Below are 72,089 nucleotides of genomic sequence, written 5' to 3'. Positions count from 1 at the left end.
GGCAACAACTAAAACAATATGTATTATTGACATTCCTTTCCTACCAAATCTGGAACACAGCAGCCACTGGAAAGAAAATGAAAGTTGTGGTCAAGAGCTCTGTGTCCAAGTGGCGAGCAATGACGCGTGGCTTTCCTTAGGGGTTGGTACTGGGACCGGTGCTGTTAAACATCCTTGTTGGTGACATAGGTGTTGGGATGGAGTGCATTCTCAGCAAGTTTGCCAATGACACCAAGCTGTGTGGAGCAGTCAACATTCTGGAGGGGAGGGATGCCATCCAGAGGGACCTGGACAGGCTGGAGAGGTGGGCCTGCGCAAACCTCATGAAGTTCAACAAGGCCAACTGCAAGGTCCTGCGTGTGGGTCAGGGCAATCCCAAGCACAAATCCAGGCTGGGAAAAGAATGGATTTAGAGCAGCCCTGAGGGGAAGGACTTGGGGGTGTTTGTTAAAGATAAGCCCAACATGTGCTTGCAATGTGGCTTGGCAGCCCCAAAAGCCAACTGCATCCCGGGATGCATCACCAGCAGCGTGGCAAGCGGGGTGAGGGAGGTGATTCTGCCCCTCTACTCACTCTGGTGAGACACCCCGCAGTGCTTCATTCAGCTCTTGGGCCCCAGCATAAAGAGGACATGGATCTGTTGGAGCGGGAAAAGAGGAGGCCACAAAGGTGATCAGAGGGGTAGAGCACCTCTGCTGTGAGGCCAGGCTGAGAGAGGCCAGGGGTTGTTCAGCGTGGAGACTCCAAGGAGACCTTATAGCAGACTGAGTATCAGAAGGGCGCCTAAAGGAAAGCTGGAGAGGGACTTTTTTCAAGTGGTAGTTCTGGAGCCAGAGCTGGTGGACAGGCAGGGTAGGGCAAAGCATCTCAGTGGAGACAACTAACTTCTCTCCCTCAGGAGGAAAGGAAGCCTGGACGGCTGCACCCAAGCACCAAGGACACCCTGGGGTTAGTGCACATTTGGCTATGCAAAATAGCATGTTGTTCACTTTGTCTCTTTGCTTCCCTCTGTGAATGGAGGGAGCTCATGACTTCAGCGTGTGACTCGCTGTGAGCACATATGAACAAACAGACTGTGGGGCAGGGAGTGCTTTGGGGGTTCCTGGGATGTGTGCTTGGCACAAAAATGTGTTTTCCTTTGGTCTAAGGCTGTCCTCTGTGGAGAGTGAACTTCAGAGGAGGTAAGGTGGACTTCATCTACAACAGAGTATTTTATTTTCTGTTGAACCGTGCCTTCCTTTGGTCTCTTTTTTGGCTACGAAGAAAATTCTGTGTCTGGGTGCAGTTCATTCCCCAAGTGAAACAAGTGGAAACTGGTGCCAAAGGGCTGAAACCTGCAACTCCAGACTGTAGCGGAGAAAACTCGGATTTGAGGAAAGGTGCTGTAAGTCCCAGGTGGCTGATGAGAGAAATGCGGGGTTGGATGTGGGGACAAAGCCTGCCCATAGAGTGTCTGACATACAGGGTCTTGACTGCCCTACAGAGGCAGACTCCATTTGGAGAGGTCCAGTTTCAGTGTCATTTGGAAATTGCTGATATCAATGAAGATAAACACACAAATGAAGTAGACAAATAAAGAAACCAAAAGAAAAAGAAATCCTTTCCTCTCATTATTTGCTATTGAAACCTTTTCACTTCTGAAATCTCTCTAATTAACCACAGAAGAATAGTAGAATAAGAAAATTATGCCCAGAGCCTTGGTTTGTTATGGCATTTAGCATGTTAATGAGCCCTCTGGTGCCCAGTTCCTGAACTGCAGGTACTGAGAGTGGATTGAAGTGGTCTCTAGAGCAGTCAAAGTCAGCCTCCAAGGTTCGGAGGGTGTCAGCGGTCCCCACTGAGGGTCATCCCTGGCTGTCCCTGAAGTAGAAAGACAGAGGCACTGCTTACAGTTTGGAAACCAAATGTGAAAGTGTCTGTGAAAGCCCTTGATGTGTGTCATAAAGCAGGATATTCATGCCCTGACCCCACACCCTGGGAATGGGGATCTTTTCCATCAAAGGATGCTCAGGGCTCTTCCTGGGATCAGTGAGATGAGGGCGTGTGTGATGCCAAGGGCAGGACAGTGGTAGGACACCTCTCAGGCTCTCTGGAGGGTGGGGGAGGAGTGTCTGTAATGATCTGGAGTGCTCTCAGGGGCTCCAGTGGAAGAGACTGCAGCCATAGCGGAAAGGACAAAGATTTCAGTTCTGTTGGGCGGTCCCAGCCCCAACAAAGGGGCTATCCCCACCACAGGCTGTCCTACACTTTCCTCTGCCTGTGCCTGTTTCTCTGCAGATTTCAACCACCACCCCTGCTTCCCCACCTCACTCCCACCCCATGCTGGCTCAAGCTTTACTGATGACTCTCTGACTTTGCTATTTCCTCAAACACAAGGCTATGATTTTGTGAGGTTTTGAAAATGGCTGTGAGTTCTCCATAACCTGTGCAGCTTCTTCCAAAGCACTCCTAATGCTTCTCTGTCACCAGAGATGGAGCAACAAGAGACAACATCACCCCTGAGGCTTCCAGCCTGTCTGTTCTGAAAAATATGCGCCCATCCATTGGAGCACCCCACACTTTGTTTTCTTCTACCGCACCTTTGCAGTGACTCCATCGTTGTCAATTGCAGAGGGCAGGGGCATTGCGGATGGGTAGCAGCTCTGCAGGAAAGGCTTTGGTGGTCCGTGGGTTTCATGAGGCAAAAAGGAGCCATCAGCAAAGGCAGCCAACAGCATCCTTTGCTTCTCTTTTTATTCCTGAAATCACGAGTTCTTCTCTTTTATTATCCTTATACCCTCCCAAAAGAACAGCCCACCTGTGCTGGTTTGAGGTGAAAGAGAACCCCTTTTCTGTTCAGCAATTTTACTTTGCAGCCAAGCCTCTTTGAACCAACCAAACTCTCTGAAATTAACAGCATATTGTGGTGAGACTGTTCAGAGTGATAAAACCTGATCAGTTGTACTTTATGCCAAGGAATGGTATGCAGAATTCTCTTTCTTGTACTTATTGCTATAACACCCAAGGCCGGCTAAGTTTTGTCTTTGCCCCATTGGAGGGTCAGAAGGAGAAGAGCATAGAGGGGTTGCACCTGCGGGGAGGAGCAGAAAGGAGAGGTGTCCCCAAACTGACCGTCAGAGTAATCCATCCCATCTGCCTCACGCTCAGTATAAAAGCTGAGGGATAAAAGGGTCAGCACTCTTTCTTCAATGGTTGGTGTCCCAGGAGGACTCTGGCCTTTTGTCTGCCTTTGATCCTGATCTGTGCATTCCTGAATCCAGTTCCCATCCGTCACTGAGTCGAGTCTGGGACTTTCCCCATGTATGCTGGTGATGTGATTGTCCTGGGAGCTTGATCCAGTTTAGTATATATTTCACTGGATACTGGATAGCGAGAAACTCTGATAAAAATATTAAAGACCACTCCCTCACCTCACTTCTTTTTTCCTGGTCAAATTACTCCTTCATTCCCAATTCTTCTACTCCCTCCAGCCCTGAGAGGCACAAGGGGGATGGGAAGTGGAGGGTGACAGTCAGTATATAACAGTTCATCTCTGCCTCTCCTTCCTCCTTACAGTTTTCCCCTTCTCAGCATGGGTCCTCTCCACAGGACTCCAAGGTATTTGTTGTAAAGGTTAGGTGGTGTTCATTTCTTTCTGTCCTACTTTCTCTTTTATACTCATAGCATAGTGGAGGTTGGAAGGAACCTCTGAAGATCATCTAGTCCAACACCCCAACTGAGGCAGGGTCAGCTAGAGCAGGTGGCTCAGGACATTGCCTAGGTGGGTTTGGAGTATCTCCACGCATGGAGACTCCACAACCTCTCTGGGCAAAATGTTCCAGTGTTTCACCACCCTCACAGTCAAAAAGTGTTTGCTTGATTTCAGACAAAATTTCATGTGTTTTATCTCTGTCCACCACCCCTTTTTTTTGTCCTTGGGAAATATTGAGAAGAGTTTGGCTCCCTTATCTTCATTCCCCACCATCGGGCATTTATACCCATTAATTAGATCTCTCATAGCCTTTTCTTTTCCAGACTGAACAGTCCCAGATCTCTCCTTTCCTCTTATGGAAGATGTCGCAGTCCCATAAGGCAGCATTGTGGCCCTTTGCTGGACTGGCTTTAGGAGGTCAACAACTCTCTTGCACTGGACACAGCACCCCAGACGTTGCCTCACCAGTGCCGAGTAGAGGGGAAGGGTCACCTCCCTCCATCTGCCAGCAATGCTGTTCCTGATGCAGCCCAGGAGGCTGCTGGCCTTTGCCACGAGGGTTGTCCTGCTTGTCCTGCAGGACCCCAAGGGCCTTCTCTGCAGACCTGCTATCTAGCCAGTCAGCCCCAGCATGATGTCCACAGTGTGGCTGGATCACAGGCTGTCCTTACCCAAGGGCTTTCTCAGCAGCAGCAGCTTGTCCTTCATGGAGATCGGCTTCACCTCTGTCCCCACAGTGCTGCAGAGTCCCCTGGGACAGCAAAGCCCTCTCCTGCCAGGGCTGTGCAGCCCAGGCCTGTTTCTCTCTGGCCTTGGGGACTGCAGCTTTAGCTCTCATTGTGGGAACCTCAGTCATCATTACGAGGCCACCCGCCAGCCGCTCCAGCGTGCCTCTGCTGTCAAGCACAGCCTTTCCACACAAGGGGTCCCATCTCGGGGTACCGGTTTTCCATGTGACAAGTCTGCCCTTGGCCCTGGTGCCACATCTGAGGTGCTGCAGCCCAAATGTGCACCACATCCCAGAGCCTGGGGCACAGACAACAGGAGCGCCGTGTGCCATCACAGAGCTGTGACATGAGCGCAATAAAAGCCGAGGTGGGGAAGGACATTTCTCACAGCTTTTGTACTAGATGGACGTACAGGGTCTGTAGGAGAGAGCAACAGGAAAGGCGAGGAGCAGGGGATCACCTGTTTGATGTCAGGGCAGCTCAGATAAATGGAGCTCCTCTATGGTACAGGCAACAGGTTGGGTGGGAGCCTGCGTGGGGGTCAAAGGAGAGACCAGAAAGGAGGATACTGTGGTAGGAATTAGCGGTGGTTTGACCCTGGCCAGCAACTAAACACCCAGAATCAATGGCGCATTCACCCCTTCCACGCCTAGCGGGATGGGGGAGAGAATCAGAAGTGGCAAAAGCCATAAAGCTCATAGGTCAAGACAAAGACAGTTGAATAAGTGAAGCAAAAGCTGCACGTGCAAGCGAAGCAAAATGAAGAATGCATTCACCACTTCCCATGGGCAGGCAGGGGTTTAGCCATTTCCAGGAAAGCAGGGCTTCATCGCGTGGATCAGTGACCATGAATGCTCTCTTCTCATCCTCCTTTCCCTCAGCTTTTACTGATGAGCACGGCATCCTGTGGTATGCAATATCCTTTTGGTCATTTTGCGTCAGCTGTCCCCGGTTCTTGCCTGCCCCTGGACTACTTACTGTGGGGGCAGAGTGTGAAAAAGAGAAAGCCTTTGTGCTCATTGATAGATGTTCAGCAGTAGCCAAAACACTGGTGTGTTGTCAGTGGTAGTGTAGTAACAAATGCAAAGCACAGCACCATAAGGGCTCCTATGAAGAAACTCAACTCCATCCCAGCCAGACCCTGGGCAGAGTTACAGGTCATACAGGCAGGGTGAGGAACGAATAAAGTCTTGCTTAAATGACCTGAGGAAATCTGTGCATCGTGGACCCTGGCTTTTTGGGGGGAATCAGTCTCCATGTTATTCACTGGACAGGTAAGCAAAGATGCAAACAGTGCAGGGGCTTGTGCCAACACCATGGCCTTTCAAAAGGGATATTCCAAAGAATCATAGGGTTGGAAGGGACCTCTGGGGATCATCTAGTCCAACTCCCCTGCCAGAGCAGGGCCACCTTAGAGCAGGTTGCACAGGAACGCGTCCAGGTGGGGTTTGAATGTCTCAAGAGATGGAGACTCCACCACATCCCTGAGCAGCCTGTTCCAGTGCTCTGCCACCTTCAAGATAAAGAAATTCCTCCTCATGTTTAGGTGGAACTTCCTATACTCAAGTTTGTGCCTGTTACCTCTTGTCCTGTCAAGAAATATTGATCTTCCCTGTAACATCATTACAACTATTTGGACTCTTTCAAGGATGGGTGAAACTCATCATCAGAGGGCTGGAGCATCTCTCCTATGAAAACAGGCGGAGAAAGTTGGGGTTATTCAGCCTGGAGAAGAGAAGGCTCTGGGAAGATCTTATAGCCCCTTTTAGTACCTAAAGGGGGGCTGTAGAAAAGATGGGGTGGGACTCTTTATTAAGGAGGTGTAGTGATAGGACGAGGGATAATGGTATTAAGCTGGAATAGGGGAGATTTAGATTAGATATTAGGAAGAAATTCTTCAGTCTGAAGGTGGTGAAACACTGGCCCAGGTTGCCCAGAGAGGTGGTGGATGCCCCATCCCTGGAAACATTCAAGATTAGGTTGGACGAGGCTCTGAGCAACCTGATCTAGTTGAAGATGTCCTTGCTCATGGCAGGGGGGGTTGGACTGGGTGACCTTTAGAGGTCCCTTCCAACCCAAACTATTCTATTCTCTTTCACTCCTGCAGGACACCGGAGCCCCTTGGGAGCTGCTAACAGAGGCCAGGCAGAGGGTCCAAAGACACCTGCACTGGCCCTGGCCATCTGTGTCCCTGTAACATAAGATATCTGTGTTCCTGTAGCTACATCCTACCCCAGTTCTGGAAACACTTTTTTCTTTCAAAAGAGTAATTAAAAAAAAAAAAAAAAAAGTTCATGATATCCATGAAAGACTGGTATATGAAAAGAAAACAAAGCTAAAGTAGGAGGAAACAAACACAAAGCATTTAAAAAAAGCTGGAAAATCGCATTACAACTTTTACTTTGCTTTAGGACTTTACTCATTTCTTCTCTGTTTCATTTTTATTGACATTTTCTGAACAGCCTCAGGTTCTCAGTGGTTGATGAGAAGCTCAACATGAGTCGTCAATGTGCATCCACTGCCCTGAAGGCCAACAACGTCCTGGGCTGCATCAAAAGAATCACCGAATCCCAGAATAATAGAGGTTGGAAGGGCCCTCTGGAGATCATCTAGTCCAAGTCCCCTGACAAAGCAGGTATACCTACATCAGGTTGCACAGGAGGACACCCAGGCAGGTTTGGAATGTCCTCAGAGTGGGATACTCCACCACCTCTGTGGGCAGCCAGTGCTCTGCCACCCTCACAGGAGAGAAGTCCCTCCTCATGTTTAGATGGAACATCCCATGCTCAAGTTTGTGCCCATTACAACAACAACTCTTGTCCTGTCACTGGAAACCACTGAAAAAAGACTGTTCCCATCCCTTTCCTCATAAGATGGATGCTCCAGTCCTCCAATCATCTCCGTAGCCCTTTGCTGGACCCTCTCCAGCAGTTCCCTCTCCTTCTTGAACCAGGGAGCCCAGAACTGGACACAATACTACAGACGTGGCCTCACCCAGGCAGAGTAGAGGGGGAGGATGACCTCCCTCGACCTGCTGGCCACTCTTCTTGATGCACCCCAGGATGCCATTGTCCTTCTTGGCCACAATGACACCTTGTTGGCTCATGGCCATCTTATTGTCCACCAGGACTCCCAGGTCCCTTTCCACATAGCTGCTCTCCAGCAGGTCAGCCCCCAAACTGTATTGATGCAGGGCGTTATTCCTCCCCAGGTGCAGTACCCTACACTTGCCCTTGTTAAATTTCATAACGTCCCTCTCTGCCCACCTCTCCAGCCTGTCCAGGTCACACTGGATGGTGGAACAGCCTTCTGGTGTGTCAGACACCCCTCCCAGTTTTGTGTCATCAGCAAACCTGCTGATGGTACTCTCTATGCCTTCATCCAGGTCATTGATGTATATATTGTACAGGACTGGACCCAGTGCTGACCCCTGGGGAACACCACTTGTTACTGACCTCCAACTAGACTCTGCGCCCCTAATGGCACATCTCAGTGATGAGGGCAGGGTATCAGGAGACAGGGAGAAAAGACCATGCTTCAGTTTCCCAAATCCCATGAGAGTGCCCAAACCATGCTTCCCTTGGGCTCTGGTGTCCCATTTCTTGAGATGCAAACCTGGTGGGTCTTCTCTCAATCAGTAATCCTTCAGGGGTTTCTCATTCTATGATTTCCCAAAGAGTGGCAGTATCTATGAAAAAAAAAAAAAGGGGTAAAAAAGCACAAACAAAAAACAAACAAAAAACAAACAAGAGCAGTAGTCTGCTTCTGTTGTAACAACTCTTGGAAATGCCATTTCAGTCAGTGTTTACATATAAGGCATGATATCCCATTGAAATACACATTCCTTGGAGTTCAGGGTGGTCTTGCAGAAGTCACCCTTTGTGTCCCCAGGTGGCGTGCACCCTGCTCATTTGCCTCTCAAGAGAGCGGCAGAGGCTGGATGCCCTTCTCAGGACAGACTCCTTGCCAGAATGACAGCAGGTTCTTACAGCATGTCGTCACTCGGCCTCTGTTTTGAAATATTTGGTGCTTCTCTGTGCCTACCCTTTCTTCACAGATGATCGTAAAAGGAGCACCATTTCATAAGAGAAGGTCACAAAGGCCCTGTTAGGGAGAAGCCAGCTCATCGTGAGCTCTTGGAGAGAACCAGGAAATTTATCATAAGCACCAGGGAGACCCGGGAAGCTCAAGGCTACTTCTGAAGAGTGAGGGGCCCTGAGCAGCAGTGATTGTCTCCATGTAGGTGTGGGTGAGAGGCTTGGGGGATGTCAGGGGGAAAGCAGGTTGTGGGTAATGGCTTTAGCAAATCCTTCACAGCATGTCTGAGACCAGAAATTAAAGGCAGTTGATGCCTGTGGGTGGAGGAGAAAGAAGGAGGGGATTAAGAAGAATCTGCACAGGTTAAGGGGAACTCACAGCCATTAGCAAAATCTCAGAAAATCCTGGCTTTGTGTTTGAGGAAATAGTCAGTAAAGTCAGAGAGTCATCAGTAGAACTTGGGCCAGCATGGGGTGGGAGTGGGGAGGAGAAGCAGGGGTGGTGGTTGAAATCTGCAGAGAAACGGGCAAAGGCATAGGGAAGTGTAGGACAGCCTGTGGGGAGGGTGTGTGTGGAAGGACGGCCCCTTTGTTGGGGCTGGGACCCCCCAACAGAACTGAAATCCTTGTCCTTTCCACTATGGCTGCGGTCTCTTCCACTGAGGCCCCTGAGAGCACTCCAGTTCCTTACATCCACACTGGTTTTGTTGCCTCCTCCTCCACCCTCCAGAGAGCCTGAGAGGTGTCCTACCGCTGTCCTGCCCTTGGCATCGCACACCCCCTCATCTCACTGCTCCCAGGCTCAGCCCTGAGCATCCCGTTAGGGAAAGGATCCCCATTCCCAGGGTGTGAGGGTCAGCGCTTGGACATCCTGCTTGATGAGACACATCAAGGGCTTTCACAGTCACCTGAACATTCCACTTCCAACCTGTAAGCAGTGCCTCTGACTTCCTGCTTCAGGGACAGCCAGGGATGGCCCTCAGTGGGGATTGCTGACACCCTCAGAACCTTGGAGGCTGACTTTGACTGCTCTAGAGATAACTTCAATCCACTCTCAGTACCTGCAGTTCAGGAACTGGGCACCAGAGGGCTCATTAACATGCTAAATGCCATAACAAACCAAGGCTCTGGGCATAATTTTCTAATTCTACAATTCTTCTGCGGTTAATTAGAGAGATTTCAGAAGTGAAAAGGTTTCAATAGCAAATAATGAGAGGAAAGGATTTCTTTTTCTTTTGGTTTCTTTATTTGTCTACTTCATTTGTGTGTTTATCTTCATTGATATCAGCAATTTCCAAATGACACTGAAACTGGACCTCTCCAAACGGAGTCTGACGGTGTAGGGTAGTCAAGACCCTGTATGTCAGATACTCTATGGGCAGGCTTTGTCCCCAACTCCAACCCCGCATTTCTCTCATCAGCCACCTGGGACTTACAGCACCTTTCCTCAAATCTGAGTTTTCTCTGCTACAGTCTGGAGTTGCAGGTTTCAGCCCTTTGGCACCAGTTTCCACTTGTTTCACTTGGGGAATGAACTGCACCCACACACAGCATTTGCTTTGTAGACAAAAAAAGAGACCAAAGGAAGGCACGGTTCAACAGAAAATAAAATACTCTGCTGTAGATTAAGTCCACTTTACCTCCTCTGAAGTCCACTCTCCACAGAGGACAGCCTTAGACCAAAGGAAAACATTTTTGTGCCAAGCACGCATGCCAGGAACCCCCAAAGCAGTCCCTGCCCCACAGTCTGTTCATATACGCTCACAGAGAGTCACACGCTGAAGTCATTAGATCCCTCCATTCACAGAGGGAAGCAAAGAGACAAAGTGAACAACATGTGCTATTTTTCATAGCCAAATGTGCACTAACCCCAAGGTGTCTGGGTTACGGGAGCATCTTCAAGCAGACTCTGCAACATCCAGACCCACTCATTGCTCCTCCTCCTCCAGCGCTGGACAGCTTGTGTGCAGCCGTCCAGGCTTCCTTTTCTCCCTGAGGGAAAGAAATCAGTTGTCACCACTGAGATGCTTTGCCCTACCCTGCCTGTCCACCAGCTGCAGCTCCAGAACTGCTCCCATCAGCCCAGGGTTACATTTCCCAGTCCACATCGGGGCTTCAGTTATGCCTGGGAATCGGGGGGGCAGTGTGCATCTCTGTGTGGGCATCACCCCCTGAATGATGATGTTAGGCAGAAGTTGAAACATATGTAGAAAAGACCTCAGTGTAATAAGTGCATAAGAAGTCTTCATTTTCAAAACTTAGATGCTGTTCTGTAAATTGTCATATTTTTTTGCGTATGTCCTGGACAAGAAGCAGACAGCTAAGGACACTTTGTCTCCCTCTGGCTGTTTTCCTCTGGAGTTATGCCTTGAGGCACAGTGGCTGAGGAGAACTTGTTGGTGAAACATGAGGCAAAGAGGATGTGAAGCGTACATCTGTCTCCACCTACTCTTACTGAGATAAGCAGTGACCACACATTATCTTTATTTCTTCTTCAAATATTACTTAAACAGTGTTGAATTCTTGAATTCTCTTCCAAGTTTCAAGCAAATTTTGATAGACAAGCCTGCTGTGCTTGGAGGATGCTGCCCTTGAAGACCAGGTATACTTAGCTTTGCTGCCCACCAGTGCCGCTGACCATGGGATGCCGGCTACCTCTCCCCAGAATAGGCCAAAGTCTGCTCCACTGATGACCTGCAGTTCTCTACTCTCCTTTCTCCCCCTCCTCAGGAGCTCATGGCCCACCATTTAATGGTCACAGCAGCCAGTCTTCACATCCCTGAGCAGCTTTGCTTACTTCCAAGTATCAGATCTGGGTTTGGATGGCCCTTGGTGGCCCACCAGACAGCTGTGTTATGAAGCTTTCCCAAAACTGCCTGGACTGTTTGCATCCTGCGGCGTTGCCCTTCCAGAGAATGCTGGGTCATTAAAGTCCCCATGGAGGACCAGGCTTCTACATCCAGAGGCTTCCTTGGGGTGCTTAGAAAAGACTACGCCAACTCCCCCACCCTGACAGTGGCTTCCTTATCTCCCACCACAACAGCACCGTTACTGCCAACCTTGCCACACTGTGGTGGTGGCAATCCGTGGCTGGCACAAAGGCACCGAACCTGTCTGCAGGGCTGTCTGGAGTGTCTGTCCCACACTGGCTCGGAACAGGGATGGCTTTCCTGTGCAGTACCTGCCAGCTACATGTAGCTGTGTGTGAGAGCCTTGGCATCTCACGAAAACTACAGGCCTCTGTTGGGACATCAAAGAGAGGAACCGCCTGGAATCTCACGAGGCAACGTGGGGATGAAAACCATCGCTATAGTCGATGGAGATCTAGTCAACCCAGCCAACGGAAAAGAGAGAGAAACTGAGCTCTCCCTGTGCTACAGGACACCATTTGGGTCGATGGCAGCATAGGCTGCAAAGAAAACAGTAAATAGGGACAGGTACAGTTCTCTTCGACTGTCCTTGGACAACCTCTGGCACTCAGATGTCACCAGGTGTTTCATCAGAACAGCCAGCTCCTGCCCTACATCTTCATTAATTACCATGGCAGCTGAGACAAGGAGCTCACATGCAGGTACCTCTTTAATGCCCGCCTGAAGTGAGGCAAGAGGAGTGCCACCTCCTGTGGGTCTGTGCCAGGTATGGGAGGGAGCTGAGTCCCCTTCCAGTGCTAGCAATAGAAACGCAGGATTAGGTGCCTCCATTGACTCAGCTGAATCCTGTCCCCCACCAGGAGTAAAGGAGGTCCCTGCCTGCCATTGTCTGCATGTCTTGCCTAACAATTAGACAAGAAAGTAGTCTGAGTATCCTGGACAGGTCTTCCAGAGCTGGCATATGCCATGGCTGACAGGAGCTGTCATGGTGTCTGTCTTGGCTTCTTGGGTGGAGAAGGAGGACGTGCTCCCAAGCAAGGCTTCCCTGATGCACCGTCAGAGGCAGAGGTCATGATGGCTGCCATCTCCTGGGGGTGGCTTCAGGGGTGGGAAGCTGTGTGTGTAGCCAGGGGTACCTTGGGCTGTCCTTCAGAACAGGGTCCCCGTACTCCAGGGAGCCCCCTGTGTGCCGGGGCAGGGACTTTGCCCCCTGCCAGGATCCCCACTCAGCCTGCCCACAGAGCTGCCCACGCTGCTTTGGGGAGAAGGTGTGAGTGGAAGGAGGGATCCCTGGCAGGGTAGAATCATAGACTCATGGAATGGTTAGAATAGGAAGGGACCTTGAAGATCACTTAGTTCCCACCCCCCTGGTCCTGGGCAAGGGCACCTCCATGTACACCATGTTGCTCAAAGCCCTGTCCAACCTGGCCTTGAACATTTCTGGGGATGGGGCATCAAAAACCTCTCTGGGCAACCTTTTCCAGTAAAGAATTTCTTAATAATATCTAATCTAAATCTATGCACCTTCAATTTAAAATTATTACCCTTTGTCTTATGGCTGCACTCGCTGATAAAGAGTCCTTCCAACTTTCCTGTAGGCCCCCTTTAGGTACTGACAGACTGCTGTAAGGTCCCCACAGAACAAGAGTGGTTGGAAGCGATGTCTGGAGTTCATCGAGTCCAACCCCTTTCCAGAGCAGGTTCAGCTACAGAAGATTGCACAGGACGGTGTCTAGGAGGGTTTTGAATGTCTCCAGAGTCAGAGACTCCCCCACCTCTCTGGGCAGCCTGTGCCAGTGCTCTGACACCCTCAAAACAAAGAAGTTGCTCCTCATGTTTTGGTGGAACTCCCTAGCCTGCAAGACTATGATCTAATCGGCATTGCGGAGACATGGTGAGACTGTAGTGTTAGAATGGATGGGTACAGGCCCTTAAGGAAGGACAAGCAGGGGAGACAAGGAGGGGGTGTCACCCTCTATGTCAAGGACCAGCTGGAGTGCATGGAGCTCTGCCTGGGGAAGGATAAGGAGCCAACCGAGAGCTTATAGGTCAAGATTTAAGGGAGGACACGGAGAGGTGATATTACAGGGGGGTTCTGCAAGAGGCCACCTGAGCCGGAAGACCGAGTGGATAAGGTCCTCTATAGAACATGAGGAGCAGCCTCATGTTCACAAGCCCTGGTCCTCAGAGGGAACTTCAGCCACCCCAATATCTGTTGGAAGGACAGCACACCAGCGCACAGGCAAATCAGGAGGTTCCTGGAACGCATTGACAATAACATCCTTCTCCAAGTGACAGAGGAGCCAAAAAAGAGAGGTTCCATGCTGGACTTTGTTCTCACCAACAGAGAGGGGCCAGTGGGGAATGTCATGGTCAAGGGCAGCCTTGGCTGCAGTGACCTTGAGATGGCAGAGTCTGAGATCTTTAAGGTGGCGAGGAGAGCGCACAGTAAGCACGCTACCCTGGACTTCAGGAGAGCAGACTTTGGCCTCTTCAGGGATCTGCTTGCTGGAGTACAGTGGGACAAAGCCCTGGAAGGAAGAGGGGCTCAAGAAAGTTGGCTAATATCCAAGGGCTACCTCTGCCACGCTCAGGAGCGATGCATGCCACCAAAGAGGAAGCCAGGCAGAGACACCAGTAAACCTGTGCAGATGACCAAGGAGCTCCTGCTCAATCTCAAAGAGAAAAAGGAAGCCTACAGAGGGTGGAAGCAAGGACAGGTAGTGTGGGAGGAAACAGGGAAATTGTCCGTGCAGCCAGGGATCAGGTTAGCAAAGCTAAAGCCCAGGTGGAGGTGAATCTGGCCAGGGGCATCAGGGGCAACAAGAAAGCCTTCTATAGGTATGTCGGTGACAGAAGGAAGACGAGGGAACATGTGGGCCCACTCGGGAAGGAAAGGGGAGACCTGGTCACCTGGGACATGGAGAAGGCTGAGATACTCAACGACGTCTTTGCCTCCGTCTTCCCTGGAAAGGGCTCTAGTACTGGCGTTGTCCTCTCCCAGGCACTTCCCAGCCCTTCCCAGCCCTCCCCAGCTCTGCCCACCACCCCTGCCCTCTCCCCAGGACAGCCCAGACCAGCAGCCCAGTCTGGGCTGGCCCCACAGCACTGCCCGCCACAGGCTGATGCAGAGCTCTGGGCACTCACCGCACAGCCCCAGCTCCTCCCAAGGGCACAGCAGCTCCTGGGGGGTAGACAAGGAGGTCAGCCTGCCCATCAGCCCCAGGGCTCATGCTGGCGCCGAGGGAAGGAGGAAAAAGAGGCTGGTCACTCTCTGCCTCTCCGGAATTCATATTGTGCGTGATCCCCAGCCCTGACTGAATTTGCCCCCTTCTCTCCCCAGGCAGCCCCACGCCCCAGGACAGCACAGCAGTCCTGGCCCTGGAGTTCCCTCAGGCAGCTCCTGCGTCTCCCCAGTCTCCCCTCCCTGTGCCTGCTGAGTCACTCATGACTCCCTCGGCACTGCAGAGTCCTTGTGTGTGGACACAGTGATTCAGGGCTTTATTTTGGTGGACTTCACCTTTGAGGCTGTTTCACCTTCTGAGTCTCCATCCATTCTAGCCCGAGGGCACGTGTTGAGTCCCTAATCCCGCCTCTCCTCCCCCTTCCAATGCATTTCCAGAATGTCTAGTATATGCCATCAGTCCTGTCATGCGTGAAGAAGACTGAGAAGATAATGGGAGCTCATGGACCATCTCCCATGCCATTGGATATGAAGAAGAGCGCTTTCAAATCCAGAACGTTTGGTGCAGTGGAACCCAAGAGTACCATGAGCTTAGCTCCAAAAAATTGAGAAAACAAGGAGAAGACACACCTTGAATTGAACATGTTTTTGGAAGGAACTTTGGAGGAATAGCCCATCCTTCAGGCACTGCACTTGGGAGATGCCCTTTTATTGAAGAGCAATTATCTAACAGGCCACACCTGACACAGTGTTGTGCAAGGATCAGACACAGTAGGATGGAGCCTCAAGACAAGCAGCGTAAACTGAGAAAATTATCTATAAGCAGGATTATCACAAGAGAAAAAAGAAGACTCACGACCTAAGATAAACTGTGGGCAATGTGCAGAGAAGGGGAGGCAGGTTAGTGTCGGTGAAACACTTTCCATTGAGCCTGTTTCTGTAGGGCATCCTTGAGCTCCTGGTTCCTCATGCTGTAGATGAGGGGGTTCACTGCTGGAGGCACCACCGAGTACAAAAAGGACACCAACAGGTCCAGGGATGGGGAGGAGATGGAGTAGGGCTTCAGGTAGGCAAATATGCCAGTGCTGACAAACAGGGAGACCACGGCCAGGTGAGGGAGGCACGTGGAAAAGGCTTTGTGCCGTCCCTGCTCCGAGGGGATCCTCAGCACTGCCCCGAAGATCTGCACATAGGACAGCACAATGAAAACAAAACACCCAAAGACTAAACAGGCACTAATCACAAGAAGCCCAACTTCCCTGAAGTAGTCTGAATGTGAGCAGGAGATTTTGAGGATGTGGGGGATTTCACAGAAGAACTGGTCCAGGGCATTGCCCTGGCAGAGGGGCAGTGAAAATGTATTGGCTGTGTGCAGCACAGCATAAAGAAACCCACTGCCCCAGACAGCTGCTGCCATGCGGACACAAGCTCTGCTGCCCAGGAGGGTCCCGTAGTGCAGTGGATGGCAGATGGCAAAGTAGCGATCATAGGCCATGACTGTGAGGAGGAAATACTCTGCTGATATAAAGACGAGAAAGAAAAAGACCTGCGCAGTACATCCTGCATAGGAGATGGCCCTGGTGTCCCACAGGGAATTGGCCATGGCTTTGGGGAGAGTGGTGGATATGGAGCCCAAGTCTATGAGAGAGAGGTTGAGGAGGAAGAGGTACATGGGGGTGTGGAGGCGGTGGTCGCAGGCGATGGCGGTGATGATGAGGCCGTTTCCCAGGAGGGCAGCCAGGTAGATGCCCAGGAAGAGCCAGAAGGTCAAGAGCTGCAGTTCCCGTGTGTCTGCGAATGCCAGGAGGAGGAAGTAGGTGATGGAGCTGCCATTGGACATTTGCTGCCTCTGAGCATTGGGCACTGTCCAAAAAAGAAAAGGCAGTTCAAAGATAGTGAAGACTTTTCTAAGAAAAAAAACTGCTCTGTATCTCTCTGAAGCTTCAGAGACTGCCTTTCGCTTTTAAAGACGATCTTTGGCACGTCCCTCATTTAAACTCTGCTTTGTGATGGCTGAGGGCGCCCCAGGGATCAGAAAACTCTGCTGTGAGCTCTGGAGGGGTCAGTCATACCCTGCAGAAATAGGCAAATAGGAACATGGCGTGATCTCAGATTAATCAACTCATAATGTCAAAGAGATTTTCACAGAATCATAGAATCATAGAATTGCTGAGGTGTGAAGGGATCTTTAAGATCATCAAATCCAACCATTAACCTTCCCTGACAAAACCACTTCTAAAGCATGTCCCCAAGTACCACAGCTACCCCTTATTAAAAAGTTCCAGAGGTGGTGAATCCACCACCTCCCTGGGAAGCCTATTCCAATGTTTAATAGCACATTCAGTGAAAAAGTGTTTCCTAATATTCAATCTAAACTTCCCCTGACATAACTTAAACCCATTTCCTCTCGTCCTATCACTTGTCACCACGGAGAAGAGGTCAGCCCCCACCTCTCTACAACCTCCTTTCAGGTAGTTGTAGAGGGTGATAAGGTCTCCCCTCAGCCTCCTCTTCTGCAGGCTGAACAACCCCAGTTCCCTCAGTCGTTCCTCATAAGATTTGTCCTCCAGACCCTTCTGTATTTTCAGCATTGTTTCTCCCCGTCCACCTGACTGCAGAGCACAGCTGTGGAGATTTTGTTTTGTTTGTACTGTTCTTGTTTCCCCAATGCTCCCAAGGAGTGTTTTATGGCAGAAATTGTTGGACTTTCTGCCGTACTCCATGTGAAGCCTTGTGGGTTCTGAGAGGCCGAGGGGCTGTCCCTTAGTGTGGGCTGAGGGCAGTCGGTCTGTCCAGCAGCCCTGCTCTCAGCTGCCCTGTGCTGGCACCTCTTGGAGCTGGATGATGATGGACTCAGCTGTTCCCCTGAGAAGGAACTGGCCACTGCTGGGACCAGAGGAATGCAGTTTCCCTGTGCCACACTCCAAACCCCTCAGCCCGTCTCATTGTACCTGAGGAGTATCTCAGCCCTCCCCTCCCAGACAGGGACACAGAGGACTCCCTGCAGCTGCCTGCGCCAAGACGCCCGGCAGCATTGCCATGACCTGAGCACTGAGGGGTGTCCTCCATGGGGCTGCTGGATAACACAGAGATGCCACAGGAACGCTGTGCCCATCTGGAGAGCAGCCTGCAGCCTAGCACGAGCCCCTCCGAGAAGGAGTTGAATGTCCTATGGGTGGGGTGTCTGGAAGGGAGAATTGGGTCATTTGTTTTGCCCTGAGCCCACAGATTATGAGGGGACTGTATGGACGTATCGTCATGGCAGGAGCCAGAGGGTTGGTCTGTTAACTGCAGCTTAGCCCCAGCCCTCATCCCAGCAAGTCAAGTGCTGACAAGAAGGGGAGCAGACAGAGGAGGGGAAAACTGGAGAAACGCCCCAGTGCTGCTGCTGAGGGCGTCAGAAAGGGACAGGCGGTCGGGGATTGAGTCATTTCCCCTCTGCAAGGGTGAGGCCGCTGGGCAGGTGCCCCATGGCCATCAGGGCAGAGGCTGGGCTGGGTAGGAGAGGAGAGCAGGGGGTGGCTCCGGGGAAGGCGTCTGCCCTGAAGGGGCTGGACGGGAGGTGCCGGAATCCCCCCTGCCCGGGCATTTCTCTGTCCCCATGTCTCCTCACTGCCAGTGCTCCCAGAGCCCATCCCACACTGTGTCCAGCTCTGGCCCGCAGACCCCTCCTGTCAGCCGGGAACTGCCCAGGGGCATCTCGGGGTGTGCAGGGGGCTCAGGAGCAGCTCAGACAAGTGCTAACGAGAAATGGGGTCTCCATGCCTGCTCCAGAAATGAGAAATCCATTCCCACCTCTCACTGCCCACCCAGCCAGCCAAGAGGGGGCATTTCCAAGCACAGACTCCTTCCCTTTCAGTGAAATGCAGCCCTGATGTCCTTCTTTAGAAGGACCCTCTGCAAATGTCCTGGGGGTGATGGGGAGCTGGGAACAGCCCTGACCCACACAGGTGCCTCTCCACAGCAGAAGGCATCTGCCTTGCTGGCAGTCACTCCTTCCACCCACAGCTTCTCCCCACAGCGCTGTGGGAGCTCCCCGGGCAGGTGAAGAGCTGACCCTGGCAGGCGGTGGAGTCCCTGCCCTGGCACAAATCCCCCTGTGTGCAGGGACCCTGCTGGCAAGTACAGCCCTCCCACCCCTGCCTGCACACCCCTACGCACACCTCCACAGCCATCCCCGGCAGAAGGCAGCTCTCAGGCTCTGTCCCTCTCACCGGGCAGCAGGGAAGCCCTGCTCTGGAGCACATCCTCCTCCTCTACAGCACAGAACTGAGAGAGTCCTCCTACACAGATCCCAGCCGCTGTCAGATGGAGCAGCTTGATGAGATCCCTCCAGGAATTGGAGCTGCATTGCCCGGCATCCAGAGACTTACCACGCAGAGGGCGTTGAAGATTCCTGCCCCATTGAGCTCTCAGCACCCCCCACTCCTAACTGCCTTTAAGCTCTCTCTGCCTCACAGGTCTCCTCTCCCTGCCTGCAGGCCCTGCTCCTGGACAGAGCTGTCTCTCTGCAGCGCTGCCCGCTTGCCAGGAGCTCCCTCCGCCCCAGCAGCCCGGCCCAGATCAGCAGCAGAGCACCAGCCCACGGTGGCACTGCCTCTGTCCCCTCTGGGCTCCCTGGAGGTGTCCCTGGGTCTCCAGGGGAACCTGCTGGGAAACAGGATAAAGTCATCACTTGTTTTCCTCCCTCAGCTGGGGAGAAACACTTCTGTCCAGGAGTTTCAATTCTCAATCAGAGGCAAGTTGAGGTCCAAGAATACCTTTTTTTCTTTTTTTATTAGACAGGATACCACAACAATGCCAGGGAGCAATCTCCTTTTCCTGTTTAGAGGGAAAAGATTCTGATGAGCCAATGGAGACTTCTCAGCCTGGGTTTGTAATCCCTGGTGAGTCAAGAGGTGTTAGCTCCATCCCATGCCCACCACAAACCCCTAGGAGGTTGCATTCTTCTGGCCTCACTTCACAAGGGCACAAAAGCGGCTCCTGCATGTGAGCTCCTGGTCTCAGCTCTCCTGTGAAGTAATGGAGAGGGAGGGCAGGAGGAAGATGTTCGGACACAGACACCTGGAGACTTCTTTGGTGGCAGGGGTGAACAAGAGGCATGCTGAGAACTGCCAGCTCTGGTGGAGCAATTCAGAGAGAAGGGGCAGCATCTGGGGGCATCTTGGTGGAGGCTGGTGGGAAAACCCTTTGGCCAACTTCAATGACACAAGGTGTCCACGTGGAGGACAAGTGCCCCTGTAACTCTTCCTTCTGCCCAGGGCAGCCCCTAGAGGGATTCAGCTGACCAAATGGAGTCACGTGGCACAGGCAGAGCTCAGTCTCTCTCTTTCTCTTCTCCATCAGCTGTCTTTTCCACATGTCCCTGGAGTATGATGGCATTTGTCTCACGTGCATCCCTTCATTGCCTGACCTAATTCAGGGCAACTGAACCTCAATTTAGTTTACAGATTCCGTCCTGGAATGCTCGAGGAGGTGCCAGGGCTCTCCAGCACAATTGCATGCGCCTGACAGGGACAGCAGAGGTCCTGTACAGGAGCCCCGTCCCCACCCAGACTGGCTGTGTGACAGGCATCACCCAGAGCATCTCAGACAGAGTGGGTGCCTTTGGGCCAGTGACTGAATCTCACCACTGCAGTGGCACAAGCTCTATCCCTTTTTCTCTTCCATAAAAATTGGCCAGCACCTGAACAGCAAGCACATCACACCAGGATCTCCTCTCGTGTTCCTTCACTCTCAAACTATGCTGGTTCTTCTCTCCTGATTTTTTCAGCCATCCCCTTGACAATACAATCATGGATCAGGCCAATGATTTTCACAGTGAGCCTGAATCACAGCATGTCCACACCAAGGACATTTGCAACATCATCTTGTTCATCTTGAGACCAACTTCATCCCCACCGCAGAGCTTGCTCCCTTTGTGTGCACCTCATTTCTTCTTCACACTGCCATCTGCCATCCACTCCAGCATGTCTCTGCTCTGAAGCAAAGCCTTTGCACAGCTGAGGTCTTGGGGCCTTGGAAGCAGGTTTCCCTCTTGTGAGTCTGCGCTCAGCCCAAGTGTGCCAGAGCTGAGGTGCTGCAGCCCAGCCATGCCCCAGGGCCTTCAGCCTGGGCACAGAGAGAAGGGTCTGGAGCTGTGTGTGCCATCTCTTCATTCCACTTGGAGGGAAGAAGAGCTGAGGGGTGTTCGGACATCTGCCACGACGGGGGTGCTGTGATGCGTGGGTACAGGATGATCAGGAGGGCAGAACTTTTTAGAGAGGCTTGCCCTCGTTGTGAAGGACCTGCTTAGATTTGTGGAGCTCCTCTAGGTGATAACTCCTTTGTGTAAGGGTCAGAAAAGAGACTAGCGAGGGTTACATTGTCGTGGGAGACAATGAACCTATTTATATCACCTTGTGAACTTTAATTGCCCTGGCATTCACTGGAAGGGGACCACAACTGCATGCAAACTGTCCTGGAGGCTTCTCGAGAATATTGATCAAGACACAGCTAAGGATCCCAGTTTCTATAGCACAGCTGCCAGATTGGCCAACAACAGTAATACTCATCTGCACCTGTTAATTTCAAAGAAGGTAGAGCTGGACATGGATGTGACAAGAATGTCAGCTTTGGCTATCGTGTCCATGAAATAGTGGGGTCTGCCCTCCCAAAGGGAAGGAGAATAGAAGAGTGTAGGTCTAGACCTCGGAGGAGCTAGTCTTAGTCTTGTGACTTTAGGTGGGGAGCCTATGTGACCAGCACAGAAGGGCAGCAGAGCAGAGCTCAGTATACCTCATCTGCAAGGACAGCATCTGTCAAGTAGGAGAGTGTAGTCATACCAATAGTCAGAAAAAACAAGCCCATCTGTCAGGAGAGGAGCTTGGGGAAACAGGAAATTCATGGGGAAGCTCCATAGAGAAAATGAAGCATGCAAGATGTGGATGCACGTGTTAAAACAAAGGAAGAATTCAGAAATACAGTTGGTTTTAGAAAAGTCACAGGTCCTATAGAGCTGACAGTTGCACGGAAGTTCACGGGCACAAGCATGAGCTGTCACTGCTCCAGGAACTTTTAAAGAAGAACTGAACATAATGTGCGGCCGCTGTTGAATTCAGTAAGAGCATGTGTAAATAGATCTGAGATTTTCTGTGTTCTCTTCTCTCCTCCTTCTTCACCAGCAAGGTCTCCCAGTTCCATGTGCCTAAGAGGCAAAACCCCATGCAAAAGCCAGCAGTGGATGGAGATCAAGTCTGGGGGTACTTAGCTAAGGCCAAGCCTTAGTAGTCCATTGGAGCAGATGGGATGAATCTAAAGATGTTGGGAGAGCAGCCCAATGTCAGAAGAGGGCTGCTGTGATACATTTTGGAAGGTCATCATGACTGAAGAATCCACATGCATTGTAGGGAAGTCACAGGCATTGGCAAAGCCTCAGAAAACCACAGTGCTGGCAGGAAGGAAGCAGGCACAGGCGTAGGAGTGTGTAGCTGGGGTGGGGATGGCCAAGGGCCTTGGTGGGTCTTTGACACCCCAACAGAACTGAGACCCTTGTCTGCTTAGCTATGGCTTCTGTCTCTTTCACTGTGCGCCATTAGAGGACACCAGATTCTGACAGCTCTGGTGCATTTTTTCTCCTCGCCTGCCCTCCACAGAGCCTGGGACGTGCACTGCTGCTGATCTGCACCTGGTGTTACACAGTCCCACATTGCATTGCCCCCAGGAAGTGCCCAGAGTATTTGGACAATTTGGAAGAGGCAAAGGATACGCCTCGACAGGGGATGGGGCTCTGGGCTTGACCACTCTGCTTGGTGAAGCGCATCAAGGGCTTTCACAGGGGTCTTCACCTTTAAATTTCCTCCTGTACCAAGTGCCTTCAACTTCCTGCTTTACCAGTCCCCAGAGACAGATGCTTTGTCTGCTCCTTCCCTCCATGGTCTCTTCAGTGAGGGATGTCAGCAGGGCCTGCTAACACCCTCAGAAACCTGCAGGTTTGCTTCTTTTACTTCTTCAGAAGCTTGGGCACTCTTTCAGGAGCTGCAGTTCAGGAACTCGGCACCAGAGGGCTCATTCCCACACAAAACACCCGAAGGAACCAAGTCTGGACGTAGTTTTCCTTTAGTCTTCAGTTCTGATGTGGCTTATTAGAGAGATTTCAGGCGTGCAGTCACAGTGAAAAGATGTCAAAGCAGAGAGACAAAGGGAATAAAATGTTTGATTTTAACTAGCCAGTTTTGCATTAATGCCAATGCATTTGGCTTAGAGGAATGTCTTCAAGTAGACTCTGCACCATCTAGACCGACATGGATGGACTGGCACAGGCCCTGCAACATCCCTTGCAGGAGGAACCCCCCTCTGCTAGGCTGATGCATGCATCCAAGATGCAAACCTCTGCAGCGCCCACTTGTCACAGGCCTCCAGGCAGAGGGTGACTCATTCCCCATGACCCTCCAAGCCTGCATCAGCTCTTTTTGCTTTTGCTCCCCAGCCCTGAAACTCTCCAGCCCATGGGAGCTTTGGCTTTGGCACCCTCCCTCCATGCAGGGCCAAGGGTTCTCAATTCCTCCTTGGCAGCTGCCCCTGCTTCCACCTCCTGCCGGCTGCCTTTGGGCCCTGGCGCTCACTCACTTTACACCAGCAGCCTCCTCAGAGGGGTGTTTCTCTTCATGGCTATTCAGATAGACCATTCCTGTCCTTGGAGGAGGCTGTCCTGCACGGCCTATCAGATTTCCTGAGCTCCTTCACCCTTCAGAGCTGCTTCCCAGGGCACCGCTTGTATCAGTCTCCCAAGCACGTTAAAGTGTTCTCCTCTGCAGTCCGCCCATCTGTGCTCCGCTGCTGGCCTTCCTCACTCCTCTTTGGCACCTGGGACCCCACTATTTCCAGGTCATGACAGCCAAGGCTCACACTGATGATCACATCCTGACCAGCTCTTCCTTGTTGGCCAGGACCAGGGCCAGGTGAGCATCACCCTTCCTGGCCCACCTGGCAGCTCTATTAAGAAGTCATCCCAAGATCCTCCAGACTGTTGGCACCCTGTTGCTTTGCCTGGCCAGTGAATTCCAGGACACTTACAGGTCCCCATGGGAACCTGCTCATGAACCTGGAGACTTCTCCGGGTTGTTGTGGGAAGAGGTTTTCTTCCTCCTCTCCCTGATCAAGGAGTGGATAACTGCCAAGACAGTGTCACCTGGACTGACTTTTCCTCCCATCCTCTCTCACACCAGCTACCTCAACATGTTGCCCATCTCGTCGAGGCGCTCCATAGATCTGAGCTGCTCCTTCACACAGGGGGCATCCCCCCATCCTCATCCTCCCTGCCCCTCCCTCCAGCAGAGCCTCTACCCTTCCATTGCAGCACCCCAGCTCAGAAAACTGCCCCACCTGATCTCATTTCACCCCAAAACATCACCATGCTGTGACAAGACATGGGGCTCCTCCTGGCAGTGCACATTTGGGCTGCAGCCCCTCAGCTGTGGCACCAAGTTTCAGCGCAGGGAAACCTGAGCGCTGGTGCTGACCCGAAAACGCATTGTGCACCGAGCAGTTGGTGCTGCGCTGCACTCGGCTGCACGTACGGCATGGCCTTCACACCTGCGCTGTGCTGCACAGGGCTTGTGGCCGCAGGACAACCTCAGCAGTGTATTGGCACACAAGAGCCTGCAGGCAGGTCCCACTCTGTACTGGACAAAAAGCCTCCTGCATGGCCTGGCCTGTCTGCAACGCTGCAGCAAGAAGTTCTCATGAAAACATCGTTGCTGTTTAACTGCAGAGATGAGGAATAGTGTTGTTTCCTTGTAGGAAACTCCTACGGTAGCTTGACTGACCAAAACAGGAGACTGTCTTCTATGGAGGGGGTCTGCATGGTTTGCTGCATTCAGTGCAAAGCCCATTCTCTGCGACACCTCCTGGGGTTCGTACCTTCTAAAGGAAACAAGATTGCCTCTGTGATATTGCCCTCACTGACAGCAGCTTGAAAGATCCCCTATGGAATCTGAGTTCCTTTTTTACTGGGATCATCACAGCCCAGAACCTCCTGGAGAAAACCACTGTCTCAGCACCCTTGGATGCAAACCTTCTGGTCCCACGGACTGGTAAGGGTGGAGTTGGCTCAAGAACACCTGGCTTAGTCCCCATCCTCTGCAGATTGTTCTAGGTGAATCTGCTTTGCAAGGGGAGTTGGACTAGATGATCCCCAAAGGTCCCTTCCAAACCCCTACCATTCTGTGCTTCTCCTCAAGAGTCCTGCCTCAAAGCCCAGAGGCTTTGGAGACCTCGCCGGTGGTAACTGAGGCAAAGAGGACATTAAGTACCTCAGATCTAACTGCACCCACTCTTAATGAATTCAGCAGTGGTCCTACTTTAAATTTTTTTCTTCTGTAACTGTTCCTAAAGAACCAAAAGCTCATCTTGCTGCCATGGAATTCCTTTTTCACAGAATCACAGAATCATGGAATGTTCAGAGTTGGAAGGGACCTCTAGAGATCATCTAGTCCAACTCCCCTGCTAAAGCAGGATTGCCTAGAGCACATTACTCAGGACTGCATCCAGGCGGGTCTTGAAAATCTCCAGAGAAGGAGACTCCACAGCCTCCCTGGGCAGCCTGGGCCAGTGCTCTGTCACCCTCACTGTAAATAAGTTTTTCCGTGTATTTGAACGGAACTTCCTGTGTTCTAACTTGTGCCCATTGCCCCTCGTCCTGTCACTGGGAACCATTGAAAAGAGCCTGGCTCCATCCTCCTTCAACCCACCCTTTAGATACTTGTACACCATAATAAGGTCTCCCCTCAGCCTTCTCTTCTCCAGGCTAAAGAGTCCCAGCGCTCTCAGCCTTTCCTCATAAGGCAGATGCTCCAAGCCCTTAATCATCTTAGTTGCCCTTCGCTGGACTCTCTCCAGCAGTTCCCTGTCCCTCTTGAACTGGGGAGCCCAGAACTGGACACAGCACTCCAGTTGTGGCCTCACCAGTGCAGAGTAGAGGGGGAGAATGACCTCCCTCGACCGACTGGCCACACTCTTCCCTATGCAGCCCAGGATTCCATTGGCCTTTCTGGCTACAAGGGCACATTGCTGGGCCATGGATAATTTACTGTCTACCACAACCCCCAGATCCTTCTCCTCTGAGCTACTTCCCAGCAGGTCCACCCCTAACCTATACTGGTGCCTAGCATTCTTCCTCCCCAGGTGCAGGACCTTGCACTTGCTTTTGTTGAACCTCATTAGGTTCTTCTCTGCCCAGCTCTCCAGCCTGTCCAGGTCGCGCTGGATGGCAGCACAGCCCTCTGGGGTGTCACCCACCCCACCCAGTTTGGTATCATCAGCAAACTTGTGGAGGATATACTCTGTCCCCTCATCCAGGTCATTAATGAATATATTAAACAAAATTGCACCGAGTATTGACCCCTGGGGGACACCACTGGTTACAGGTCCCCAACGAGACTCTGTGCCGCTGATCACAACCTTCTGAGTTCTGTCCTGACGAAATAAGGCAAAATCTTCAGATGAAATAATAAGACGAAATCTTCAGATGAAACAATAAGACGAAATCTTGAGATGAAATAATAAGACAAAATCTTCAGATAAAACAATAACACAAAATCTTGAGATGAAATAATAAGATGAAATCTTAAGATGAAACAATAAGACGAAATCTTGAGATGAAACAATAAGACAAAATCTTGAGATGAAATAATAAGACGAAATCTTCAGATAAAACAATAACACAAAATCTTGAGATGAAATAATAAGATGAAATCTTAAGATGAAACAATAAGACGAAATCTTAAGATGAAATAAGATGAAATTTTAAGACGATGAAATAATAAGATGAAATCTTGAGATGAAATAATAAGACGAAATCTTCAGATGAAATAATAAGACGAAATCTTAAGACGAAATAAGACGAAATCTTCAGATGAAATAATAAGATGAAATCTTAAGACGAAATAATAAGACGAAATCTTAAGACGAAATAATAAGACGAAATCTTCAGATGAAATAATAAGATGAAATCTTGAGATGAAATAATAAGACGAAATCTTAAGACGAAATCTTAAGACGAAATAATAAGACGAAATCTTCAGATGAAATAATAAGACGAAATCTTGAGACGAAATAATAAGACGAAATCTTCAGACGAAATAATAAGACGAAATCTTCAGATGAAATAATAAGACGAAATCTTAAGACGAAACAATAAGACGAAATCTTCAGACGAAATAATAAGACGAAATCTTAAGACGAAATAATAAGACGAAATCCTAAGACGAAACAATAAGACGAAATCTTAAGACGAAATAAGACGAAATCTTAAGACGAAACAATAAGACGAAATCTTGAGATGAAACAATAAGATGAAATCTTAAGATGAAACAATAAGATGAAATCTTGAGATGAAATAATAAGATGAAATCTTAAGATGAAATCTTAAGATGAAACAATAAGACGAAATCTTAAGATGATGAAATAATAAGACAAAATCTTAAGATGAAATAATAAGACAAAATCTTCAGATGAAACCATAAGACGAAATCTTAAGATGAAATAAGATGAAATTTTAAGACGATGAAATAATAAGACGAAATCTTAACACGAAATAATAAGAAGAAATCTTCAGATGAAACAATAAGACGAAATCTTAAGGTGAAATAATAAGGCGAAATCTTAAGATTAAATAATAAGATGAAATTTTAAGACGATGAAATAATAAGATGAAATCTTAAGATGAAACAATAAGACAAAATCTTAAGGTGAAACAATAAGACGAAATCTTAAGATGATGAAATAATAAGACGAAATCTTAAGGTGAAACAATAAGACGAAATCTTAAGGTGAAACAATAAGACGAAATCTTAAGATGATGAAATAATAAGACGAAATCTTAAGGTGAAACAATAAGACGAAATCTTAAGATGATGAAATAATAAGACGAAATCTTAAGGTGAAACAATAAGACGAAATCTTAAGGTGAAACAATAAGACGAAATCTTAAGATGATGAAATAATAAGACGAAATCTTAAGGTGAAACAATAAGACGAAATCTTAAGGTGAAACAATAAGACGAAATCTTAAGATGATGAAATAATAAGACGAAATCTTAAGATGATGAAATAATAAGACGAAATCTTAAGATGAAATAATAAGACGAAATCTTAAGGTGAAACAATAAGACGAAATCTGCTCTACGGAGGTTTGACTTTGCCGACCACAGGCAGCGGAACTGAAACCTCTGACTAAGAGGAAGACCGGAGCAGAATGAATCCCAAACCTCAGGATTTAAGGCAGCGGCAAATAACGTAATCCCATTCCTCTTCTTTCTTTCCCTCTTAATCAGGGCGCAAATCTCTGGCTGAGAAAGCAGTGGGTAGAGCTGAACCTTCCCGCAGCCAAAATGGGGCTTCACTTGAGAGGAGGTTACATCTTCCCTTTCCAGCGGCCGGCCACCACCACGGTGGCGAGGTAAATCTCCGCGCGGCACGCCTACGGAACGCGGTTCCAAAACTGAAGTCGAGGGCAGCTGCTTGTTGGGGAAGGAAGGGGGGGGGGGGTGAAAAAAAAAAAAAAAAGTCGAATTATTAATCGTTCTTATCAGCACTACTATTATCAGGCGAATAGTTTTGGTTTTTTTTTGGAATTACGGATTTTCGTTATTAGCGGTGAGGTCCGTAGGAGGTTATCACGTTACAGCAATACCCGATCTGCAGCAGTAGGGGCGTTGTCGGGTAACGTTTCATGTGTGACGGTGGCGCCTCAGGAATTTGGGATGTCAGCACCACGGCCAGCGACGAAAGAGGGCTTTGGGGTTGGTTTGGGGTTTTGGGGTTTGTTTGGGGTTTTTGGGTGGTTTGGGGTTTTTGGTTTGATTGGGGTTTTTGGGTTGTTTGGGGTTTTGGGGTTGTTTGGGGTTTTGGGTTTGTTTGGGGTTTTGGGTTGTTTGGGGTTTTGGGGTTGTTTGGGGTTTTGGGGTTGTTTGGGGTTTTGGGGTTGTTTGGGGTTTTTTTGGTTTGTTTGGGGTTTTTTTTGTTTCTTTTGTTTTGTTTTCTTTGTTTGTTTGTTTGTTTGTTTTTGTTTTGGTTTTTTTTTGTGTTGTTGTGGTTTTTTGTTGGCTTTTTGTTGGCTTTTTGTTGTTTTTTTTTTTTTTTGTTGGTCTTTTGTTGGTCTTTTGTTGGTCTTTTGTTGGTCTTGTCTTGGTCTTGTCTTGGTCTTGTCTTGGTCTTGTGTTGGTCTTGTGTTGGTCTTGTGTTGGTCTTTTGTTGGTCTTTTGTTGGTCTTTTGTTGGTCTTTTGTTGTGTTTTGTTGTTGGTTTGGTTTGGTTTTTCTGGTTTTGTTTGGTTTTTTGTTGTTGTTGTTGTTGTTGTTGTTTTTTGTTGTGTTTTGTTGTGTTTTGTTTTGGTTTGGTTTGGTTTAGTTTTTTCTGGTTTTGTTTGGTTTTTTTGTTTGGTTTTTGTTTTGTTGTTGTGTTTTGTTGTGTTTTGTTGTGTTTTGTTGTGTTTTGTTGTGTTTTGTTGTGTTTTGTTGTGTTTTTTTCTGGTTTTGTTGTGTTTTTTTCTGGTTTTGTTTGTTTTTTGTTTTGTTTTGGTTTGGTTGGTTGGTTTTGTTTTTTTTTTTTTTGTTTTGGTTTGGTTGGTTGGTTTTGTTTTTGTTGTTTTGTTTTGTTTTGGTTTGGTTTCTTTTGATTTGGATTGTTTTGGTTTGTTTTGTTTTTTTTTTTTGTTTTTTGTTTTTTGTTTTTTGGTTTGGTTTGGTTTCTTTCATTTTGGTTTGTTTTGTTTTGTTTTGGTTTTTTTTGGTTTTGTTTGGTTTTTTTTGTTTGTGTTTTTTTTGTTGTTTGGTTTTGTTTTGGTTTGGTTTTGTTTTGTTTTTTTTTTTTTTTTGTTTTGTTTGTTTGTTTTGTTTTTTGTTATTTTTTTCGGTTTTGGTTTGGGTTTTTTTTGTTGTTTTTTGTTTTGTTTTGGTTTCTTTTGTTTTGTTTTGTTTTGTTTCGGTTTGGTTTTGTTTTTGTTTTGTTTTGTTTTGTTTTTTCCTTTTTTTTTTTTTTTTTTTTAAATTTATTTTAATCTCACCGTGGATTTCAGCCCGTCGCACGAAAGGCGTTGAACGTCAAAACCTTGGACAGCCAAGGATTGACGCAAGACAACTCTCAACGCTTTGAAACCCCGTTGGATGCCATACCCTTAACGTGAACATTAAAGACTGCCGAAATATTCATTATACATCTAAAATCACGGGGTTGAGTTTGTTGGTTTTTTTTGGTTTTTTTTTTTTTTTTTTTCCTACAGCCGTAAGAATCCGATGGGACTCATCATTGCGCTGGATGACAACAACGAGGCAGTCGGGGAACTATTCTGGGATGACGGAGAATCGACAGGTGAGCCTGCGTGGGTTGTCGTAGCAAATTACCCACAGCGACCGAAATATTAAAATTTGAAAATTAATTTAAAAATAAAAATAAAAAAAAAAACAATTTTTTTTTTTTTTGGGGGGGGGGGGAAATGAAATGTTTTAAATTTTAAAAAAAGATAAACATTTGAAATGCGTAAGAGGCTATTACTACTTTCCCCACCGTCGAGTGGAACAACAACAAAAAAAAAGGCGGTCGTCCGAATTTTTTTGAATTTTCTTTTTCTTGTTCGGATTTGGCGAAGCGTAAAGCCGCCGCCAAGCGGGAAACCACACTGGCACAACTGACGTTCTTTCTGTTGTGCGCCCCAAAGTGTTTCCACGGGTACAAGAACGCACACAACCCGTAGTTCACGAGAAGGTTCGGTTCAAAGTTCACGAGAAGGTTCGGTTCAAAGTTCACGAGAAGGTTCAGTTCAAAGTTCACGAGAAGGTTCGGTTCAAAGTTCACGAGAAGGTTCGGTTCAAAGTTCACGAGAAGGTTCGGTTCAAGACGAAAAAACTCGTGCGGTTACTGAACGCTTCAGATTTAATTGAATTCTCTGGGAAATCGGCAGAAATGCCGTTAACTCAAAAGTCGGGGTACCGAACCCCAAATTTAAGGCGTTTGGTTACCACAGTGCCTCCGCAAATCCGACGAGATAACACCCCGTTGTCTTTTCCCCCCCTTTCGCTTTTCGTTAATGGCTGTTGGAAAACTTATTATTTTTTTGGGGGGGATATAATAATCAGGCGAAAGCCCCACAACTTCGTGCCGTGAACGGGGATCGGGACTACTCAACTCCCAAGTTTTTTTTTTTTTTTTCTATCAAACATTTTCCCTCCTTTTAATTTTTTTATTATTTTTTAAAGGAAAAAAAAAAAGGTCAGCGCAGGTACTAAGGCCACGAAATGAATTCAACCCAAGTTAATAAAAAAAAAAAAACAAACCCCCAAAAACGTGAATTTTAGGCCAAATTTGTTTTCTTTATGGTGAAAAACGAATGCCTTCGGAATACAGCTGCGCCTGAGAAAAGCAGAGGTAATTCCCGAGCGAGGGGAAAAATTCCCGAGCGAGGGAAAGCAACAAAACACTCCGATTTTTTTTTTTTTTTTTTAATTTGCATTTTGAGGTGAAGGTATTTTTGGGGAATGAAGGACCTCGAGTTTTCTAAAATCTTTTTAAGGCTTCGGGGGAGGCACCCGAATAACTCCTTCAATCCTCCGGCTGCTTTTTGAAGCCTTCGTCCAACGTTCAACGCGTCTTTTCTCGAAAAGGCGGGAAAGAGGTTTAAACGGTTATTCCGAAAGGGTTTTTTTTTTTTTAATTTTTTTTGTGTTTTTTGTTTTTTTTTGTTTTTTTTTGGAAGACGTTGTATAAACCACTCCAACTTGTACTGAAAGCGGAAGATTTTTGCGTTATTATTACTATATTATTAGTAGTATATCGCTACTATATTATCACTCTATTGCCACTATATTATTATGGGATGGCGGCGGTTGTTACTTTCAGCGGATGGAATTTCTCTCTATATTCGCAAACAGCTGTAATACGAAGAGCGAAGGGCTTTGTTTTCTGGGATGTTCCTCTTAATGCTACTGAATTTCAGGCGGACCTGAAATTCTCTAATCCGTATCTTTTTGTCTCCCATTCACGAGAAACTTTTTTTTAAAAAAAAAAAAAATAAAAATAAAGGGGGGGAAATATTTAAGCTTTGTTTAGCTCTACGGCCGTAAAACGTAGGTTAAAGAGGAGAAGTTTCTTAGAGAGCAGCACAAGTCAAAATATTAAAATACAGCAAAAATCTGGACTAAACCGGCCCCTATTTGGCCTGAATATCGATTTTTTTTTTATTATTATTATTCTTATTATATTATAAATCAAAAGAAATTCGCGTAACGAAATGGGCGGGTCAGTCCGCTTTCCGCCACCCCCCAGCCGCAAACAACGTCACGACTCGCTAGGCGACTTGTGAACTTGCCAAAGACTACGCCGCCAAAAATGGGGATTTTTAAGGAAAACAGAGAAATATCGGTCGATTCGGCAAACGATTGGAAGTTTTTTCTTCAAAAAATTATTGGGATTTCGTAAATTGTTGCAGTTTGTCCCGCAGCCGTCCGGGGGAGGGGGTAACTTTCAAAGGTAAGCGTAATGATGATGATGATAATAATAATAATAATAATGATGATGATGATAATAATAATAATAACAATGATGATGAGAATAATGATAATAATAATAATGATAATAATGATAATAATAATAATGATGATAATAATGATAATAATGATAATAATGATGATGATGATGATGATAATAATAATAATTAGCGCTTTTTTTTTTTTTTTTTTTGGTCTTTTCGCTTTCCTTTTCTAATGCTGTCTCACTCCGCCCCGCGACTGAAATGTCTTTCTCCGCATTTTAGGTACTGTTGAGAAGAAAACCTACATTTTCTATAATTTCAAAGTTTCCAATGTAAGTATCCCGGTTTTTAAAGGATCTAATTTTAATTCCAATTTTTAGTCGGTAACACTTCCTATGGATATTCCTCCCCCCACTATTTTCCTAAAACGATTACTGAAATATGAATTATTTGGTCAAGTTTAAGAGGTGCCATTTCAAAGTCTTGTCACTCGACCAAGATGGAAATATGACATTTGTCTTCTCTTCCCCTAATTATTTTTAATAGCTTTTAATTTCCCTCCCCGGCCTTTGGCACAGCTCGAGAGGTCGGACTCACCCGCTGTTAGTAAACGTAACGGAACAGAGCGCGGCTTTTCCGGCTCGAGAAAAGCGCCCGTGTTGAACGCGTACGTGTGTTACCCGCCGAAGGCAGAAACGTATACAACGCGCAGAAAAACGCATATGTTATGCAATGTGCATTATGCGTTATCCAATATAGAATATGGAGTATACAATAGACAATATGCAATATACAACATACAATATATAATATACAACGTATAATATACAATGTATAATATATAATATATAATATATTTTATGATAAAGATATAATATATAATAATAATTGTATATTACTATATGATATTATGCATCATTATATAATATGTATTATGTATTTATAATATATACTTATTTAATATAATTATGTTAAATATAATTTTAATTATATATTTATAATTAGATACAATATATAATATATACTATATATTGTACAATATTGTATATATACTATTGCATATTGTATATTATACATATAGAATGTGTATAATATTATATATGTATAATATTATATATGTATAATATACAATACACAATAGACAATATATAATATATAATATACATTATACATTATAAAATACATAACATATAACACATAACATATAACATATAACATATAATATAATACATAATACATAATACATAACATATAACACATAACGTATAACACATAACGTATAACACATAACGTATAACATATAACATATAATATAATACATAATACATAATACATAACGTATAACACATAACGTATAACACATAACGTATAACACATAACGTATAACATATAACATATAATATAATACATAATACATAATACATAATACATAATACATAATACTACATAATATATAATATATAATATATAATATATAATATATAATATATAATATATAATATACATTATACAATATACAATACATAACATATAACACATAGCATATAACATATAATATAATACATAATACATAATACAACATAATATATAATATATAATATAAAATTTTATATTATATATTATATAATATAAAATATATAATATAAAATATATAATATATAATATAAAATATATAATATAAAATATATAATATAAAATATAAAATATATAATATAAAATATATAATATATAATATAAAATATAAAATATAAAATATATAATATAAAATATATAATATATAATATATAATATATAATATAAAATATATAATATAAAATATAAAATATATAATATATAATATAAAATATATAATATAAAATATAAAATATAAAATATAAAATATAAAATATAAAATATAAAATATAAAATATATAATATATAATATATAATATACATTATACAATATATAATATAAAATATACATTATACAATATACAATACATAACATATAACATATATATAATATAATACATTACATAATACATAATGCATAATACATAATACTATATAGTACACTATATAATATATAATATATAATAATATAGAATATAGAATATATAACATAGAATATATAACATAGAATATATAATATAGAATATAATATTATATGACATATACATAAAATAGAAAAAAATAGAAAAAAAAAAAGTTGCTTGCCACCCGAAATCAGGAGACATTTTGGCCGCTCAATGCAACTCTGTCGTCGTTCCTCAGAACGTTCTGCAAATGAACGTCACGAACAACAACTACACCGACCCGAACAACCTGATGTTTGAAGAAGTCAAAATCTTGGGATTGCCCCAGGAACCGGCGTCCGTCACTGTGTTGCACAACAACGCTGTGCAAAATTCTTCTCTTAACATCACCTATAATCCTGCGGATAAGGTAAATAAAAATCCAAAACCTTTGCCCACGAAACCGAGCTGTGTGGCGAGGTAGACGCGCCGGAGGGGAGGGATGCCACCCAGAGGGACCTGGACAGGCTGGAGAGGTGGGCCCGTGCCAACCTCCTGAAGTTCAACCAGGCCAAGTGCGAGGTCTTCCGTCTGGGGGGGGGGGGACAATCCCAAGCACAACTCCAGGCTGGGCGGGAGAGCAGCCCTGAGGAGAAGGACCTGGGGGTGTTGATCGATGGATGAGAAGCTCAACCTGAGCCGGCAATGTTGGCCAGAAGGTCAACCGTATCCAGAAGAAACGTGGCCGACAGGTCAAAGGGAGTGATTCTGCCCCTCTGCTCCGCTCTCGTGAGACCTCCACCTGGAGTACTGCCTCCAGCTCTGGAGTCTCCAACGTAGGAAAGACATGGACCTGCTGGAGCGGGGCCAGAGGAGAACCACGAGGATGACCAGAGGCCTGGAGCACTTCTCCTATGAGGAGAGGCTGAGAGAGTTGGGGGGGGGGGGGGGGTTCAGCCCGGAGAAGAGAAGGCTCCGGGGAGACCTCAGAGCCCCTTCCAGTGCCTAAAGGGGCTCCAGGAGAACTGGAAAGGGACTTTTTACAAGGGCGTGGGGTGAGAGGATGTGGGGGAACGGCTTCAAACCGGAAGAGGGGAGATGGAGATGAGATGTTAGGAAGGAATTTTTGACTGCGAGGGCGGTCAGCCCCCGGCGCAGGTCGCCCCGAGAAGCTGTGGTTGCCCCATCCCTGGAGGGGTTCAAGGTCGGGTTGGACGGAGCTTGGAGCAACCTGGGCTGTGGGGGAGGGGGCCCTGCCCGGGGCGGGGGGGTGGAACTGGGTGGTCTTCAAGGTCCATTCTGACCTAAACCGTTGTGTGAGGCTGTGAAAAGGGGAAGGTGCCACCTGTGTTTTAGCTATGGTCAAGGAGAGGGTTCCGTAGGATGGTAAATGCCACAGTATGTGCGATGTATTTTACTAAAAACGACCGTTGTGTTATATCCCATCAGAGTAACATTGTCATCATTATTATTAGAATATGTTAAAAATTGTGTGGGTCTCCCGCTTTGCCCTCAGACGTTGCCTGTGGCGCGTTTTAATTTGGCACTGATTTATGCGGTTACCTCCAATTTATGAAGGGAGGAACAGCTTTCGGCTTTCGCAGCTGATATTGTAGGAGGGGAAAGAACGTTCGTAGTATTATTATTACTATTATTACTATTATTATTATTATTATTATTATTATTATCATTATTACTATTATTATTAATATTATTATTATAATATTATTAATATTACTATATTATTATTAATAATATTATTAGTAATATTATTATTGTAATATTATTATTAATATTTATTATTATTAATAATATTATTATATTATTAATACATTATTAATAATATATCATTATAATAATATTATTATTATATTATTATATTATTAATATTATTATATTATTAATATTATTAATATTATTATATTACTATTAATAATATTATTAATAATAATATTATAATATTATTATTAATACATTATTAATAATATATCATTATTATAATATTGTTAATATATTATTAATATTATTAATATTATTATAATATTATTATATTATTATCAATATTATTATAATATCATTATTAATATTATTATATTACTATTAATAACATTATTAATATTATTATAATATTATTATTAATACATTATTATTATTAATACATTATTATTATTATTATTATTATTATTATTATTATTATTATTATTATTATTATTATTATTATTATTATTATTATTATTATTTATTTATTTATTTTTAACCACTTACATTTGAATTTAAAAACAAGGAAAGAGCTGCGCGCTTACCTCCTCCCCACCCCCCGCGGGATTTGCGGCATCAGATCTCCTGCGCCGGAATTACGGAGGCGCGAATTTGTTAAAAAAAAAAAAAAAAAAAAAAAAAAAAAAGGGGGGGGTGGGGGGGGGAGGTTTGGCCCGAGTTGCCAAGTTTTGAATTCTCCGAAAAGCTGAAATTTAATAACGGTTTGTCGCGTGCTATTTGTAGGTTGCTCTCGTGCAAGGGCTCCAGCTGGAACTGGGACAATCGTACTCGTTGAGGTGGACTCTACGAATCAGCACCAACGAAAAATACGATTGTCATCCCGGTCCGAACGCGTCCAAGGAAAAATGCGAATAGCTGGGCTGTGTCTGGGCCGTAAGCAAAAAAAAAACCAAAAAAAACCAAAATTTCCAACCCAAATTGGGAAAAAGCGTGTTAAGAATGCCGACTTTATTTTTTTTGTATTGTGTTTTTTTTTTTTTTTTCCCAACAAAAAGAAACGGTCTCATTTGCCCTTCCGTCCGGAGACCTAAAAGTAGAAGCAGTTTGTTGAAACGAGAATCGTTTTCAACAACTTCCAGTCTTCCGAAGGATGTGAGAAATAGGGGGAAAGAGCTGGTATTTTTTTTTTTTTTTTTTAAAAGGTGGTAACGAATAATATTAGGATTATAAAAAAATCAAATATTGGTGAGGAACGATTAAAAAAAAAAAAAAAAAACAAAACCCACCAAATATCCGTTAGGAATAAAGATGAGGTGTAGGTTCATTTTTACAAACAGAGAGGCAAAAAATCGGTGTCATTCCGAGGTGGGACGATGACGCGGTAACCAACATCAACGCGTCCCACTTCAGAAGAATTGATACGCAATTAGTGAAGAAACGGCAAGTTACTCCCTTTGCCAGCGGGAGATATCCGACAGGGAAACCGCAATTCCCAACGGGAAAGAGAATTTGTAGAAGCGAAGAAACGTCAAAGCTGATGGAGAGCTCTCGCCAGATATCGCTCAGGAATTTTAGGCACATCCTCCTGAAGGTGTCCCAAATAGGCTGAGATCATTGAGACGTCAAGGTCTATTTTTATTTTATTTTATTTTTTTATTTTATTTTATTTTATTTTTTTATTTTATTTTATATTTTATTTTATTTTTTTATTTTATTTTATTTTATTTTATTTTATTTTATTTTTTATTTTATTTTATTTTATTTTATTTTATTTTTTTATTTTATTTTATATTTTATTTTATTTTATTATTTTATTTTATTATTTTATTTTATTTTATTTTATTTTATTTTTTATTTTATTTTTTATTTTATTTTTTTATTTTATTTTATTTTATTTTATTTTTTTATTTTATTTTATTTTATTTTATTTTATTTTATTTTTTATTTTATTTTATATTTTATTTTATTTTATTATTTTATTTTATTATTTTATTTTATTTTATTTTATTTTATTTTTTATTTTATTTTTTATTTTATTTTATTTATTTTATTTTATTTTATTTTATTTTTTTATTTTATTTTATTTTATTTTATTTTATTTTATTTTATTTTATTTTATTTTATTTTATTATTTTATTTATTTTATTTTATTTTTTTATATTATTTTATTTTATTTATTTTATTATTTTATTTTATTTTATTTTATTATTTTATTTTATTTTATTTATTTTATTTTATTATTTTATTTTATTTTATTTTATTTTATTTTATTTTATTATTTTATTTTATTTATTTTATTTATTTTATTTTATTATTTTATTTTATTTTATTTTATTTTATTTTATTTTACTTTATTTTATTTTTTTTTTGGTAGGATCGAGGTGAATGCCACAGATGGAGGGTACGTTAAATCATCGTCACTTTGTCACGAGACAGACAGGACCGAACAACCTCGAAATAAGCAGTTATGTTTAAAATAGCCTCGAGCTTGGTGGGTTCAGCACTGCTTCTTTATTGTTTAATAACAGCATGAAGTTGTGGCCAAAATTCTACAGGGAGGAGTCAGCCGGTTAAAAAAAAAAAAGGAGTTTTGGAATTCTTGCTTCTAAAGAAATTAATAAAAAAAATTAATAAAAAAAAAGGGGGCGATTGAATAATTAATTCCCTCCTCATGTGTCCATCCGTAGGAAGATACCTCCGCTTCCGGCGCTCCGTACTGCTACTACAACACCACCGACAACGGTTATTCCGTTACCGATGTGAAATACACGTCATCGGGTGTGACGGCCAACCTCACCCTCAAGAAGACCAACCTCAGAACCTACGAGAAATCGACGTTACCCATCAGTACCCTTCGCCTGGAGGTGAGATATCACAACCACCATCTGCTGCAATTCAAGGTAAGGTGGAATTGCGGAATTTTTATCGTTGGGCTTGTTCGAAATAACGTTATTTCCCGGAATACCGTTTCTAGATCATTTTGTGTTGGGTGGATCGCTCGTCCAAAATTTTCTCCTCGTAACCAAATAGCTTTTATTACTCTTAGTCTTGAATCAACGCACAGCGATTTATATGATAGAGAAAATCGGAAGAGAAATCTATTAAAGCTGGCTAAAAATTCAACCGAAAACGTGCAATGCGTTTACCGTGCATAAAAACGCACCGAAATCAATATGTTTAAATAATTAAAGGAGTCATTCCCGGTCCTAAATAAAACCTCAGGGCTCTTTATTTCCCAACCCCCAACATTTTGAAGGAATTTGAGAAATACGTCTGGAAAGAAAGCGCTTATCTCAGCAAATTCACTGATGCGTTTCAAGTAATTCAGTAAATCGGTAAAAATCAAACGATTCTCTGCCCCCGACTCGGAGCTGCTATTTTTACCCGGAATGTTTGAAATGTAACTTGCTAATTTATGTGTATTCCACGTACACCGAAATGAATTAATTTTCCATGCATAGATTTATGATTATGCAAATGAAAGATACGAGGTGCCGGTACCGCTAAATCTCCCCAAGTCCCCCGAAAGCACATCCTCGGGTCAACTTTACAACGTGGTGGTTCAAAAGAAACCCTTCGGCATCCAGGTGCGACGCAGAAGCACGGGGACGGTGATGTAAGCCACGCTCATTTCCTCGCGTTTTTTTTGTTTTTTTTATTATTATTTTGTTTTACTGATTCCATTTTTTAATTGAATTTTTCGGTTTGTTTCTTCATCTCAGCTTGTTAATGAATTTTTTCTTTTATCTTTTACACTTAATTTAATTTCTTTTTTTTTCTTTTCATTATTCCCTCCCCTCCCCTTTTTCTTTCTTCTCTTCCACCTTTTCCTTTCCCTTCTTTTCCTCCTGAAACATTTTATCGTCCAGACTGCTCTAAAATTTTCCTCTCCGTCCCATTAAACGACTCCATCTGTCCAATACTAAATTCCTGCGGCGGTCTCTTGACCTTTACATAAATATGAGGATATTAACCCAGAGGAAGGATGACGACGGTCATCCTCGACAAGACCTTATTTTTTATTTTTTGTTTTGTTTTCCCCCAAATTGGCTGGGGTGTTTTCCTGCCGCCTCGTACTTCGATACCGGTTAAAAGTCCTCCGCGGCGTTGTCCTGGTTTGAGTGACACGGGATTAATTATTCTTTCAGTAATTCTACTTTTCGGTAAGGACTGTTCCAGCGCTAGGGAAAATTGCACTTTTCGAGGACTCCAGTGTCCGAATTTTTAAAATACTTACTTTCTGGCCAGCTGTGCTGTGCGGGTCTCAAGGTCTCAGCGTTTTCGAGCTCGCCGGGGGCGGGGATGAGGAGGAGGAGCGAGACCCCAACACTTGACCCAAGTTGGTTAGTTCATACCACCAACGTCACATTGACTATAAATTAGAAAATTTGCTGCCAAGTTCTCTCTCGCCCGTGACGGCCGCCATCCTGAGAACTTCGTGCCCCCCCGTACCGGAGCCCTGAGACCTTCCTTTCCTCCCGAAGCCGAAGCGCTGACAGTGTCCCACATTTGCCGTCCGCTGCTGGGAGCGCACTGCTCCCTACGGATAGAACGGGCCGAGGATAATCTTTGCGTATTCTGTATCGGTGTCGGGATGAATATCGGTTCTTTAGCGCTGTTGACATTAATCATTCTGTTAAATCGGTTTATATTTTCAACCTTCAGGTTTCCTTGCCTTTTCCCCATTTCTTTTCCCGGGTGGGGAGGGGTCATCGGGTGAAAGAATAATTGTCTAAACCACAAGAAACCGTTGTGGGTTCTTCAAACCAAACCGATCACCTTCGAGCGCAAAGCTCTAGACCTTTCCAAACACCGGTTTTGGTGCAGTTCCCGTGTATTTGGGAGGCACAACAATTTTCTACACTTTGGAATATTTTCCTTAGCATTGTTTGTAAGTTTTGTGTGTCTGTCTGCTTGTGTTTTTTTGGGTTTTTTTTGGTTTTTTTTTTTTTTTTTGTCTCGCTCTTTTTGATTGCGGTGTGTTCTGTTTTATTTAGTTTTTTTGTTTGTTTGTTTTTGTTTCCCCCCCCATTCTTTAAAGTAATCCAAATTTCATTGCAAGTTGAGTTCCTTTTTGCCAACCGGAATAAGTTATTCGTTCCATAATTCAGCCTCCCGTGCCTACAGCCGTCATTGGAAGAACGCTATCAGATTCTGACTCAATTTCTAACAGAAAACGAAAAAAACCCGATTTGCACCTAATGTTTCAGCGTAATCTGCAAAAATACCCCCATGTTAAACTCTGAAAAAAAACTCCTGATGTTGTTTAAGTTTTCTTGATAACCGTAACAGCTTTATTCGAAATTTTGTGAGTATTGAGAATTTTGGAGAAAAAAAGAGAAAGGGTTGACCGCCAGCTCTGCCCGGCGCTCCAATTCTTGTCGTTTTGGTTTGTTTTCCTCTGTTTCAGTTGGGATTCTCAGCTACCGACTTTCACCTTCAGCGACCTGTTCATTCAGATTTCTACCCGTTTGCCATCCCAATATTTGTACGGATTTGGGGAAACTGAGCACCTGACGTTTCGACATGACATGAACTGGCACACTTGGGGAATGTTCTCCAGGGATCAGCCTCCTGGAGTAAGTTGGGGGGAGGGGGGGAGGGAAGAAAATCCCGATTTTGCCTTTTTTTTTTTTTTTTTTTTTTTTTTTCCCCTCCTGGAATTTCTGCTTTTTGCTTTCTATCGACCCGTCTTGATTGGCTATGGAGATACCCAATCCTGCGCAGATGGGCTGGGGCAACCCCTGCTACCCGTAAAGGCTGGGTGGAGAAGGGATGGAGAACATCCCCTAGGAGAAGGACCTGGAGGTGTTGGTGGGTGAGAAGCTCACCGTCAGCCGACGATGTGCGCTGGTGGCCCAGAAAGCCACCGCCATCCTGGGCTGCATCAGAAGAATTGTGGCCAGCAGGGCGAGGTGGGGGGAGGGGGGATATTGTGCCCCTCTGCTGCGCTCTGCTCTGGGGAGACCCTCCCCCGAAGTGCCGCCTCCGGCTCAGGAGGTCCCCACAGCAGAAGGACACGGAGCTGTCGGAGCGGGACCAGAGGAGGCCCCGGAGATGCTGGGAGGGCTGGAGCCCCTCTGCTGGGAGGACAGGCTGGGAGAGGTGTGGGGGGGTCAGCCTGGAGAAGAGAAGGCTCCGGGGAGACCTCAGAACCCCTTCCAGTGCCTAAAGGGGCTCCAGGAGAGCTGGGGAGGGACTCTGGATCAGGGAGGGGAGCCGTGGGACGAGGGGGAACGGTTTGACACTGAAAGATGGGAGATTGAGATGAGATATCGGGAAGGAATTCTTGGCTGTGAGGGCGGTGAGACCCTGGAACAGGTTGCCCAGAGAGGTGGTAGATGCTCCATCCCTGGAGGTGGTCAAGGCCAGGTTGGACGGGGCTTGGACCAACCTGGGCTGGGGGGAGGTGGCCCTGCCCGGGGCAGGGGAGTGGCACTGGATGTCCCTACATGACTAGAAGTGTCTCTTCCAACCCAAACTATTCTATGATTCTGTGATCTTTCCTCCTGGGTCAGACCTAGGCAAAGTTCTCCAACTTTGGGATTCCAGAAGGACTTACAGAGTCAAATGAAAAAATTTTACCTTTCAGCACACCCCCGTATCGGGTTGGTTGTTTTTTTTTTTTTTTCCGCAGAACACAAATATTGGCAATTTGCAAAGGATCGGTCACGCAATAGTGGTGCCTTATTATAGCTACAAGTTGAAAACTTGAAACATTTCGAGTAAATGAAAAAGGAGAGAAAGTCACCGACTTGTCCTGATGATAAAGACTACTGGGAAATATTTGAAAAGAAGAGAAAGTCTTCTCCTAGGGAAGCGATGTCATATTCGCAGTTTTGAAACCTAAACCTATGTTTCCTTCCCTCCCTGCCTTACGCAATCGGGAACCGATTGACCAGTTTGAAGCTGAAAATCGTCGCTCCTGGTCAACGTTTACCGTTGGATGTCCAATAGGCAACGTTCTTTGTTGCATAGCGGACAGTTGCGTCTCGGAGCGTTTATGAACCTTCTTGTTTTTAATGGATAATTTATTGGTAGACGCAAATAACCGACTGGTTGCGATGTCTTTCCAATAGAAAGACATCTAACGGGCTGACAGATGGAGCTCAGAGAGTTGTGGTTAGTGGCGCAGAGTCTGGTTGGAGGTCAGTAACGAGGGGTGTCCCTCAGGGGTCAGTACTGGGTCTGAGCCTGTTCAATATATTCATCGATGATGAAGCCATAGAGTGTACCATCAGTGAGTTGGCTGATGACACAACACTGGGAGGGGTGGCTGACACGCCGGAAGGCTGTGCCACCATTCAGCGTGACCTGGCCAGGCTGGAGAGTTGGGCGGAGAGGAACCTCATGAAGTTCAACAAGGGCGAGTGGGGGGTACTGCATCTGGGGAGGAATAACCCCCTCCACCAGTAGAGGTTGGGGGTTGACCTGCTGGAGAGCAGCTCTGTGGAAAGGGACCTGGGAGTCCTGGTGGCCAACAGGATGCCCACGAGCCAGCAGTGTGCCCTGGTGGCCAAGGCGGCCAACGGCCTCCTGGGGGGCATCAAGCAGAGCGTGGCCAGCAGGTGGAGGGAGGTCATCCTCCCCCTCTGCTCTGCCCCGGGGAGGCCACATCTGGAGCGCTGTGTCCAGTTTGGGGCACTCTGGGTCAAGAAGGAGAGGGAACTGCTGGAGAGGGTCCAGCAAAGGGCTACGGAGATGATGAGGGGATTGGAACATCTCTCCTATGAGGAAGGACTGAGGGACGTGGGGGCTTTTTAGTCTGGAGAAGAGAAGATTGAGGGGGGATCTTATCAACGCTGATCAATCCCCAAAGGGCGGGTGCCGGGGAGGTGGGACCAGTCTTTTTCCAGTGGTGCCCAGTGACGGGACAAGAGGGAACGGGCACAAACGCGACCATGGGAAGTTCCATCTCAACCTGAGGAGGGACTTCTCTCCCGTGCGGGCGGCAGAGCACTGGGGGAGTCTCCCACTCCGGAGCCGTTCCAAACCCGCCTGGACGTGTCCTGCGCCACTGCTGGAGGTGCCCCTGCTCTGGCGGGGGGTGGGATTGGGGGAGCTCCAGAGGGCCCTTCCAGCCCTGACCAGTCCGGAATTCTGGGATTCTGTCAAATACTTAATTTCTTTCGCAGTACAAGTTGAATTCCTACGGTTTCCAGCCGTTCTACATGGGTCTGGAAGAAGATGGCAATGCCCACGGAGTTCTCTTGCTTAACAGCAACGCAATGGGTAAAAAAAAAAAAAAAAAAAAGAGAAAATTCACTGTATTTTCTCAACGTGTTTTACTTCAACGGTCGGTTTTTGCCTTCACGCACCGCCTGTGTTTTTCAGATGTGACCTTCCAGCCCACGCCCGCCCTGACCTATCGCACAACTGGGGGAATTCTGGACTTTTACATGGTTTTGGGTCCAACACCGGAGCTCGTCGTGCAGGAATACACCGGGGTACGATTCTCCTATTGCAAATTCAAAGTGTTTGGGTAGCGGTGTTTTTTTTTTGTTTTGTTTTTTTGGTTTTTTTCTTTCTTGGTTGGTTGTTCGGTGTGCTGTGCTTTTTGAAACTTTCAAAATTTGTTTTTGTTTCGTTTCGTTCTGCTTTCATTATTTGCGTTTTCATTTTTAGCTGGTCGGGCGACCAGTCATGCCACCCTACTGGGCGCTGGGATTCCAGTTATGCCGCTACGGATATGAAAATGACACCGAAATCGCCAATTTGGTGGACGACATGCGAGCGGCCATGATACCCTATGTACGTTGAGAGTCATTAAAGCGTGCGACGGCGCTCGGATTTCTGGCTTCGGGGTGTTGCCTAATTTAAAACAGTAAAAGAAACGCTGTGATTAACGCCATCGTTCAACTTTCCCACGCGCTTTACGAGGAAAGAAAGCAACTTTGTGATTTCCATGATTTATTCGCACTATACGTTGCCCTGTGCTGAGAAAGCTATTTTTTGGCGTGGGTTGTTTTTGGAAAAGTTGCAAAAGCTTTAGACCTAAGCAAATTATACCTCGATTAGGCATGGCTTTCGTTTTACAGCTAATTAACCTCAAATTGTTTCCGTACGGAGCGACTGGTTCCGTTGTTGCTGGACGGAGTGCAGTAACGTGTACGCAGACAATGTGTATATCGACATATATTTATACATACGGACATATGGACGATGTCACTCAGGAAATAACTAAAAAAAAAGCACTTTCTTTTCTTTTTATTTATTTTATCTTATTTTATTTTTTTTGGTGTGAACTGTAGGACGTCCAGTATGCAGATATTGATTACATGGAACGGCAACTGGACTTCACCCTGAACCCACGTTTCGCTGGATTACCGGCTCTAATTGATAAAATCCGAAGTGAAGGAATGAGGTTTATCCTCATCTTGGTGAGTGTTGGATTCCGCTTTTAAATTACAGCATCTCATTGCAGAACACGGAATGCATTGAAACGACATTTCTGCATTTATTTGCTTTTTCGACGTGGAAGTAAAATTGCATCCCCTTTAATCTTAGGATCCAGCCATATCTGGTAACGAAACCGATTACCTCGCCTTCACGAGAGGTTTGGAGAAGGATGTCTTCATAAAATGGCCCGACACCAATGACATTATCTATGCAAAGGTACCGTTCTTAAAAAGCCGATTATTTTATCCAAATAAGCATCATGCCAGGTTAGACGTTGGGGAGAAGACTTCAAACAACCCGTCCATTCCCATATTTGGTTGACGCGTTGAGTGCTACAAATGGAAATGTCTTCAGTTTGCGTTGCCGTCGGAATACGCAGCAGCGAAGCTTTATCGCTGTTAATACTTATTTTTTTTTTTTTAAAAAAAAAAAATTCTTTCTGCCAGAACATCTAAAAACTGTAGCGAACCCATGAATTATTTAAGAACCCATTCCAACATTTTAGCAGTGCGTTACTTTCAGTCCGGGGTCTCTTTCTTTCTTTCTTTCTTTTTATTATTATTTAAAAAAAAAAAAAAAATCCGGTTGAATTTGATTCTTTTAAAATCTCCTTCCTCCTACCAGGTCTGGCCGGATCTTCCCAACGTAGAAGTTAATGACACGCTGGACTGGGACACCCAGGTGAAGGTAAATGTTGCTATTTTTGGGGGGATTGACACACGTAGAGAGGAAGCAGCAAATCCGTTACGGATTGTAGCAGTGAACCGGTTGATAAACGTCAACCTGAGAAGTCGCATGCAGAAAGTAACCATTTTTTTTTTTTTTTCCCCACCAGAACATCGAAAAAAAAAAAAAAAAAACAACCCCTAAGTAACATCAGTGTGAGTTGCAGAAAGCGTAGAGCCTTTCTGCCAGAACATCTAAAAACTGTAGCGAACCCATGAATTATTTAAGAACCCATTCCAACATTTTAGCAGTGCGTTACTTTCAGTCCGGGGTCTCTTTCTTTCTTTCTTTCTTTTTATTTTTATTATTATTTCTACCGCTTTTCCAGCTCTACCGAGCGCACGTAGCTTTTCCAGATTTCTTCCGCAATTCCACAACCGAATGGTGGACGAGAGAAATCGCTGAAGTCTACAACAATCCGCACAACACATCGAGAAGCTTGAAGTTTGATGGCCTGTGGATCGTAAGCGTTAAAAAAAAAAAAAAAAAAAAAAAAAAAAGAGATTTTTCTGCAGCTTTGCAGCCTCAGGTTGCTTCTCAGCACCTCAAAACCCACCGATGTTCTGACGCCGCCGAGGGAGGAGGGATGCGGGCGCTTAACGCTAAATATCAGGAACCGTCCGCTGAAATTGAAAAATCCTTCTTGTCAACGTTATTTCTTCTTTTATTTTGCCTGTCGACAAACGTTCCTTTCTCGGATCCTCGGTATTTACTTTTGACCCACCTGATGGCTCTTTTGCAGTGGTGGTGTTCTTCTAAAACTTCCTAAAGTCTTTTTTTTTTTTGTCCTCCCCCCCTTCCCCCTCCACGAGAGACCATTATTTATACCATTCTTACTTCCGTGAGGCAAAACGAGATTTGGCTCGCTTCTTAAATGAAGTGGACTTGCAACGGCTGTAGAATCTCTTAAAAACTAATATATTCCTAGCGAACCCCCCAAAACATCTAGAAACCCAGCAAAATATTTGTTTGGTTTTGGTTTCCCCCCCCCCCCCCTCCCCCGCCCCCGTACGCCAGCTCTGGTGTACTGCTGCAACCAGAAGACCACGGGCACCGAGGACAGGAGCCGCCGTTACGAAATTCAGAGATTTTAGTAATTTGCAGATCTGTAGCTCTGTTGTCTTTATCGGTTTCAATTTTACACAAAGGAAAACAAAAAAAAAACAAAAAAAAAACCCCAAAAAACCAACCCCCCTTCCCTTTGCGGGAAATATGACCGATAAATAAGAAGTTCTTAAACCTGAAGCCTCTGCTTACAGTTAATCTCTCTGAATTTGATGCTTTACCCTCTGGGAAATGAGATAATCCCAACCTCTCTACGAAGGGAATTGCTCACGGGAAAAATTTCTCTGTTGAACCGTTGTTTTATACTGGTTTTAAAAAAAAAAAAAAAAAAAAAAAAAAAAGTCAACGCAACGGGCGGTTCTGAAAAAATCTGAGGATTTTTCCTGTTTGTTCCATTTACTCGGTCAGTGAGGGGCACGAGCTAAAATAGCCGAGAGGAACTAATTTCTCCGAATTTAAGAGAAATTCCTTCACGCGGCATTCTGCTTTGGGCTTTCAGGACATGAACGAACCTTCAAGCTTTGTTCACGGCTCCGTCAGCGGCTGTAGAAACCAAGAGCTGAACTTTCCACCGTACGTACCCCGTAAGTCTGACGGCTGCTGTAAACAATTTCGATATTTTGGGTCGCTCTGGTTCGTATAGAACTTCTTGTACGCTACGTGTGGCGTAACTGCCTGAAATTTGGTAGCCCCAAGAGAAAGTCACCCAACTCTCGGAGACGATCAACGCTCTTAACTTCCGTCTCTGTTGGGGAGAACAATGACCTCGTGGCACTTCTGAAAATTAAGATTTTTTAATTTTTTTTAATTTTTTTTGGGGGGGGCTGGATTTTGGTATCTATTTTCTACAGGGAATTTACTTCGCGCGCGGTCAAGGATGTGGCTTTCAGGGTTTGGCATAATTTTGCCCCATGAAAAATGTAATTAATGACTACACCTCGCAAAAATCTCCTTGTGCCGCCTCTGATTAGACGTAATTATTCGTAAAATTCGGAGGCCTCATTTGAGGAATGGTCTTGAAATACTCCCCTCTTCTTAGCAGGGCTTTACTTGAGTGCTGGTGTAGAGTAGTCCTAATTGGCCGTAACTCACTAATGCTTTATTGGAATACTTCTGCTGCTTCCTCACGTGTTTAAATATCATTTCTCAGAGTATTCAGAAACGGACTTTCGCCCCCAAAGTTTTCTATGTGGCCGATACGGTGGTATTTACGAAGGTTTGCAATATTTTCTGCGTTAGGATGTATTCTTTTACTCTTTGATCCTGGAAGAGCGGCTCTAACTGAGTTACTGCTGCTTTTGAGGACTCGGATACTTACACAGGATGAGGAATTTCAGAACTTCCGGAATTTATCAAATCAAAATTCAGCATTTCCCAAGTCTCCGAGACCCAACCTCAGAAAACCTAAAATGACTTTTTAATGAAAAGGAAAGAAATGAGCCCCCCCCCAAAAAAAAACCCCACTTAAAAGGCAGTGAACACCAATGGAGATTATGCAAATTTGAAACCAAACCAAAAAATAACTCATTAAAATTCTTACAGGACGCGAAGTGTTAAAATCCGCGTGTCTTCACTCCCTTTCCCACAGAGTTAGGGTTCAGATCAGAGGGACTGGCTTTCAAAACGCTGTGCATGGAAGGCCAACAATACCTCCCAGATGGTTCCCCCGTCAGACACTACGATGTCCACAACCTTTACGGATGGTCACAAACAAAACCTACGCTCGAGTAAGTGGCTTTTTTTTTGGTTTTTTTTTTTTTTTTTTTTTTTTTTTTTTTTTACCCCCCCCATTCTTTCCAAAACACATTGCACATTATTAGCCAATGTCTGCGTTCGGGTGCCGAAATGTTTCGGGAGTTTATTCACCCCAAATCATTTTATTTCCTCATGATTCTTCTTTTCACCCGAAGAGCTTCAGTTCTTCGATTCAGAAAAATCTGAGTAATCCCACCCAAAAATCCCACCCCAAAAACGTGCCTTACAAAACACAACAGAGAACAGTTCTGAACGCTTTGATTGATCAATACAAAGCAATCCCAGAATCTCGGACTGGTCAGGGCTGGAAGGGCCCTCTGGAGCTCCCCCAATCCCACCCCCCGCCAGAGCAGGGGCACCTCCAGCAGTGGCACAGGACACGTCCAGGCGGGTTTGGAATGGCTCCAGAGGGGGAGACTCCACAACCTCTCTGGGCAGCTGTGTCAGTGCTGTGCCACCCCCAAAGGAAAGAAGTTCCTCCTCATGTTAAGATGGAACTTCCCATGGTCGCGTTTGTGCCCGTTCCCTCTTGTCCCGTCACTGGGCACCACTGGTCCCACCTCCCCGGCACCCGCCCTTTGGGGATTGATCAGCGTTGATAAGATCCCCCCTCAATCTTCTCTTCTCCAGACTAAAAAGCCCCCACGTCCCTCAGTCCTTCCTCATAGGAGAGATGTTCCAATCCCCTCATCATCTCCGTAGCCCTTTGCTGGACCCTCTCCAGCAGTTCCCTCTCCTTCTTGACCCGGGGAACCCCGAACTGGACACAGCGCTCCAGATGAGGCCTCCCTGGGGCAGAGCAGAGGGGGAGGATGACCTCCCTCCACCTGCTGGCCACGCTCTGCTTGATGCCCCCCAGGAGGCCGTTGGCCGCCTTGGCCACCAGGGTACACTGCTGGCTCGTGGGCATCCTGTTGGCCACCAGGACTCCCAGGTCCCTTTCCACAGAGCTGCTCTCCAGAGCTGCTCTCCATCTCCAGGGATGACCTCCCTCCACCTGCTGGCCACGCTCTGCTTGATGCCCCCCAGGATGCCGTTGGCCGCCTTGGCCACCAGGGCACACTGCTGGCTCGTGGGCATCCTGTTGGCCACCAGGATTCCCAGGTCCCTTTCCACAGAGCTGCTCTCCAGAGCTGCTCTCCATCTCCAGGGATGACCTCCCTCCACCTGCTGGCCATGCTCTACTTGATGGCCCCCAGGATGCTGTTGGCCGCTTTGGCCACCAGGGCACACTGCTGGCTCGTGGGCATCCTGTTGGCCACCAGGACTCCCAGGTCCCTTTCCACAGAGCTGCTCTCCAGCAGGTCAACCCCCAACCTCTACTGGTGGAGGGGGTTATTCCTCCCCAGATGCAGTACCCCCCACTCGCCCTTGTTGAGCCGATTATTAGTCGACGATAATCTCAAGCGCTCAGACTAATTCGAGCACCCGGAAAATTTTTGTTGCCACCCATTTCTCTGCTCCTATGGTTTATTTCTGAGGTCGATCTTCTTTCGGCCTTCCCTCAAGGGAGGGAAAATGAATATAGATTTTAAAACGTAGGTCACAGTACAGACGTTCTTAAGTGAACATCATTAAGATTAATAAAATGGTGCTGAAAAGGGAAAACTGACTTCTGAAACGTCAATCGGCTGCCTAGGTTTTCCTCCCAAGAAATTGTTTTCTCAGTTCCAAGACAAATTTTATGACGTATTTCCTACCGAATCGTATTGTAGCCGATTTTTCATAACTTCTGATGCAACGATAATTAACCAATGGTGCATTTCTGGTTTAACGAGCAAGAAAGGAACTGCTTTCCTTTGTAGATCTCCGCCACATTACCCCCCCCGGTAACATTTCTATTCCATTAAAAGAAGGGTTTATCCGAGGGGATGTTACATTCAGCAGCGTGCCGTTGCGTCACTTGGAGTCGAGACATTCACAGTATTGCTGACAAGACAGGAAGGAAATATTCTTATTCTTATTCTTATTCTTATTCTTATTCTTATTCTTATTCTTATTCTTAATCTTAATCTTAATCTTAATCTTAATCTTAATCTTAATCTTATTCTTAATCTTATTCTTATTCTTATTCTTATTCTTATTCTTAATCTTAATCTTAATCTTAATCTTAATCTTAATCTTAATCTTATTCTTATTCTTATTCTTATTCTTATTCTTATTCTTATTCTTAATCTTAATCTTAATCTTAATCTTAATCTTAATCTTATTCTTAATCTTAATCTTATTCTTAATCTTATTCTTATTCTTATTCTTATTCTTATTCTTATTCTTATTCTTATTCTTAATCTTATTCTTATTCTTATTCTTATTCTTATTCTTATTCTTAATCTTAATCTTAATCTTAATCTTAATCTTAATCTTATTCTTAATCTTAATCTTAATCTTAATCTTAATCTTAATCTTATTCTTAATCTTATTCTTAATCTTAATCTTATTCTTATTCTTAATCTTAATCTTAATCTTATTCTTATTCTTATTCTCATTCTCATTCTCATTATCATTATTTTTCTTCTTCTTCTTATTATTATTATTTTAATTATCATTATTTTAATTATTATTCTAATTATTATTTTTAATTATTATTTTAATTTTATTTTTCTTATTATCATTATTATTTTTATTATTATTGTTATTATTATTTATATTTATATTTATTTTTATTTTTATTTTTATTTTTATTTTTATTTTTATTTTTATTTTTATTTTTATTTTTATTTTTATTTTTATTTTTATTATTATTTATTAGCCAAATCTAAAGGAATTTTTTTATTGTAAGTAGGCAGCAATTGAACACGAAGGGGAATATTATCATTGGCTCTGAACATTCGCCCTGTTAAGAAAGATTTTCTTCTGTTTTAAAAGAAACTTTATTATATTGGATAGTATCGTATATCACACTATTTTAACATTATATACCATCATATATGATATCATTATAACACGATCCTTTGCCTTACCTCCCTTATCTCAGGATAATAAAATGCGGAGAAATAAAAGAGAGCGGAAGACATCTTCGTTATCTCGGAAGAAATTCTTGCGCTCCATTAGTCTAGTTTCTAGTAATTACGCTCCGTTAGTCTGGTTGTATACTTTGCAATAATTACACATTTTTTTTTGTTCAACAGCCTTTCGGCAACCCACGCGATGCTGACAGGTCTAATATTCGCAGTCGTTGTGTTTCTCCCTCCCTAATTATCGTTTTGGTCTGAATTGCCTTAGGATCATTTTTTTTTTTTTCACCGTTGCTGCAAATTTTCCGCTCTTGCGGTCACAGACCAACACGCCCTCGACCGGATCACGTAACCCTTAAAACCTGTGAGTGGGGCGACACTTCTCTTCTCCCATAAAGTCGTTAACCTTAACCGGAAATCCTTAATTTCGCCCCTCCCTGCTTTGCCAGGTCGTTTTCTAACTGCGAGGCGGTTGACGCTTAATTTCTGCAGAGGGAATCATAAAATCGCAGAATCGCATACTTCTCACGGTTGGAAGGGACCTTTGAGATCAACAAGTCCAACCGTCAACCCGACACTGCCAAACCCACCACTGACCCGTGTCCCTCAGCACCACGTCCGCCCCTCTGTTAAACGCCTCCAGAGATGGTGACACTACCACTCCTCTGGGCGGCCTGTGCCAGCGCTTGACAACCCTTTCCGGGAAGAACTTTTTTCTGATGAACCTTCTCTGATGTAACCTGAGGCCATTTCCTCTCCTCCTATCACTTGTTCCTTGGGAGAAGAGACCAACCCCCCCCCTCGCTACCCCCTCCTTTCAGGGAGTTGTAGAGAGCGAGAAGGTCTCCCCTCAGCCTCCCCTTCTCCAGGCTGAAGAACCCCAGTTCCCTCAGCAGCTCCTCATCAGACTTCTCCTCCAGACCCCTCACCGGCTTCGTTGCCCTTCTCTGGACACGCTCCAACACCTCAATGTCTTTCTTGTAGTGAGGGGCCCAAAAACTCAACACAGCACTCGAGGTGGGGTCTCACCGGTGCCGAGTACAGGGGGACGATCACTGCCCAAGTCCTGCTGGCCACACTATTTCTGATACAAGCCAGGATGCTGTGGGCCTTCTTGGCCACCTGGGCACACTGTGGGCTCATATTTAGCCGTCTGTCCACCGACACCCCCAGGTCCTTTTCCGCCACTCTTCCCCACGCCTCTAAAATCTGTGGGGTTGGTGTGCCCCAAGTGCAGGACCCATCACTTGGCCTTGTTGAACCTCGGTCCATCCATCCGGACTGTCCAGATCCCTCTGCAGAGCCATCCTACCCTCAAGCAGGTCGACACTCCCACCCAACTTGGTGTCGTCTGCGAACTTACGGAGGTTGCGCTCCATCCCCTCATCCAGGTCGTGGATAAAGGTATTCAGGAGAACCGGCCCCATGTGTGGGTCATAGAGAATTCCAATAAAACCCACATCTCGGTTGGCTTTACGGCTGCTTGTGCTCACACGGACAGCACAGCAGCGCTTTCCTGCAGAGATATAAACCGTTAATTTTTAATTTTGGAGTCGCGTGTAAGACCTTTCACGGTGATCTTAGTTCTCATCCCGTTGGTTTCTACTCCCACATGCAATCCCAGCGCTTTGCGGAATCTCACAAAGGAGCGAGGGATCGTCGTCACCCGTTCGACCTATCCCAGCAGCGGAAAATGGTCGGGACATTGGTTGGGGGACAACACGGCGGCCTGGCATCAGCTTGATAAATCCATCATCGGTACGCCGACGCAACCTATGACCAATTTAGTCCACGGTTCTTCTCGGTTTCCTCCCTGATAACGGTCTACTCAGTTGAGCAATCGGAATTTACAGCCAATTTCTTCTTGACCTCTTTTTTTTTTTTCTCCTTATCACCCCTTAAGAAAGTCTTCTACCGGAATTGGGTTTGATTGCGTGGGTTTGAGCACCACGTTGTCCTCAAATTCATCCCCCGTCGTTTTCCCATCATCCTCTCCCCCGGTGCCTGAAATCTGCCGCTTTGCTTCTTAAGAACCACCTTTCCTGGGGGAATTCTGGAAATTCTTTGCTTTTTCTCATTCCGCTTTGCCCAATCTACATAACCCTCACCATAAAGTGCAGTGGTTATTATTGAATTATTATTATTATTATTATTATTACTATTATTACTATTATTATAACATTATTATTATTTTATTATTATTATTACTATTATTTCATTATTATTATTATAACACTATTATTATTTTATTATTATTACTATTATTTCATTATTATTATTATTATTATTATTATTATTATTATTATTATTATTATTATTATTATTATTATTTATTATTACTATTATTATTTTATTATTATTATTTTTCCTTGCAGGTATGATGGAGTTCAGTCTCTTCGGAATATCTTATGTAAGCTCCCGATTTATTGCCTTCTATTTCACTTGCCTTTATTAACAAAAAATGTATAATATTGCCATTGGATTATTTTATTTTATTTTATTTTATTTTATTTTTAAATTTTCAGACAGGAGCAGATATCTGCGGCTTCTTCGGAGATTCGGAGTACGAGCTGTGCGCTCGATGGATGGAACTGGGCACCTTTTACCCATATTCGAGGAATCACAACGGGAAAGGATCCAAGGTGGGCACCTCCCACATCTGCTTCGACTGAGTTTTTTATTTCCCGCATTTTCCTCATTTCCTACTTTCTTTCTTTTTTTTTTTTTTTTTAAAAATTTCCCCGTATATGCTGGTTTCGGATAAACACACCACGTCTAGAAGAAGAAAATATTTCGTTTTCATGAGTTCCACTGCTACCAAACACGCCAACTCTACAAGACTAAAATAGTTATTTTATTTTATTTTATTTTATTTTTTAATCTAGGCCGTTTTTATTTCAACACGCCACGCTTAGGAGACGAAAATAATCACTTTTATGGCCACACACGTTTTAAAGGGGCAAACCTGATCTTCGTTTTGTCATGCCTAATTGCTCATCGTTTTCCAGCAAATCAGAAAAGGGAACAGTGGAATGAGATTCCCGAGTATCGAAAATTCCTGCGCTTTGCCCACTTCCTTTCGTAAAATGTTGTATTTCTTTTAAGAATAAATGAAAACAACTGTCTAAACGGTGGACTGTAGTCTCAGGGCTATATAATAGAAAGCTGTAAAATAAAATAACCGGGAAAACGGCAATGAGGGAAACAGCATTTTTATCCTCGTTAGACCTTTAGGTCTAACGGAGCAGAGCTTCATTAAAGAAGCGAAAAATAAACAAAGGCACCCAAAATTAGAGGAGAACAAGGGATTCGCAAGGCTCCGCCCCGCATCTTCTCAGCTGGGCTTTGCTCGGTCGATTTTGAGGCGTTTGACATTTACTGCCGCTAAATGAGATGGATTTCGGGGCGATGTAGAAGAGGAAAAAAACGGGAAACAATGAGGTCTTTTTCCCCCTCCCGTCTCTCCCAAACAAAAATTATTATTATTTTTTTTTTTTTCTTTTTTCCCTTGTTTAGAGGCAAGATCCCGTCGCTTGGAATTCAACATTTGAAGAGATTTCCAGGCAGGTGCTGAATATAAGATACGCCCTCCTGCCCTACCTGTACACGCTGATGCACGAAGCCAACGCTCACGGCAGCACCGTCGTCCGCCCTCTGCTCCACGAGTAAGTGTGATTCTTCCTTCTCCCTTAACGCATCTCCACGGAAGTCCACCGCATTTCCGTAATCCTCGTAAAAAAAAAAAATCTTCCCCTCCGTCACAGCGAATTTTCTTTTAAAACGGGCAAAGGATCGAGAAAACGCACATTCAGTGGCATCTCCCAACGGCAGCTCAAGGTCTCCGTTTCCCGCAACGGCGGGATTTATTTTTTATTTTATTTTTTTTTTTTTTTAACCCGTAAATATAACCAATGTATAAGTTTTATCGCTCATTCTCGCCGCGCCTTGTGGCGTTCAGCAAATACGTTCTGGTCGGTACCGGGTATCCGTAGAATTCGAGAGCATCTCTTGCAAAACCCAAAATTTCAAGCCGGGAAAGAGAAAAAGTGGGAGAAAATAGGGGGTTTTGACACGTCTTGAGACGTTTGCGGGGCACGGTAACTTATTTTGGCTAAACTCATATAGCGTTGTTTTTTTTAAGAAAAAGGTTTTTTTTTTTTTAATAGCAGTGTTTTTTTTTTTTTTTTTTAAAAAAAAAAAGACATGGTTTTGGAGATTTTTTTTGTACCTGGTCAGAAGGGGCCAAAGACTGGTTAATACCTGAACGTTGAAGATGAAGTATAATATTTAAAAATCTTTGTCTTCCGCTAAAAACTACCGAATTGTCAGCGTGGAATCCCGGCCGGCCGAATTTCGACTAATCTAAGACTTGCTTCCGACAAAGCCGCCGTGAAAAAAAAAGAAAAAAAAAGAAATGGCACAAATGGGAAAGTAATCGGGGGCACTACGCCTTAATTTTGCTGTTGTTAATGTCAAGTAAAATGGATTTTTTTTATTATTTATTTATTTTTTTTTAAGATTTTGTGCTCTAAATATACAAAATCAAAGTTTTAGTATATATATACGTAGAAACAGGCCAGCAGACGCGAAGAAGCAGCAGAAATGAAAATTAAGTGATACGTGGTATTTCCCGAAAGGTTCTCACATTGGGATCTCAATGCTTTCTTGATAAGTCGTAAATTTGGAATTCTGATGCATTTTTAAATAAGACGGCGTCGATTCTTAATAATTTTTTTTTTAAATAATTCTTTTTTTATTAATTCTAATTAATAAATAGGTAATAAAGATGAGCTGCTATTGCTGGTAGCGTGCTTGCAGTCGAGGAAAAGGTAGTTTTACTGAGAAAAAAAAGGCTTCGACAAGGAATCGTTTTGGGCAAAGTCGACACCGGGGGTGTGACCGCCCTCTCGTTACTCTGCAGGTTCGTGGAAGACAAAACGACGTGGGACATATACAAACAATTTCTGTGGGGACCGGCACTGCTCATCAGCCCCGTACTGGAAAAGGTGAACTATGGCGAAAAGTTGGGGGAAATATTAGAAATGGATGAAAATATTAGAATGTAGACTGGAGCGTCTTACTTCGAACTTTACTTTTTGGCTTTAATAGATCCGAAAATAAAAATATTTAATTCCAGGGTGCTGTAACAGTGAATGCTTACCTACCGAATGCCCGCTGGTACGATTACCACACGGTAAGTAATTAAAAAAACTCGATTATATTTATTTTTTTCTTAATGTTAAACAAGAGGGCGGTGTGCTGGGGTGGAGCGCGAATCCACCACCTGTGTTTTACCAACACGTGGCCAAGAGGAGTTCTTAGGGATGTAAAAAAAAAAAAAGGTAAAACGCGACAAAATGTCCAAAAAACCGTAAAAAAATGTAAAAAAAAAAATTTTTTTTTTCTTCTGTTGATCAGTTTGTTTTAATGTAATCCGGTTCAACATGAAGAGTTAAAAGGTGGAATAATATCCGTAATTGCGCTTTCATGTTGGCTTTTTTTTTTTTTTTTTTTTCCCTAATCTTCAACGATACATAAAATTTCTTTTCTAAGAATGATGGACCGGAGGAAGACGGAAGTTTTAAACAGTTTTTTACGGCCTCAGGCTTTAAAATTCCCTCCATTCGTCGGGCGTTGTGTAATTGTTTCATACAGGCAGAGTTTCGGATCTTGAAAATACATTAAAATATACTCTGTCTTATTAATATATTCAAATCTTGAAAATCTATTAAAAAAAAAAAAAAGATTTGCAGCGACAACTTTCTCAGTATTTGTCGAAGTTTTTATAACACTTTCATCCCAAAGAAATGTTTAAAATGGGTAATTCAACAAAGCGACTATCTTTTTTTATTTTTTTATTTTTTTTTTTTATCATAAATAGGGTAAGTATATTGGATTTAGGGGACAATTCAGAAATTTATCATCTCCTTTGGAACACATCAACCTCCACGTCCGAGGCGGTTACATCCTCGCTCAGCAAAGCCCTGCGACTACGACATTTTACAGGTATGACAAAAAAAACCCCAAACCCTAAACTATTAAAATTTCATTATTTCAATATTTCACTATTTCAAATTTCATTCAAAATTATTTTAATTTATTTTTTTTTTGTTTTGTTTTTGCTTTTTAGGGGAGGGGATACTTAATTAGTGGCCTGGCAAATAAATAAAATGTGTATTAATTACATAGGGAGAGCGGTTTTTGGGTTTTTGTTTTTTTTTTTTTTTTAGTCTCCTTCTTTTCCAACTGGGAAAACTCAAATTTTCTGTTTTAGCGTACACCACGCTTGGAAGCGTCTCCCGTTTTGTATAAATGTTAGCGTTTACGAGAAAAATCGACGTGTACGGGAGCACCTTAATGTCATGGCAGTTTTTCTTCTTCTTTTTCGGTTTCCTCCCCGTGGCCTCCTTTAAACGTACCGTCAGGGATTGGGGAAGACAGAGATAAATTGTGTTGCGCGCAACGTTTCTAACATAAATCTCGAGGAGCATCAAATGTGATTGCCTGAGAAAAATACGCTTTTTTGGGTTTTTTTTTGTTTTTTTTTTTGTTTTTTTTCCCCCCACAGCCGAAAAAACCCGTTGTCACTTATCGTCGCTTTGAGTGACAGTCAACTTGCAGAAGGTCGGCTTTACTGGGACGATGGGGTGAGCATTGGTAAGCGCTAAATTTCCCGTTTCCGTGATAAATTAACTCGTTCCGAGGCTACGAGGCATAAATATCGCCTTTCTTCAGCCGGGTGGATCGCTAACATCAGCAGTTAATTTTTATTTCAGGATTATTGTACGATTGCGCAAACGCGGCACAGGAAGCAGGAGCAGCAGCCAGGAAAAAAAATAAAAAAATAAAAAAATAAAAAAAAAGACAGTAAAATGATTAAACTGATGAAGCGTAAACCAATAAAGATGATAAAATGTCAACTGAGGAAAACGATGGTCCAATAATAACATAATGCTCTTATTTATAGAGTATATATTTTACGTATATTGAATTGTGCCCCGGACCTACGACAACATATATAATACGGATTTTTTTTTTTTTTTTTTTTCTCAAACCTGTGGGGAAAATAGCCATAGATAAAGGGAGAAGCTTTAACCAATTTCCTGTATATTAATAAATTCAAATGATCTTCAGATCAGAACGTTGCAGGAAGTCTGCACAACGCAGATACGTCTACTATATACGCCGAAGAATTCTTCAATTTAATCAAAAAAAATCCAAGGTGAAGAGCAAATGCATTTTCCTTTTTTTTTTTTTTTCCACAGATACGTATGAAAACGGTGTGTATCTGCTGACGTCATTTACCGCTAATGGGGTATGTCACGTTAACGCGCTGGTTTTGCGTACCCAGGGGGATTAGCGTCGTGCGTCTAAATAAGGTTTTTTAATTTGGCATTGACAAATTCGTTTGGTATTCGGCACCTCGCTGGTAGCGGAGAAGCCCGCCGAGGTGGAGGAACTGGGAAAATCAGAGCCTCCAGCATTTATTTTCCAAATAATTTTCCAAATTTTTTTTTTTTTTTTTCCAAAATTCCAATTTTCCAAATAAATAACAGCATAGGGATGTAGGTTTTTTTTTTTCTTTCTTTTTTTTTTTTTTTTAATTGAAGAAGAGGAAAAAATTGTAAGCCCGAAATGAGCTGAAAAAATGCATCTTCCGAGAAGTAACGTCCCGAGGGCAAATCACTCCTTTTCTTTTCCCACTTCCTTTAGACTGTTTTAGACATAAAGGTTTTGCACAGCAATTACAGCGATTCAAACAACCTGAAGTTTACCCAAATTAAAGTCTTGGGGGTGACCTCGAGTGTTCAGAAGGTGACGGTATCGCAGAACGGAGAAGCAATCCAGTCTCCTCACGCTGTGTCCTACGACAGCCAAAATCAGGTAAATTAACAAGTTTTGGGGGGTTTTTCCCCGCCGCGGTCCCGCCGTTCGGCGAGGCCCACGAGATAAAACTCGGTCGATGTTTAATTTCGTTTATCGCCCTTTCTACGGAACTCAGTGTTCTGTTGAGTCTCGCGTCGGTCTGCCTGGCAGCGGAAAGCCGAAAAGATAACGCGCTAATAAATTTAAAGAGATGATTATTATATAAAAAGGAATGCGTATGATAGGAACATACCGTGTAAAATCTGTAGCAGCATAGCGGAAGGTAGCGTGATGTAATATAATATAGTATAATATAATGTAATATGTTATCTTATAATATGTTATAATATGTTATAATATGTTATAATATGTTATAATATGTTATAATATTTTATGTTATAATATGTTATAATATTTTATGTTATAATATGTTATAATAGGTTATAATATGTTATAATATGTTATAATAAATATGTTATAATATAATATAACACGTTATAACATAGTATAATATAACGTAAGATAATTTAATATGTTATAATATAATATGATATAATATGATTTAATGTAATATGATATGATGTCATGGAATATGTTATAATATAATGTGATATAACATAACATAACATAACATAACATAACATAACATAACATAACATAATATAATATAATATAATATAATATAATATAATATGTTATAATATAATATAATATGATATAATGTGATATAATGTGATATAATGTGATATAATAATATAATATAATATAATATAATATAATATAATATAATATAACATAACATAATATAATATAATATAATATAATATAATATAATATAATATAATATAATATAATATAATATAATATAATATAATATAATATAATATAATATAATATAATATAATATAACATAACATAATATAATATAATATAATATAATATAATATAATATAATATGATACGATGTCATGGAATATGTTATAATATAATGTGATATAATATGACGTAATGTGACACAATGCGATATAATGTGATATAATAGAATAGAATAGAATAGAATAGAATAGAATAGAATAGAATAGAATAGAATAGAATAGAATATGATACGATGTCATGGAATATGTTATAATATAATGTGATATAATGTGACGTAATGTGACACAATGCGATATTATAAATAACCAGGAAGACGAATTAAGAAGATAAAGAGAAGCAATCAGAAATAAGGACCTGCTGTGCTCCGTGAGCTGCAGAAAACCGAGACACCTTCAAAGCACATTTATTAATGCTTCTTTTTTTTTGGTTTTTCCCCAAAGATCCTGGAAATCACCCACCTGGAGCTTGAATTAGGCAAAGACTACACACTACAGTGGAGCTGAAATGCCCGCAAATAGCGCCGGCCGCCGTGGAGCTGAACTCTCCCCCCTTCACAAATTGTTCTTTCTCTCTTCCTTCTGCCTCTTTGACTTCTTAAAATACTCTGCGCTATAAACGTGTACAGTTTGTATCAAGGTACGATGTGCGGAAAGGAGTCGTGGTTTCGTGTCGATCCCGGATAACTACATGTAAAGCGGAATTTGTGTGTTTTTGTTTTTTTTTTTTCCAAACTTTACGGCCCTTCGAGATCACTCGGTCTTTCAAAATGAGAATATGAATGCGAAATGAGGTGATTTCCCTAAGGCAAAATTCCGCCTGACGTCCTGCTCGCTGCATTTCGGAAAAATATGGGCGTGAACTGTGGGTACGCGGGGCAGTAAATCTGCCCGTGTTGAGTTTCCATCTTCCTTTACGTCACAATTTACAGAGAAGCATTTAAGGGCGATCACGTGGATCGGTTTAAAATAAAAAGGTGCTGCGGTGGTTGTTGATCTATCAAATACTAAAGCACTCGCCCAAATCCTTGGAAGTTTTTTGGTTTTTTTTTGGTATGACTTTGAACAGGCGCTCGAGTTCTCCAATGTTTTGATCTGAAGGTTGTGTAAAATTAAACTTGACGCTTCGATGCTAACTTAAAAAAAAAGAAAGTATTGACGTTTTATTGAGTTTTATTTCACGGAAGGAAACGTTGTTGTAAGTTTACTGGGACGGTGGTTCACGTTAAAGGCTTTTTGGATCTTGGAAGTGCGACGTACGACATAAACTGATTGATAAAGAGCATTTCCACTTAAATTTCTTGGGATTAAGAGTCTGTCGGAAGCAGCGGGAATCTCTAGAGCCCTCTGCTTAAAACCCACTTCAATGGTTCGTCTACGCATTAAATTCTATAATTAAAATTCTATAATTAAAAAGTGAAATATCACTCTAATTATAGGACTAAATCTCTCGAGACTTCCCAACACTGTAGGGAAAATGGAAACCCAGAAAAAAAAAAAAAAAAGGATCACTTCAGATAAAATTCACCGTATTGAAAAACATTTTTGGCCAAAGAAATCTGTAATTTCTGTGCTGTGACACCACACGCGTGTCTTGCAAAAGCATCGCTGTAGTCCGACGAGCTTAATTTTCCATAGGATTCCACGAGCAGCAAAATACACCGCTCGTCATAATTACGCCAAAGGATTTTTAATTTTTCGACCACAGATCCTTTCAGCCAAACTAAAGGCCTCTACCGCTGATCAACGCAAGGGCTGTTCTGCTCTTGGTGTTTCTCTGCTCCGTGCCGGAGTTTCTTCCCTCCTCCATTAGTTTCAGTCAGAGAATCACAGAATCATGGAATGTTCAGAGTTGGAAGGGACCTCTAGAGATCATCTAGTCCAACTCCCCTGCTAAAGCAGGATTGCCCAGAGCACATTACTCAGGACTGCATCCAGGCGGGTCTTGAAGATCTCCAGAGAAGGGGACTCCACCCCCTCCCTGGGCAGCCTGTGCCAGTGCTCTGCCACCCTCACCATAAAGAAGTGTTTCCGTGTATTTGAGCGGAACTTCCTGTCTTCTAACTTGTGCCCGTTACCCCTCGTCCTGTCACTGGGAACCAATGAAAAGAGCCTGGCTCCATCCTCCTTCAACCCACCCTTCAGATACTTGTACGCCATAATAAGGTCTCCCCTCAGCCTTCTCTTCTCCAGGCTAAAGAGTCCCAGCTCTCTCAGCCCTTCTCATAAGGCAGATGCTCCAAGCCCTTAGTCATCTTAGTTGCCCTTCGCTGGACTCGCTCCAGCAGTTCCCTGTCCCTCTTGAACTGGGGAGCCCAAAACTGGACACAGTATTCCAGTTGTGGCCTCACCAGTGCAGAGTAGAGGGGGAGAATGACCTCCTTTGACCTACTGGCCACACTCTTCCCTATGCAGCCCAGGATTCCATTGGCCTTTTTGGCAACAAGGGCACATTGCTGGGCCATGGATAATTTATTGTCTACCACAACCCCCAGATCCTTCTCCTCCGAGCTACTTCCCAGCAGGTCCACCCCTAACCTATACTGGTGCCCAGCATTCTTCCTCCCCAGGTGCAGGACCCCACACTTGCTCTTGTAGAACCTCATTAGGTTCTTCTCTGCCCAGCTCTCCAGCCTGTCCAGGTCGCTCTGGATGGCAATGTGGCCCTCTGGAGCGTCAGCCACCCCACCCAGTTTGGTATCATCAGCGAACTTGCTGAGGATACACTCTGTCCCCTCATCCAGGTCATTAATGAATATATTGAACAAAATTGGACCGAGTATTGACCCCTGTTGGACACCACTGGTTACAGGCCTCCAACCAGACTCTGTGCCGCTGATCACAACCCTCTGAGTTCTGTTAATCAATCTGATTAGTCAATCGCTCAAAAGTGAAGAGGAGATTTCAGTCTGACGGTGAAAAATGTACTTTTTCTCACTATCAAGAGATCATTTCCTTTAAGGTAGAGAATTTCTTTCACTCGATGTCTTGGGCCAAGTTCTTGTAGTTGTCCAAGCTGGGATGAGTGTGGGTTGAAAGCCATGATGCCCTTGAGGAGACACTCAATGGAGAAGGTGCCCTTGCGCGCTGGCTGCGACTCCAACTTTCAGGGGTAAAAATTTTTAGCTTTTCTTGTCATTGCTACAGCCGTTGGGGGGGTAACAATGGCCAACTGCTCCCTGACGGACTTGGGGGACTGAGCTTGGTCCCGTGGTCAGCAAGGCTAGATCAGCCCAAAGTCCAGACCACCGGGCAAGACCGTGGCTATGAGGCAGGTCCAAAGTGAAGGCAAGAACACGGGTTGGGATGATGTCCAGTGACGGTAACCAGGGTCAGACACAACTCAGCGGTCCCTGGATAAGCCAGGTGGGATGAGGCAGGTCCAAGGTCCAGATGAGAAATGACGGAGAGGACCAAGTCAAGGTCCCGCTCAAGGAGGACAGCCATGGCTGCGCTGAACCTGCAGGGCTAAAAAACCTCGATCTGGGCTGAAATGGCCTCATGGGCCCTTGACAATAGCGGGGTTGAGACCCTCAGGTGCCCGGGTCCCCTCAGACTCTTTGGGCCCTTCTCCTGGCAGCTGGGTCTTGGGTATCTTGGATGTCTAGGTCTCCTGGAGACCTGGGTCCCCCCTCATAGATCATACTGGGTGCATTTAAAGGATGACGGAAAGGATGGAAAGGATGATGGAAAGGAAAGGCATTTAAAGGATGATGGAAACGTCAGACGCACTCAACGTGGTTTCAGAAAGGGAAAGTCCCGTTTAACTGATTTCATATCCTTCTATGACAAAGTCACCTAAGGGATGAAGGAGAAGTGGTGGATGTAGATTTTCCCGGATTTTAGTGAGGCTGTCCCTCACAGCATCCTTCTGGACACGTTGTCCGACTGTGGGATGAGTGGGTTGACGGCGAAGAACTGGCTGAAGGGCGGGGCCCAAAGGGTTGCGGTGAATGGGGCTACATCCGGCTGGTGACTGGTCACCAGCGGTGTTCCTCAGAGTTCAATTCCAGGGCCAGTTCTTTTCAACATCTTTATCAACTATCTGGATGCAGGAGTTGAATGTGCCATTACCAAGTTGGCTGATGACACCAAACTAGGAGATGCCGTTAACTCTTTTGAGGGACAAGAGGCCTTCAGACGGATCTAGATAGATGGGAGCATCGGGCAATCATCAATGACATGAAAATTAAGAACAAATGCCGAATTCTGCACCTGGGATGGATTAACACCAGTCACGACTAGAAACTGGGAGAGGACAGGCTGGAGAGCAGCCCCGCAGAAAGGGACGTGGGGCTGCTGGTGGGCAGTAGCTCAGTAGGAGTCAGCAGAGGGCCCTGACAGCCGAGAGGGCGAACCCCATCCTGGGGGGCACCAAACACAGGAGATCCAGCAGGTCAAGAGAGGGGATTATCCCGCTGCATTCGGCGTTGGTACGGTCTCGCCTTGAAGTGCTGTGCGCAGTTCTGGGCCCCACCATTTGTGACGGATGTGAAGGTCCTTGAATGTGTCCAGGGAAGGGCAACACCGCCGGCGACGGGGCTGGGAGGAACGTCCTCTGAGGAGCAGCTGAGAACTCTGAGTTTGTTTAGTTTGGAGATAAAGGAGGCTGAGGGGTGACCTCATCACTCTCTGCAGCTTCCTGAGGAGGGGACACGGAAGGGGAGGTCCTGAGTTCTCCTGCTTGGCGTCCAGGGACAGGATGCGTGGGAATGGGTCCAAGCTGTGCCAGGGGAGGTTCCGACTGGAAGCTTTTCTGCGCAGAGAGCGGTCAAACACTGGAAGAGGCTTCCTAGAGAGGTGGTCGACGCCCCAAGTCTGTCAGTGTTTAAGGGTCGTTTGGGCAGTGCCCTTAAGAACATACAAGTGGTGTCCTCCAGGGATCGGTGCTGGGGCCCGTTCTCTTTAATATCTTTATCAATGATCTGGATGAGGGGATCGAATGCACCCTCAGTAAGTTCGCAGACGACACTAAACGAGGGGGGGCGTGTTGATCTGCTTGAGGGTAGGTTGGCTCTGCAGAGGGATTTGGACAGATGGGCCGAGGCCAATGGTATGAGGTTCAACAAGGCCAAGTGTTGGGTCCTGCACTTGGGTCACACCAACCCCGTGCAGTGCTACAGACTGGGGGCGGAGTGGCTGGAAAGCTGCCTGGCAGAAAAGGACCTGGGGGTGTTGGTGGACAGCCAGCTGAGCATGAGCCAGCAGTGTGCCCAGGTGGCCAAGAAGGCCAACACCATCCTGGCCTGCATCAGGAATAGTGTGGTGAGCCGGACTAGGGAAGTCATCATCCCCCTGTACTCGGCACTGGTGAGGCCTCACCTCGAGTGCTGCGTTCAGTTTTGGGCCCCTCACTACAAGAAGGACGTTGAGGTGTTGGAGCGTGTCCAGAGAAGGGCTACAAAGCTGGTGAAGGGTCTGGAGGACAAACCTTATGAGGAACGACTGAGGGATCTGGGGTTGTTTAGCCTGGAGAAGAGGAGGCTGAGGGGAGACCTCATCACCCTCTACAACTACCTGAAAGGAGGTTTTAGAGAGATGGGAGATGACCTCTTCTCCCTGGCGACAAGTGATAGGACAAGAGGAAACGGGTTCAAGTTATGTCAGGGCAGGTTTAGATTGGATCTTAGGAAGCATTTTTTCACGGAAAGGGTTATTAAACATTGGAATAGGCTGCCCAGAGAGGTGGTGGATTCACCATCCCTGGAGGTGTTTAAGAAAAGGGTAGATGAGGTGCTTAGGGACATGGTTTAGGAGTGGTGGGGTTTTTATCAGGGCAGGTTAACGGTTGGACTTGATGATCTTAAAGGTCCCTTCCAACCTCACTGATTCTATGATTCTATGATTCTATGCTTGAACTTTTGGTCAGCCCCATATTAGTCAGCCACTTTGACCAGATGATCGTTGTAGGTCCCTTTCAACTGAAAAATATCCTATCCTATCCTATCCTATCCTATCCTATCCTATCCTATCCTATCCTATCCTATCCTATCCTATCCTATCCTATCCGACCTTATCCTGTTCCCCTGCCATGTGCAGGTGCTTCTGATCCCACATGTGGCTCAGCAGCTGACAGGACAAGGAGCAGGTACATGCCATGGATGGATGGATGGATGGATGGATGGATGGATGGATGAATTGGAAGGTCGGGGTGATTGAACAAAACTCGCAGCTCTTGGCACTCCAGCTCCAGCCCGCTCCTAAATTTCAAACCCTGAGAAAATGCTCAAAAGAGTGGCTTTATGCCTCTTTTACGTCTCCTGTGTGCACCAGGAGTGGCCTGTTGGGTCACTCACAGTATCACAGTATCACAGTATCACAGTATCACAGTATCACAGTATCACAGTATGCTAGGGATTGGAAGGGACCTCAAAAGATCATCTAGTCCAATCCCCCTGTCGGAGCAGGAACACCTAGATGAGGTTGCACAGGAAGGCGTCCAGGCGAGTTTTGAATGTCTCCAGAGAAGGAGACTCCACAACCTCCCTGGGCAGCCTGTGCCAGTGCTCTGTCACCCTCACTGAGAAGAAGTTTCTTCTCAAATTTAAGTGGAACCTCTTGTGTTCCAGCTTGAATCCATTACCCCTTGTCCTATCACTGGTCGCTACTGAGAAGAGCCTGGCTCCATCCTCCTGACATTCCCCCTTTATATATTTATAGACGCTAATAAGATCACCCCTCAGTCTCCTCTTCTCCAAACTAAAGAGACCCAGCTCCCTCAGTCTTTCCTCATAAGGGAGATGCTCCACTCCCTTAATCATCTTAGTTGCCCTACGCTGGACTCTCTCCAGCAGCTCTGTCCTTCTTGAACTGAGGGGCCCAGAACTGGACACAATATTCCAGATGCGGTCTCACCAGGGCAGAGTAGAGGAGAAGAAGGACCTCTCTCGATCTACTAACCATCCCCCTTCCAATACAGCCCAGGATGCCATTGGCCTTCTTGGCCACAAGGGCACAGTGCTGGCTCATGGTCATCCTGCTGTCCACCAGGACCCCCAGGTCCCTTTCCTCTACGCTGCTCTCTAACAGGTAGCTCCCCATCCTATACTGGAACCTGGGGTTGGTTCCCACTCCGTGGGACGTGATGAAAGAGAGGAGGAAGGAAAACCTTCCTACACCCTGGACAGCTTCATCATAAAAGCCGAAGTGTCTTTTCAAGGTTTTCTGCCACGATTTGGTACTTTAGGAAAACAGGGAATGGTGAGGGTGGTGGGAAAGGCAAACGCCGAAGGGTTTTACCCATCGCTGGCTGGTGCTCCTCCGCAGCCCTCATTGGGAAAAACACAGAGTTTGGTCTCTACCTGCCCCCCGCCCCAGTTCCTAACCTTAGAAAAACACCGTCTTCCCCCACACAAGGAGAGCCACCTCGTACCAAGTGGAATTCAGCCCCATTGGACGGGTCCGATTTACGCCGCGTCCGTCCAGGGAGGAGATGATGTGCTCCTGTGCTGGGGTGGGCTGTCTACTCTCCTTTGGCAGCAGATGCTGAACGAAGGGGTCTGACCCCCCCACTGCGCTTCGCCGCTTAAATGTGACCTCTTGTCACACCCCTCCTGCCCTGTGGTCCTCTCCCCAAGACATCAGCCCTCTACAGATGCAAACCAGAAGGTATGACCCACACAGACACGATATGTGTTGGACCTGGACAGCCAAGGCAAGCAAGCCAGAAGGGCAAGGGACGGATCTGCGCATGCGTCCTCCTCCCCAAACCCGTCTCCTTCCGTTGGACTGCACAGTCCAGCGATTAAAACCCCAAAGGAGGCTGAATTTCGGATACGAATATGACCAAGGGGTAACGGGAACACGGTGGGACGAGGGGTGAGATGGAGCAGCGGCAGGCGCACAAACGCGAGCACGCCTTTCGGGAAGGAGCGTGGAAATACGCATCTTTCCACGAAACCCACAAGACCCAAACGCAACATCCAGCTTTATTCAGACGGACCCAAGGCCCGTTGGAAGGCACGTGGGTCTGCACAGAGGAAAGGAGCAAGGAAAAGCGGGCCGGTTGATGATGCACCACTTCCGCCTCCTGGAGACTCTGAGGCAGACATGGAGGAAACAGGCAGGGCCCGAGGGAGGTGGATTGCGTTGGCTAAATGGAGCAAAACCTTCGGGGCGTTTTTCTTCTCGTTCGTCTCGTTAATCCACCCGGAATCCCTCTTCCAGATCTGCAGATAAGGGAAGCAGCAGCATCAGAAATGGTGTCTTTTCAGTCTTTGCCCTCCGAGGGAGGCAAATTTGGGGATGAAAGGAGGAAGGAGAGCGAAGAGCCATGCTGTTCAAATTCTCTGTCCAGAACGACCTCCCGAAAAGGGCTTTGAACAAAGCGTTTGTTTGTTTCCTTTTTTTTTTAATTTGGAAATTTAATTTTAATTTGGAAAGGAAGGTGGAATAACAGTCAAACTGGGTCATTTTCTGAGAGTCAAAGAAAGTGAAATATTTACCTCTTCTCTTCATCAGGCGGTGGGAGAAGAAAAAGATGAGGCCATTGATGGTAAAGAAGGAACCTCCAACGATGATCTCCCGAATCCAGCTCATTTTATGGCCTGGGAAGGAATCAACGGCAACTTTACCATGACGCGACCTTTCCCCGTAACAGAGATGATGACTCCTACCGTGACCGAGCCCATCAATAGCTAACCCCATCTTAGAGGGAAGGAGGTGAATCTCCCTCCAGCTCTGCAAAGCCCCTCTATGGTGGTAATCTTGGCAACGGGCGTGGGAGTCAATGGACGTCCAGATTGTGACAAAATATCAGCTAACAGATGGACGGGCCTACAAATAAGACAGTGAGCTTTGTTGGCCACCCTACCACATACTCCAAATCAGCTGTAGTGGTCCCTGGGAGATGGTTAGATGCTTAGCTCTTGGGAAGCTATGGTGCAAACCCACCCAGGAGAACGACGGATTGTTGTCGCAAGTTGTGGTGGTCTCATCAGAAAAGCCAGAGAAGGTAATAAAACCATCTTTTGATTGAGACGTTTTTTTTTTTCTCCTCCAGTATCTGCCCTTATTTTTGTCCATAAAAGCGTGGGCAGGTGTGGCAATGAGCTCATTTCGTGACGGAGAGAGAGACGCCGAGGCAGAGAGGTGGATGGTCATAGGACAGGAAGGGATGGGTGAATTCATAGGCAAGCACACAGGGAAGGAATTAACTAATGATGGGCCGGTGGTTACTGGATGCTCAAGTGACGAAGGGTTTGAAAACTCACTTATCACAGTGACATTGACCCAGCGGCTCTTTTCGGAGCGAACGGGACGTCTAGACTGAATGACAAAATAGGCACAACTGTAAGACCCGGAGCGCTCCTCTCCTGTGATCCTGATGTCATAGCTGTAGTTCCTCACGTTTGGTACTGGGATGGAGGCTGCAAGTCCAAAGTCCGCATAGTACTGGACTTCTCGAACGTAGGCTGGAAACGAGGGGATGGAGCAGAGTAGCTTGACGTAGTCCCCGTATCTATAGACCTCTTGCTGAGGATCCACGGATAAAGTTGGGGCAATGGGAGCAGCTGGAAAAAAAAAACAAAACAACCCAAACGACACATAACCCAACCAATCGTCCATTTATTGACATCAGGACCCGTGCACAATACCCATGATTTTTCCCAATGTCATGACTCAGCCTCGACAAAGGGACTAGAAAAGAAGTTAATTATTCTTCTGACTATTACTGGGGTAAATACAGACCCTTGAACTACAGAACAGCTTCTGGGGGGGGGGGGGGGGGACGACAGACGGGACACTCGTGGTTGTCTTTTCTATCCCCTTCTTGAACCATGGGCAGAAGCAAAACCCCCTATGATTCTCAGATACAAGAATTCAAAGCAGCTTGAGCAGTTTCTTCACTGAAGTGCAGAAAATAAGTATTTTCACGTGCCCCAAATAGGCCAAACCCTCATGAAAGGCTTGGGGAGGCTCGCTGCCATCAGACCTCTTGGAGGCCACCCAACCTTTAGGCCAACTTATTCCCGCTTTCTCAGAGAAATCCAGGAGCACGAAAGGAGCTTGTGAGAAGCCAGGGCGACTTCATCCGTCCGTTGGCAACCACATGACAGGGCCGTTGGACAAGATCATGCTCTAAAGGGAGGCGCGCGGTGTCTGGGCTGATGGTACCCGAGCCATCCAGACAAGACCAACCTACCATGAACCTTAACTGAAAGAGGAAGGCTCCTATTGGAAGGTATTTCTTGTCCGGAGTCCTCCACAAAGTACATGCACGTGTACTCCCCAGCAGATGCTTTGGTGGCTGTGAGCTGGAGCCAGGCAGTCGGGTGGGAGAAAGGTGCTTGCAGGTCAATTTGTTCCCCAGTTTGATTGAAGAACCGAAATCCGCCTATTTTCCTCATCGTCGGAGCCAAGCAGAGAATAGCGACGCGTTCTCCTTCATAATAGAAATTATAGCCGGCGTCTGTGGAGAGCGTCGGGGTTGGCAGAAGGTCTGGGGAAGAAAGAAAGGATTTGGGGGGTGGAAAAGAGAGAGGAAAAAGAAAACGACGCGTTCCCTCCATTTTGCAGATCCTCGCCTCGTTGCCAAAGGCTCGGTTCAGCCGCAGAGCATCTCGCGAGAGGTAAAGCTGCACTTACCCGCAGAGGACACAGCCAACGGTAGAAGGTGGAGGAAAGCTGTGAGAGAGGGGCGTTGGGACGACAAGAGGGAGGAGGCTGCAAAAAGGAGAGAAAAGAAGTCACTTCCGCAGCAACGGCCCTACGGAGTCCTGCCCCTTGTGGCCATCGGTCAAGAGGGCCGCCCCTCCACCGCGCCATGGGTTCACGTAGGTCACAGCTCCTTTTTGTGCCGCCTCGGCGTGGAAAACCTGGACTGGTCACGGAGAAAACCTGTGAAAACAATCTCACCTGACAATGAGGCCGCTCACGGGGGGAAAAAAAAAAAAAAAAAAGAATCTACAAACCTCAACGCGCCTCCGAAATTATCTTTTAGCTGCATGCAACACGTGTGGGAGTAGATTATTTCTTCTGTTAGAAGCGATTCGGTGAATCGACAAGCAGTCGGTTGATATGGGCACTGGGAAGCGATATGGGGAAACCTAAAAATAATGGGGCTGCTGGAGACCTTACGGGGTTAGGAAGGACGGGATCGTGGGTCCGAGCGGGGAAGAAGGGTGGTGGTGAGCCACCGTGCAGGACAAGACGAGCTCTTGAGGTCTAGCTGCGTCAAATACCAGGCTGCCGAAAGGAATCTTTGGGTTTCTGGCCAGCGAGGAGGTGGGGGTCGTTGCTTGGATTGGAGATGAGGAGGGCCTGGGAAGCTGTGTTGGGTTGGCCCTGTCCGGCCACGTGCTCCCCTCCCCCCCAAATCCCAGCAGGATGGGAAGAGCAAAGACAAAGACAACTCACAGATTGCGATAAAACGGTTGAATACGTGATGGAAAGAGGAAAATAGAAAAAAAAAAAAAAACAACCCCCAAAACTACCTTCACACTGTGCAAACGCTGTCAGCAATAACCAAAGCTCTGATGGATTATCATCCGTCTTTTAGTCACAAATCCGAAACGCCACCTTACGGGTTGCTATGAAGAAAACTAATTCCATCCCAGCCAAACCCAGGACCGGAACCAGGATTCCGGGTTCTGCTTCTCCGGCCGGGAAGCGGTAATTCATCACATCGACCCCGCGCAACACATCAGGCTAGGACTTCACCCCGCCCGCCGTCTTTTCCCCCTCCCCCCGCCCCCGGCAGGAAACAAAGCTGACTCAAAGCTGATA

At 45.0% G+C, this 72,089-nt stretch overlaps 1 long non-coding RNA gene and 1 pseudogene across 2 annotated transcripts; one reads left to right on the top strand and one right to left on the bottom strand.

Moving 5' to 3' along the window:
• The first annotated feature begins 14,246 nt into the window (after positions 1 to 14,246).
• Positions 14,247 to 60,913, top strand: LOC309685815 (maltase-glucoamylase-like; annotated as a pseudogene). Its single transcript has 29 exons — positions 14,247 to 14,330; positions 27,824 to 27,948; positions 29,769 to 29,857; positions 32,295 to 32,344; positions 34,266 to 34,436; positions 36,509 to 36,658; positions 38,413 to 38,625; positions 39,187 to 39,341; positions 41,136 to 41,304; positions 43,861 to 43,957; positions 44,060 to 44,172; positions 44,351 to 44,476; positions 44,977 to 45,105; positions 45,233 to 45,340; positions 45,749 to 45,811; positions 46,179 to 46,313; positions 47,415 to 47,499; positions 48,504 to 48,642; positions 53,249 to 53,382; positions 54,000 to 54,034; positions 54,150 to 54,266; positions 55,141 to 55,289; positions 56,546 to 56,630; positions 56,762 to 56,818; positions 57,506 to 57,630; positions 58,193 to 58,281; positions 58,890 to 58,939; positions 59,338 to 59,508; positions 60,807 to 60,913. The product of its transcript is annotated as a maltase-glucoamylase-like (transcript).
• An 8,753-nt stretch (positions 60,914 to 69,666) lies between these two features.
• Positions 69,667 to 71,094, bottom strand: LOC309685814. Its single transcript, XR_014270495.1, has 3 exons — positions 70,950 to 71,094; positions 70,507 to 70,803; positions 69,667 to 69,874 (listed from the first exon to the last, which is right to left on the bottom strand). It is a non-coding gene; the product is annotated as an uncharacterized lncRNA (long non-coding RNA).
• Between the last annotated feature and the right edge of the window lie 995 nt (positions 71,095 to 72,089).

This window comes from Vanellus vanellus (genome assembly GCF_965231255.1).
Source record: "Vanellus vanellus genome assembly, contig: HAP1_SCAFFOLD_532, whole genome shotgun sequence".
NCBI classification, from domain to species: Eukaryota; Metazoa; Chordata; class Aves; order Charadriiformes; family Charadriidae; genus Vanellus; species Vanellus vanellus.
This window is presented reverse-complemented; position numbering and strand designations above follow the sequence as displayed.